Genomic DNA, 72,089 nt, shown 5'->3' with positions numbered 1-72,089 from the left:
TGTGAATTTAACTTAAAAAAGGGTGTTTCTAGGCTTCAGAGAGACTTAATATTAGTGCTGAACACTGTACCTTTAATTTAAATGCCCTTGGAGTCTGCTGGGGAAGAGAAATAATACTGTCAGGCAGTATGACATGCAGATGAGTGCCGTCGATCTTAGAATCACCGCACACTTCACTCATTTGGCCAGTCACGGGGCCAAAACCAGAGTGTGGAGCCACAGTGTGGCGGTGGAGGCAGCAGCAATGGGAGGCCATACAGCACCCTATGACAAAAATGGAAACCACCAGCAGTGTGAGGAGACCTGAAAGTGGCACATGGCAGAGTGTGGCGATAGAGACAGCAGCAATGGGAGGCCGTACAGGGACCCATGACACACTCTGGACCTGGCAGCAGCATGAGGAGGCGGTACAGGGGCCCATGGCAGATTACGGGCCTGGCAGCAGCATGAGGAGTCGGTACGGGGGCCCATGGCAGATTACAGGCCTGGCAGCAGCAATGGGAGGCCGTACAGGGACCCATGACACAATCTGGACGTGGCAGCAGCATGGGGAGGCGGTACAGGGGCCCATGACAGATTACGGGCCTGGCAGCAGCATTTGGAGTCGGTACGGGGGCCCATGACACACTCTGGACCTGGCAGCAGCATGAGGAGGCGGTACAGGGGCGCATGACAGATTACGAGCCTGGCAGCAGCAACTTGGACAGGAGGACGTTCAGTTTCTGCACCGTCTGGTGCGTGCTCGCAAACTGTTGTCTCTTGGAAACGGATTCCAAGAAAGACTGCTGACGGAATCCGTGAAGAGGAGTAGCAGGAGAAGGAGCATCTGAACGAGCGGAATATGCCAACAAGCGACAACAGGGGCCCATGGCAGATTAGGGGCCTGGCAGCAGCTATGGGAGGCCCGTAATCTGCCAGCACCCTATGACAAAAAATGGAACCCACCAGCAGTGTGAGGAGACCTGAAAGTGGCACATGGCAGAGTGTGGCGATGGAGACAGCAGCAATGGGAGGCCGTACAGGGACCCATGACAGACTCTGGACCTGGCAGCAGCATGAGGAGGTGGTATATAGGGGCCTATGGCAGATTAGGGGCCTGGCAGCAGCTATGGGAGGCCCGTAATCTGCCAGCACCCTATGTCAAAAAATTCTACACACCAGCAGTGTGTGAGACCTGAAAGTGGCACATGGCAGAGTGTGGCGATGGAGACAGCAGCAATGGGAGGCCGTACAGGGACCCATGAGAGACTCTGGACTTGGCAGCAGCATGAGGAGGCGGTATAGGGGCCCATGGCAGATTAGGGGCCTGGCAGCAGCTATGGGAGGCCCGTAATCTGCCAGCACCCTATGACAAAAAATGGAACACACCAGCAGTGTGAGGAGACCTGAAAGTGGCACATGTTTGGGGCATGATTCATGGCGGATTTAGTCAGTTGTGTCAGGAACTGGTGGTTTGAAATCCAGACTAATCCACGCCTGATTCATTTTCACAAACGTCAGTCTCTCCACACTTTGGGTGGACAGTCGTGTCCTCCGCGGAGTTGCAATACCTCCTGCCGCACTAAACACGCGCTCCGATGCCACGCTACTGGCCGGGCATGACAGCCTTTCAAGGGCAAATTCAGCTAGTTGGGGCCAAAGGTCAAGTTTCGTTGCCCAGTAGTCAAGGGGATTGTCTACCTCGGTTGGCAGGGTGCTGTCCAAGTAGGCCTAAGCCTGTTGTTTGAGGTCCTGCTCCAGGTCCACCTGATGCTGCTGCTGCTGCTGCGGCTGGTTAGTAGTTTCCTCACTGCGCTGGTGAAGAAAGCTACTCATCATCGACTGCAGACTGAGGCAGCCGCTGCTGGTGGAGCTGCCACTGCTCCTACCACCCCACCCCTCCCCTGCTGCCATGGCAGCGGAACGCGAGCGCACAGGGCCCACAGTGTCTGAGGATGGACGTTGGCGCAGACAGGCAGAGACCAGCTGACTACATAGGTGGTTTTTATAGTACGTTATTTTGGCCTCCCTCTCAGCAGGTGTGAAAAAGGCCACCATTTTTGAACGGTAGCGAGGGTCCAACAAGGTGGACAGCCAAAAGTCATCCCTCTGTCTGATGGTTATTATTCGGCTGTCGCTACGCAAGCAAGCGAGCATGCTATGGGCCATTTGTGCCAAGGAATGCGAGGGACTCCCTGCCTCCATCTCCACAGCATACTGCCACGGTGCGTCTGGGTCCTCTGTCTCCTCCTCCTCCTCCTCTACCAGATGCTCCTGCTCCTCCACTCCTGTCCGCTGAGTGGAAAAACCACCCATTTCACTCAATAATTCCTGAGCACCAATGTCCTCCTCTACCTCCTCCTCTTCTTCCTGTCCTGCCCCCACAGGGGTCATGTGGCGTTGAGATCTGTGCGCCACGTCTACCGCACCCTGACCAGCCATTGTTAACAGCATTTGTTCCAGGACGTGCAACAGAGGAATGATGTCGTTCATCCCATAGTCCTGCCGACTCACGAATAGCGTGGCCTCCTCAAAGGGCCTGAGCAAGCGCAGGTGTCACGCATGAGCTGCCAATGGCTGACATCTAAGTTACACAGGGAGTACCTCTATCCGCTTTTAACATCAGGAAATCGGTGATGGCCTTTCGCTGTTCGTAAAGGCGGTCTAACATATGTAGGGTTGAATTCCACCTTGTTGCAACGTCACAGCATGAGGAGTCGGTACGGGGGCCCATGGCAGATTACGTGCCTGGCAGCAGCAATGGGAGGCCCGTAATCTGCCAGCACCCTATGTCAAAAAATTCAACACACCAGCAGTGTGAGGAGACCTGAAAGTGGCACATGGCAGAGTGTGGCTATGGAGACAGCAGCAATAGGAGGCCGTACAGGGACCCATGACACACTCTGGACTTGGCAGCAGCATGAGGAGGCGGTATAGGGGCCCATGGCAGATTAGGGGCCTGGCAGCAGCAATGGGAGGCCCGTAATCTGCCAGCACCCTATGTCAAAAAATTCTACACACCAGCAGTGTGAGGAGACCTGAAAGTGGCACATGGCAGAGTGTGGCGATGGAGACAGCAGCAATGGGAGGCCGTACAGGGACCCATGAGAGACTCTGGACCTGGCAGCAGCATGAGGAAGCGGTATATAGGGGCCTATGGCAGATTAGGGGCCTGGCAGCAGCTATGGGAGGCCCGTAATCTGCCAGCACCCTATGTCAAAAAATTCTACACACCAGCAGTGTGTGAGGAGACCTGAAAGTGGCACATGGCAGAGTGTGGCGATGGAGACAGCAGCAATGGGAGGCCGTACAGGGACCCATGAGAGAATCTGGACCTGGCAGCAGCATGAGGAAGCGGTATATAGGGGCCTATGGCAGATTAGGGGCCTGGCAGCAGCTATAGGAGGCCCATAATCTGCCAGCACCCTATGTCAAAAAATTCTACACACCAGCAGTGTGTGAGGAGACCTGAAAGTGGCACATGGCAGAGTGTGGCGATGGAGACAGCAGCAATGGGAGGCCGTACAGGGACCCATGAGAGACTCTGGACCTGGCAGCAGCATGAGGAAGCGGTATATAGGGGCCTATGGCAGATTAGGGGCCTGGCAGCAGCTATGGGAGGCCCATAATCTGCCAGCACCCTATGTCAAAAAATTCTACACACCAGCAGTGTGTGAGGAGACCTGAAAGTGGCACATGGCAGAGTGTGGCGATGGAGACAGCAGCAATGGGAGGCCGTACAGGGACCCATGAGAGACTCTGGACCTGGCAGCAGCATGAGGAAGCGGTATATAGGGGCCTATGGCAGATTAGGGGCCTGGCAGCAGCTATGGGAGGCCCGTAATCTGCCAGCACCCTATGTCAAAAAATTCTACACACCAGCAGTGTGTGAGACCTGAAAGTGGCACATGGCAGAGTGTGGCGATGGAGACAGCAGCAATGGGAGGCCGTACAGGGACCCATGACAGACTCTGGACCTGGCAGCAGCATGAGGAGGCGGTATATAGGGGCCTATGGCAGATTAGGGGCCTGGCAGCAGCTATGGGAGGCCCGTAATCTGCCAGCACCCTATGTCAAAAAATTCTACACACCAGCAGTGTGTGAGACCTGAAAGTGGCACAGGGCAGAGTGTGGCGATGGAGACAGCAGCAATGGGAGGCCGTACAGGGACCCATGAGAGACTCTGGACCTGGCAGCAGCATGAGGAAGCGGTATATAGGGGCCTATGGCAGATTAGGGGCCTGGCAGCAGCTATAGGAGGCCCATAATCTGCCAGCACCCTATGTCAAAAAATTCTACACACCAGCAGTGTGTGAGGAGACCTGAAAGTGGCACATGGCAGAGTGTGGCGATGGAGACAGCAGCAATGGGAGGCCGTACAGGGACCCATGAGAGACTCTGGACCTGGCAGCAGCATGAGGAAGCGGTATATAGGGGCCTATGGCAGATTAGGGGCCTGGCAGCAGCTATGGGAGGCCCGTAATCTGCCAGCACCCTATGTCAAAAAATTCTACACACCAGCAGTGTGTGAGACCTGAAAGTGGCACATGGCAGAGTGTGGCGATGGAGACAGCAGCAATGGGAGGCCGTACAGGGACCCATGACAGACTCTGGACCTGGCAGCAGCATGAGGAGGCGGTATATAGGGGCCTATGGCAGATTAGGGGCCTGGCAGCAGCTATGGGAGGCCCGTAATCTGCCAGCACCCTATGTCAAAAAATTCTACACACCAGCAGTGTGTGAGACCTGAAAGTGGCACATGGCAGAGTGTGGCGATGGAGACAGCAGCAATGGGAGGCCGTACAGGGACCCATGAGAGACTCTGGACCTGGCAGCAGCATGAGGAAGCGGTATATAGGGGCCTATGGCAGATTAGGGGCCTGGCAGCAGCTATAGGAGGCCCATAATCTGCCAGCACCCTATGTCAAAAAATTCTACACACCAGCAGTGTGTGAGGAGACCTGAAAGTGGCACATGGCAGAGTGTGGCGATGGAGACAGCAGCAATGGGAGGCCGTACAGGGACCCATGACAGACTCTGGACCTGGCAGCAGCATGAGGAAGCGGTATATAGGGGCCTATGGCAGATTAGGGGCCTGGCAGCAGCAATGGGAGGCCCGTAATCTGCCAACACCCTATGTCAAAAAATTCTACACACCAGCAGTGTGTGAGGAGACCTGAAAGTGGCACATGGCAGAGTGTGGCGATGGAGACAGCAGCAATGGGAGGCCGTACAGGGACCCATGAGAGACTCTGGACCTGGCAGCAGCATGAGGAAGCGGTATATAGGGGCCTATGGCAGATTAGGGGCCTGGCAGCAGCTATAGGAGGCCCATAATCTGCCAGCACCCTATGTCAAAAAATTCAACACACCAGCAGTGTGTGAGGAGACCTCAAAGTGGCACATGTTTGAGGCATGATTCATGGCGGATTTAGTCAGTTGTGTCAGGAACTGGTGGTTTGAAATCCAGACTAATCCACGCCTGATTCATTTTCACAAACGTGAGTCTCTCCACACTTTGGGTGGACAGTCGTGTCCTCCGCGGAGTTACAATACCTCCTGCCGCACTAAACACGCGCTCCGATGCCACGCTACTGGCCGGGCATGACAGCCTTTCAAGGGCAAATTCAGCTAGTTGGGGCCAAAGGTCAAGTTTCGTTGCCCAGTAGTCAAGGGGATTGTCTACCTCGGTTGGCAGGGTGCTGTCCAAGTAGGCCCAAGCCTGTTGTTTGAGGTCCTGCTCCAGGTCCACCTGATGCTGCTGCTGCTGCTGCGGCTGGTTAGTAGTTTCCTCACTGCGCTGGTGAAGAAAGCTACTCATCATCGACTGCAGACTGAGGCAGCCGCTGCTGGTGGAGCTGCCACTGCTCCTACCACCCCACCCCTCCCCTGCTGCCATGGCAGCGGAACGCGAGTGCACAGGGCCCACAGTGTCTGAGGATGGACGTTGGCGCACAAAGGCAGAGACCAACTGACTACATAGGTGGTTTTTATAGTACGTTATTTTGGCCTCCCTCTCAGCAGGTGTGAAAAAGGCCACCATTTTGGAACGGTAGCGAGGGTCCAACAAGGTGGACAGCCAAAAGTCATCCCTCTGTCTGATGGTTATTATTCGGTTGTCGCTACGCAAGCAAGCGAGCATGCTATGGGCCATTTGTGCCAAGGAATGCGAGGGACTCCCTGCCTCCATCTCCACAGCATACTGCCACGGTGCGTCTGGGTCCTCTGTCTCCTCCTCCTCCTCCTCTACCAGATGCTCCTGCTCCTCCACTCCTGTCCGCTGAGTGGAAAAACCACCCATTTCACTCAATAATTCCTGAGCACAAATGTCCTCCTCTACCTCCTCCTCTTCTTCCTGTCCTGCCCCCACAGGGGTCATGTGGCGTTGAGATCTGTGTGCCACGTCTACCGCACCCTGACCAGCCATTGTTAACAGCATTTGTTCAAGGACGTGCAACAGAGGAATGACGTCGTTCATCCCATAGTCCTGCCGACTCACGAATAGCGTGGCCTCCTCAAAGGGCCTGAGCAAGCGGCAGGTGTCACGCATGAGCTGCCAATGGCTGACATCGAAGTTACACAGGGGAGTACCTTTATCCGCTTGTAACATCAGGAAATCGGTGATGGCCTTTCGCTGTTCGTAAAGGCGGTCTAACATGTGTAGGGTTGAATTCTACCTTGTTGCAACGTCGCAGATCAGGCGATGCTGTGGAATTCCGTTCTGCCGCTGCAGCTCAAGGAGGGTGTGCTTTGCGGTGTAGGAATGGCTGAAATGCATGCAAAGTTTACGTGACATTTTAAGGATGTCTTGCAGTGGGATGGTGGATTTTAAGAACCGCTTGACAACCAGATTGAACACGTGAGCCATGCATGGCGCATGGCACAACCTTCCTTGACGCAGAGCAGACACCATGTTCTTTCCGTTGTCGGTCAACATGGTTCCGATTTTCAGTTTGCGCGGAGACAGCCATCTGTCGATTTCTCTGTTCATTACACTCAGAAGTTCCTCCCCTGTGTGACTACGTTCGCCAAGGCATACCAGGTGCAGAACAGCGTGACACCGTTGCGCCCTGCACATGTGATATGCCGGTCGGGTAATGGGACTTGGCACGGGGGTGGCGGCTGAGGACACGGCGGAAGAAGAGGTGGTAGAGGCGGACATCTTTGCCGGACCAAGGACGTGCAAACGTGGAGGCAAAAGCGGCGTGACCTGTCCAAGTTGCTGGTGCGGCTGTGACGGCACCACGTTCACCCAGTGGGCCGTAAATGACATGTACTGTCCCTGACCATAGTTACAGCTCCACACGTCGGCGCTGCCGTGCACTTTGGCAGAGACCGACATGCTCAAAGACTGGCCCACCATGTCTTCTACATGTGAATGCAGGGCTGGCACTGCCTTTTTGGCGAAGAAATGACGGCTTGGCACTCTCCACCGCGGCGCGGCACAAGCCATCATTTCTCGGAAAGGTGCTGAGTCCACCACTTGGAAAGGGAGGGACTGCAGCACCAGCAACTTGGACAGGAGGACGTTCAGCTTTTGCACCGTCGGGTGCGTGCTCGCAAACTGTTGTCTCTTGGAAACGGATTCCAAGAAAGACTGCTGACGGAATCCGTGAAGAGGAGTAGCAGGAGAAGGAGCATCTGAACGAGCGGAAGATGCCAACGAGCGACAACTCCCCTCAGCAGAGGTGTTGGAGCCTTGACTGGCTGATGGAGGGCGATTGACGTCGGGTGACGGAGCAAGTAACGGAGCGGGTGATGGAGCGGGGGCTGGGGCGGGCAGAACCGCCGTATCTTTATCACGGTTTTCCCAGGCCACCAAATGGCGACGCTGCATATGCTGCCGCAACGCTGTAGTCCCAACATGGGCCCCCTGGCCACGCTTGACTTTCTGGCCACATAGTCGACATACGGCTACGTTTACTTCCTCGGGCGGCTTGACGAAAAATTACCACACCGCCGAGTAGGAAACTTTGCCCCCGATACTCCTCACTGGCTGACTGCTGCTTCCTCCGTGCACACCGGCACCACTACTGGCCGTGGTGGTAGGCTGCAGTGGAGCTGGTGCTCTACTCCGTGGACGTTTGGCTCCACTGACACTGCTGCGACCCTGCTGCTGTCTCCTGGGCAACCCACCGACTGTTTTGCTCGCTGCCAAGCTGCCACCCTCTTCTCCTGATGATGCGGAAGAAATTGCCTGATGACGACGAGGCTGCCAAGTGCGATCAACCTCCTCATCATCAAGTAGGGTCTCCGCCTCACTACTAGCCCCCTCGGCTGCGTCTGGGTCAGGAGACAGACCTGTCTCTAGACCGGCTACCGAGCCACTCTCCTCGCCACTACTTCTTCGCCTGGCTGCTGAAAAGGCGGATGTCTCCCCCCGTTCCTGACCGCCCTCTGTTAGCTCTTCCTCACTGTACAGTGGGGCTGAGCCCACAGCATGCGATACTTTGCTTGGTGAGGGAACACCAAAGGACAGGGGCAGGTAGAGGACACGTGATTTCAGTGGGCTTGGTCCCGGGCCATGCCAACTAACGGTTGTGTCTGACGTACCCACCGACCGTTGGCTGTAGGTGTCAGAGGTGACCTGGGAAGAGGAAGACGACCGAGCCAACCAATCGACGACGGCAGGGTTGTCGGTGGAGACACGACCGCTGGATGACACCGGGAGCACTGGCCTCTGGCTGCGAATAGTGCTGCCTCGACCCCTTCCTCTGCTGCCACGTCTGCTCGCTCCTAAAACATTGCCTCCTCTGCCACTCCTCTGCATGTTGTCTGACATACTCTTTAATTAAACGATTATGTGTCCCTGAGTAACAATTCTGTGTCCCTGAGTAACAATTCTGTGTCTGTGCGAGTAACAATTCTGTGGCCCTAAGTAACAGTTCTGTGGCCCTCAGTAACAATTCTGTGTCCCTGATTAACGTTTCTGTGGCCCCAAGTAACAGTTCTGTGGCCCTCAGTAACAATTCTGTGTCTGTGCGAGTAACAATTCTGTGTCTGTGCGAGTAACAATTCTGTGGCCCTAAGTAAAGTTTCTGTGGCCCTAAGTAACAATTCTCTGGCACTCAGTAACAATTCTGTCTGTCCCTGAGTAACAATTCTCTGGCACTCAGTAACAATTCTGTCTGTCCCTGAGTAAAAATTCTGTGGCCCTAAATAAAGTTTCTGGGGCCCTGAGTAACAATTATCTGGCACTCAGTAACAATTCTGTCTGTCCCTGAGTAACAATTCTCTGGCACTCAGTAACAATTCTGTCTGTCCCTGAGTAAAAATTCTCTGGCCCTAAGTAAAGTTTCTGTGGCCCTGAGTAACAATTCTCTGGCACTCCGTAACAATTCTGTCTGTCCCTGAGTAACAATTCTCTGGCACTCAGTAACAATTCTGTCTGTCCCTGAGTAAAAATTCTGTGGCCCTAATTAAAGTTTCTGTGGCCCTAAGTAACAATTCTCTGGCACTCAGTAACAATTCTGTCTGTCCCTGAGTAACAATTCTCTGGCACTCGGTAACAATTCTGTCTGTCCCTGAGTAACAATTCTCTGGCACTCAGTAACAATTCTGTCTGTCCCTGAGTAAAAATTCTGTGGCCCTAATTAAAGTTTCTTTGGCCCTAAGTAACAATTCTCTGGCACTCAGTAACAATTCTGTCTGTCCCTGAGTAACAATTCTCTGGCACTCGGTAACAATTCTGTCTGTCCCTGAGTAACAATTCTCTGGCACTCAGTAACAATTCTGTCTGTCCCTGAGTAAAAATTCTGTGGCCCTAAGTAAAGTTTCTGTGGCCCTGAGTAACAATTCTCTGGCACTCCGTAACAATTCTGTCTGTCCCTGAGTATGAATTCCGTGGCCCTAACTAGCGTTTCTTTGTCCCTAAGTAAAGTTTCTGTGGCCCTCAGTAACAGTTCTGTGTCTGTGCGAGTAACAATTCTGTGTCTGTGCGAGTAACAATTCTGTGGCCCTAAGTAAAGTTTCTGTGGCCCTAAGTAACAATTCTCTGGCACTCCGTAACAATTCTGTCTGTCCCTGAGTAACAATTCTCTGGCACTCAGTAACAATTCTGTCTGTCCCTGAGTAAAAATTCTGTGGCCCTAAGTAAAGTTTCTGTGGCCCTGAGTAACAATTCTCTGGCACTCCGTAACAATTCTGTCTGTCCCTGAGTAACAATTCTCTGGCACTCAGTAACAATTCTGTCTGTCCCTGAGTAAAAATTCTGTGACCCTAAGTAAAGTTTCTGTGGCCCAGAGTAACAATTCTCTGGCACTCCGTAACAATTCTGTCTGTCCCTGAGTATGAATTCTGTGGCCCTAACTAGCGTTTCTTTGTCCCTAAGTAACAGTTCTGTGGCCCTGAGTAACAATTCTGTGTCTGTGCGAGTAACAATTCTGTGGCCCTAAGTAACAGTTCTGTGGCCCTCAGTAACAGTTCTGTGTCTGTGCGAGTAACAATTCTGTGTCTGTGCGAGTAACAATTCTGTGGCCCTAAGTAACAGTTCTGTGGCCTTCAGTAACAATTCTGTGTCTGTGCGAGTAACAATTCTGTGTCTGTGCGAGTAACAATTCTGTGGCCCTAAGTAAAGTTTCTGTGGCCCTAAGTAACAATTCTCTGGCACTCAGTAACAATTCTGTCTGTCCCTGAGTAACAATTCTCTGGCACTCAGTAACAATTCTGTCTGTCCCTGAGTAAAAATTCTGTGGCCCTAAGTAAAGTTTCTGGGGCCCTGAGTAACAATTCTCTGGCACTCAGTAACAATTCTGTCTGTCCCTGAGTAACAATTCTCTGGCACTCAGTAACAATTCTGTCTGTCCCTGAGTAAAAATTCTGTGGCCCTAAGTAAAGTTTCTGTGGCCCTAAGTAACAATTCTCTGGCACTCAGTAACAATTCTGTCTGTCCCTGAGTAACAATTCTCTGGCACTCAGTAACAATTCTGTCTGTCCCTGAGTAAAAATTCTGTGGCCCTAATTAAAGTTTCTGTGGCCCTAAGTAACAATTCTCTGGCACTCAGTAACAATTCTGTCTGTCCCTGAGTAACAATTCTCTGACACTCCGTAACAATTCTGTCTGTCCCTGAGTAACAATTCTCTGGCACTCAGTAACAATTCTGTCTGTCCCTGAGTAAAAATTCTGTGGCCCTAAGTAAAGTTTCTGTGGCCCTGAGTAACAATTCTCTGGCACTCCGTAACAATTCTGTCTGTCCCTGAGTATGAATTCCGTGGCCCTAACTAGCGTTTCTTTGTCCCTAAGTAAAGTTTCTGTGGCCCTCAGTAACAGTTCTGTGTCTGTGCGAGTAACAATTCTGTGTCTGTGCGAGTAACAATTCTGTGGCCCTAAGTAAAGTTTCTGTGGCCCTAAGTAACAATTCTCTGGCACTCCGTAACAATTCTGTCTGTCCCTGAGTAACAATTCTCTGGCACTCAGTAACAATTCTGTCTGTCCCTGAGTAAAAATTCTGTGGCCCTAAGTAAAGTTTCTGTGGCCCTGAGTAACAATTCTCTGGCACTCCGTAACAATTCTGTCTGTCCCTGAGTAACAATTCTCTGGCACTCAGTAACAATTCTGTCTGTCCCTGAGTAAAAATTCTGTGGCCCTAAGTAAAGTTTCTGTGGCCCAGAGAAACAATTCTCTGGCACTCCGTAACAATTCTGTCTGTCCCTGAGTATGAATTCTGTGGCCCTAACTAGCGTTTCTTTGTCCCTAAGTAACAGTTCTGTGGCCCTGAGTAACAATTCTGTGTCTGTGCGAGTAACAATTCTGTGGCCCTAAGTAACAGTTCTGTGGCCCTCAGTAACAGTTCTGTGTCTGTGCGAGTAACAATTCTGTGTCTGTGCGAGTAACAATTCTGTGGCCCTAAGTAACAGTTCTGTGGCCTTCAGTAACAATTCTGTGTCTGTGCGAGTAACAATTCTGTGTCTGTGCGAGTAACAATTCTGTGGCCCTAAGTAAAGTTTCTGTGGCCCTAAGTAACAATTCTCTGGCACTCAGTAACAATTCTGTCTGTCCCTGAGTAACAATTCTCTGGCACTCAGTAACAATTCTGTCTGTCCCTGAGTAAAAATTCTGTGGCCCTAAGTAAAGTTTCTGTGGCCCTAAGTAACAATTCTCTGGCACTCAGTAACAATTCTGTCTGTCCCTGAGTAACAATTCTCTGGCACTCAGTAACAATTCTGTCTGTCCCTGAGTAAAAATTCTGTGGCCCTAATTAAAGTTTCTGTGGCCCTAAGTAACAATTCTCTGGCACTCAGTAACAATTCTGTCTGTCCCTGAGTAACAATTCTCTGGCACTCAGTAACAATTCTGTCTGTCCCTGAGTAACAATTCTGTGGCCCTAATAACGTTTCTGTGGCCCTAAGTAACAATTCTCTGGCACTGAGTAACAATTCTGTCTGTCCCTGATTATGAATTCTGTGGCCCTAACTAGCGTTTCTTTGTCCCTAAATAACGATTCTGTGGCCCTCATTAACAAGTCTGTGTCCCTGAGTAATGGTTCTCTGTCCCTAAGTAACTTTTCTCTGTCCCCAATTATCGTTTCTGTGGCCCTAACTCTGTCCCTGTCCCTAGTACAGAGCGGTCTGCCTCTGTTCAATAACTGCAGGCAAATGAAGAATTCCAAAATGGCCGCTATTTATAGCTCGACCATTACACAGTGCTGGCTGGCTGGCTGCTGATAGGCTGATGCGATCACATGTAGTTGAGGAATGCATTATGGGTCAGCGCGCCTTGTCTGCGCGCCTTCCCAGACATCCCCGCTCCGTCGCCGCACATGTCAGCCGCCATTTTCTGAAAAATTTTGATTCGCGCGTCCGAATTAGGCTATTTTTCGGATTCGGCACGAATCGAAATTTTTCCGATATTCGACTCGAATTCCACTTCGGATACTTCGATTCGCTCATCTCTAGTGGCTTTAGTAACACTTTAATTAGCTGATTAGAGTGTGACACTATGGGGTTTATTTGCTAAAGCTGGAGAGTCCAAAATCAGACTCCCTTCTGCATAGAAACCAATCAGCGTCTAACCTCAGCTTGTTCAATGAAGCTTTGGCAATGAAACCTGGAAGCTGATTGGTTTCTATGCAGAAGGGAGTCTGATTTTGGACTCTCCAGCTTTAGTAAATAAACCCCTATGAGTCTACAATATTGAACTTTTTCACAATATTCTAATTTTCTGAGATACTGATTTTTGGGTTTTCACTAGCTGTAAGCCATAATTATCAAAATTAAAAGAAAAATGCTTGAAATATATCACTCTGCATGTAATGAATCTATATAATATATGAGTTTTTGAATTGAAATACTGAAATAAATGAACTTTTTGATGATATTCTAATTTATTGAGATGCACCTGTACAATACACAGAGCACTATACAGGACATACTATGCACAATACACTTGTACAATGCGCTATACACAACACACTACAGTATACACAATACACTATACATTGCACAAAACACTATACACAATATACTGCATAATGTACAATACACAACAATTATACATAATACACTGTACAAAACACTGCAAAAATACAATACACTGCACAAGGAAGAGAATAATGGTGAGCCAGTGTTACTAGGCTGCACTAAGGATGTAATGTTCATCAAGGATGAGCTCAGGTGTGTTCATACTCAAGTCTGAACCCACCAGGAAGCTGTCTCTGGGGACAGCCATTCAAAAGTGGCATTCCACACAAGGCACACAAGGTGTGTGTATATGTTCAGCTGCAGGGTGAGTAATGCAGCGGGCTGTCCTGACTGGCTGTCTGCAGAGACAGCTTCCTGGCAGGATAACCCAGGCGGATTCAGACTTGGGTTCAAGCACATCTGAGCTCATTCCTGGTGTCTGCTATGGACACTCTGGCCTCAGTGCCGGCCCCAATATGCCTCCCAAAACACATTCAGTTACCTGCTTCCAATAGATACATGAATCTGTCAGAAGCACCGACATTTGTCATGCGGAGCAACAACAAAATTCTAAAACATGGTTACATCACTACATATGAATTTCATGGAATATACACAATACACTGCACTAAGCACTATAAACAACACACTATACACAATACACTACAATAAGCACTATACAAAACACACAATGCATTGTACAAAGCACAATACACAACACACTTTACACAATACCCTGCAAACAAAATGACAACACACTATACAGAACACATTTCACACAAGTTTTTTTTCACAAAACACTAAACACAACACACTTTAAACAATGCACTGCACAGTTGTGGGAACCAACATTTTAACCATGTCAGCTGTCACACCTATATACCCCTTATGGACCAGAGCAACATTTACAGCTATGGACAAACTCATTCGGCAATCATTTTGTTATTGCTCAACCACCTCTTTACTGCTTCATTAAAAAAAAAAAAAAATGTAGGTAAGTGGGGGTAAATGGCGCTGGAGAAAACATACATGGATGGCCAGTTTGGCCAGATGGCATTTGAATGCCTGTGATTAGACAGCGCAGATCATAGTCAAAATGTGCAGAGCCAGTCATAGTGGTTCCATGCCTTCTGATTGCTGTGAACTAATCACAGTGACCACAAATGTGAACAAATGAGAGGAGCCCAATGGGGACATTGAGACACTAGTTTCCTTTTACGTCCACTCTCTCCATGTGAAAACAATCAATCTCCATAAAAACACCTGTAAAGGTTTCCTGAGCCTTTAAATGATCTCTCAGTCTGGTTCAGTAGGTTACACAATCATGGAGAAGATTGCTGATTTGACAGTTGTCGAGAAGACAGTCATTGACACCCTCCATAAAGAGGGTAAGTCACAAAAAGTCAGTGCTAAAGAAGCTGACTGTTCACAAAGTGCTGTATCCAGGTATATTAATGAAAAGTTGAGTGGAAAGAAAACGTGTGGTTGAAAAAGGTGCAAAGGCCATTCAATAATTTGGGGGAGATTCACAAAGAGTGGACTATGGCTGGTGTCAGTACTTCACACAGACGTATCCAAGACATGGGCTACAACTGTCGCATTCCTTGTGTCAAGCCACTCCTGAACCAGAGACAACGTTAGAAGCATCTTATCTGGGCTAAGAAGAAAAAGGACTGGACTGTTGCTCAGTGGTCCAAAGTCCTCTTTTTGAATGAAAGCAAATTTGGCATTTCATTTGGAAATCAAGGTCCCAGAGTCTGGAGGAAGAGTGGAGAGACACAGAATCCAAGCTGCATGAGGTCCAGTGTGAAGTTTCCACAGTCAGTGATGATTTGGGGATCCATGTCATCTGCTGGTGTTGGTCCACTGTGTTTTACCAAGTCCAAAGTCATCCCTCCACTAGGAAATTTTCATGCTTCCCTCTGCTGACTAGCTTTATGGAGATGCTTATTTCATTTTCCAGCAGGACTTGGCGCCTGACCACACTGACAAAAGTACCAATACCTGATTTAATGATCATGGAATCACTGTGCTTGATTGGCCAACAAACTCGCCTGACCTAAACCCATAAAGAATCTGTGGGGTATTGTCAAGAGAAAGACGAGAGACACCTGACCCAACAATGCAGGTGAGCTGAAGGCCGCTATCAAAGCAACCTGGGCTTCCATAACATCTCAGCAGTGCCACAGACTGATTGCTTCCATGCCATGCCGCATTCATGTAGTAATTCATGCAAAAGGTGCCCCAACCAAGTATTGAGTGCATACTATACTGTACATGGACATACTTTTCAGTAAGCCAACATTTCTGTATTAAAAATCATTTTTTATTGGTCTTATGTAATAATCTAATTTTTTGAGATACTGAATTTTGGGTTTTCACTAGCTGTAAGCTATAATCATCAAAATTAAAAGAAGGAAATGCTTGAAATATATCACTCTGTGTGTAATGAATCTATATAATATACGAGTTTCACTTTTTGAATTGAATTATTGAAATACATTAACTTTTTGATGATATTCTATTGCGATGCACCTGTATAATGTGTTGTGTATAGTGCTCTATGCAATGTATTGTGTATAGTACTTTGTGCAATGTATTGTGTATAGTGTGATGGGTATACTGCTTTGTACAATGTATTTTTTATGGTGGGATGTGTATAGTGCTTTGTACAATGTATTGTGTATAGTGTGATGTGTATAGTGCTTTGTACAATGTATTGTGTATAGTGCTTTGTACAATGTATTGTGTATAGTGTGATGTGTATAGTGCTTTGTACAATGTATTGTGTATAGTGTGATATGTATAGTGCTTTGTACAATGTATTGTGTATAGTGTGATGTGTATAGTGCTTTGTACAATGTATTGTGTATAGTGCTTTGTACAATGTATTGTGTATAGTGCGATGTGTATAGTGCTTTGTACAATGTATTGTGTATAGTGTGATGTGTATAGCGCTTTGTACAATGTATTGTGTATAGTGTCATGTGTATAGTACTTTGTACAATGTATAGTGTGAGGTGTATAGTGCTTTGTACAATGTATTGTGTATAGTGTGATGTGTATAGTACTTTGTACAATGTAGAGTGTGCGGTGTATAGTGCTTTGTACAATGTATTGTGTATAGTGTGATGTGTATAGTGCTTTGTACAATGTATTGTGTATAGTGTCATGTGTATAGTACTTTGTACAATGTAGAGTGTGCGGTGTATAGTGCTTTGTACAATGTATTGTGTATAGTGTGATCTGTATAATGCTTTGTACAATGTATTGTGTATAGTGTGATCTGTATAATGCTTTGTACAATGTATTGTGTATAGTGTTATGTGTATAATGCTTTGTACAATGTATTGTGTATAATTTTATGTGTATAGTATTTTGTACAATGTATTGTGTGATGTGTATAGTGCTATGTACAATGTATTGTGTACAGTGTATTGAGTATAGTGCTTTGTACAGTGTATTGTGTATGGTGCTTTGCGCAGTGTATTGTGTATGGTGCTTTGCGCAGTGTATTGAGTATGGTGCTTTGCGCAGTGTATTGTGTATGGTGCTTTGCGCAGTGTATTGAGTATGGTGCTTTGCGCAGTGTATTGTGTATGGTCTAGTGTATTAAGTATGGTGCTTTGCGCAGTGTATTGTGTATGGTCTAGTGTATTGAGTATGGTGCTTTGCGCAGTGTATTGAGTATGGTGCTTTGCGCAGTGTATTGTGTATGGTCTAGTGTATTGAGTATGGTGCTTTGCGCAGTGTATTGAGTATAGTGCTTTGCACAGTGTATTGTGTATGGTCTAGTGTATTGAGTATGGTGCTTTGTACAGTGTATTGTGTGTGGTCTAGTGCAGTGGTGGGCAACCTTTTTTTTCAACTGAGCCAAATCTCGCCAAAACCATGATTGAAATTTATTTTGAGAGCCACATTTTTAAAACTGAAAATACATCTCCCATATAGTAATTCATCCCCCATAGTAATTCATCCCCCATATAGTAATTCATCCCCCATAGTGTAATTCATCCCCCATAGTAATTCATCCCCCATATAGTAATTCATCCCCCATATAGTAATTCATCCTCCATATAGTAATTCATCCCCCATATAGTAATTCATCCCCCATATAGTAATTCATCCTCCATATAGTAATTCATCCCCCATATAGTAATTCATCCCCATAGTAATTCATCCCCCATATAGTAATTCATCCCCCATAGTAATTCATCCCCCATATAGTAATTCATCCCCCATAGCAATTCATCCCCCGTATAGTATTTCATCCCTCGTATAGTATTTCATCCCCCGTATAGTATTTCATCCCCCATATAGTATTTCATCCCTCATATAGTATTTCATCCCTCATATAGTATTTCATCCCCCATATAGTAATTAATCCCTCATATAGTATTTCATCCCTCATATAGTATTTCATCCCTCATATAGTATTTCATCCCCCCATATAGTATTTCATCCCCCCATATAGTATTTCATCCCTCATATAGTATTTCATCCCTCATATAGTATTTCATCCCCCCATATAGTATTTCATCCCTCATATAGTATTTCATCCCCCCATATAGTATTTCATCCCTCATATAGTATTTCATCCCCCCATATAGTATTTCATCCCTCATATAGTATTTCATCCCCCCATATAGTATTTCATCCCTCATATAGTAATTCATCCCTCATATAGTAATTCATCCCTCATATAGTATTTCATCCCTCATATAGTATTTCATCCCCCCATATAGTATTTCATCCCTCATATAGTATTTCATCCCCCCATATAGTATTTCATCCCCCCATATAGTATTTCATCCCCCCATATAGTATTTCATCCCTCATATAGTATTTCATCCCCCCATATAGTAATTCATCCCTCATATAGTATTTCATCCCTCATATAGTAATTCATCCCTCATATAGTATTTCATCCCTCATATAGTATTTCATCCCCCCATATAGTATTTCATCCCTCATATAGTATTTCATCCCCCCATATAGTATTTCATCCCCCATATAGTATTTCATCCCCCATATAGTATTTCATCCCTCATATAGTATTTCATCCCCCCATATAGTATTTCATCCCTCATATAGTAATTCATCCCTCATATAGTATTTCATCCCCCCATATAGTATTTCATCCCCCCATATAGTATTTCATCCCCCCATATAGTATTTCATCCCTCATATAGTATTTCATCCCCCACAGTACTATTCCCCCCCCCCCCTTCTAGTAAGCCAAGTCCCCCGTGTCAATTCACTTACCTTTTGCGTTCCTCTCGCTGTCTTCCCGCGCCGTTCGGGTCTTCAGGGCGGACTGTGAGAGGAGCCTAGCTCCCCTCCCCTCACGTTCGGCACGCTGCCCCGCCTACACACATCCTGACAGCCACATCCGCGGGCCGGATTAAAAGGTCCGCGCGGACTTTTGGGGCTGCCAACCGAGAGGAGGCAGGGGAGCGGCCGACCGAGAGGAGGGAGGGGAGCAGGCGCCCGGCACACAGAAGAGCCGCATTAGAGTGGGTAAAGAGCCGCATGTGGCTCTCGAGCCGCGGCTTGCCGACCACTGGTCTAGTGTATTGTGTATGGTGCTTTGCAGTGTATTGTGTATGGTCTAGTGTATTGAGTATGGTGCTTTGCACAGTGTATTGTGTGTGGTCTAGTGTATTGAGTATGGTGCTTTGCACAGTGTATTGAGTATAGTGCTTTGCACAGTTTATTGTGTATGGTCTAGTGTATTGAGTATGGTGCTTTGTACAGTGTATTGTGTGTGGTCTAGTGTATTGTGTATGGTGCTTTGCAGTGTATTGTGTATGGTCTAGTGTATTGAGTATGGTGCTTTGCACAGTGTATTGTGTGTGGTCTAGTGTTTTGAGTATGGTGCTTTGCGCAGTGTATTGAGTATAGTGCTTTGCACAGTGTATTGTGTATGGTCTAGTGTATTGAGTATGGTGCTTTGTGCAGTGTATTGAGTATAGTGCTTTGCACAGTGTATTGTGTATGGTCTAGTGTATTGAGTATGGTGCTTTGTACAGTGTATTGTGTGTGGTCTAGTGCAGTGGTGGGCAACCTTTTTTTTCAACTGAGCCAAATCTCGCCAAAACCATGATTGAAATTTATTTTGAGAGCCACATTTTTAAAACTGAAAATACATCTCCCATATAGTAATTCATCCCCCATAGTAATTCATCCCCCATATAGTAATTCATCCCCCATAGTGTAATTCATCCCCCATAGTAATTCATCCCCCATATAGTAATTCATCCCCCATATAGTAATTCATCCTCCATATAGTAATTCATCCCCCATATAGTAATTCATCCCCCATATAGTAATTCATCCTCCATATAGTAATTCATCCCCCATATAGTAATTCATCCCCCATAGTAATTCATCCCCCATATAGTAATTCATCCCCCATAGTAATTCATCCCCCATATAGTAATTCATCCCCCATAGCAATTCATCCCCCGTATAGTATTTCATCCCTCGTATAGTATTTCATCCCCCGTATAGTATTTCATCCCCCATATAGTATTTCATCCCTCATATAGTATTTCATCCCTCATATAGTATTTCATCCCCCATATAGTAATTCATCCCTCATATAGTATTTCATCCCTCATATAGTATTTCATCCCTCATATAGTATTTCATCCCCCCATATAGTATTTCATCCCCCCATATAGTATTTCATCCCTCATATAGTATTTCATCCCTCATATAGTATTTCATCCCCCCATATAGTATTTCATCCCTCATATAGTATTTCATCCCCCCATATAGTATTTCATCCCTCATATAGTATTTCATCCCCCCATATAGTATTTCATCCCTCATATAGTATTTCATCCCCCCATATAGTATTTCATCCCTCATATAGTAATTCATCCCTCATATAGTAATTCATCCCTCATATAGTATTTCATCCCTCATATAGTATTTCATCCCCCCATATAGTATTTCATCCCTCATATAGTATTTCATCCCCCCATATAGTATTTCATCCCCCCATATAGTATTTCATCCCCCCATATAGTATTTCATCCCTCATATAGTATTTCATCCCCCCATATAGTAATTCATCCCTCATATAGTATTTCATCCCTCATATAGTAATTCATCCCTCATATAGTAATTCATCCCTCATATAGTATTTCATCCCTCATATAGTATTTCATCCCCCCATATAGTATTTCATCCCTCATATAGTATTTCATCCCCCCATATAGTATTTCATCCCCCATATAGTATTTCATCCCCCATATAGTATTTCATCCCTCATATAGTATTTCATCCCCCCATATAGTATTTCATCCCTCATATAGTAATTCATCCCTCATATAGTATTTCATCCCCCCATATAGTATTTCATCCCCCCATATAGTATTTCATCCCTCATATAGTATTTCATCCCCCCATATAGTATTTCATCCCCCCATATAGTATTTCATCCCTCATATAGTATTTCATCCCCCACAGTACTATTCCCCCCCCCCCCCCTTCTAGTAAGCCAAGTCCCCCGTGTCAATTCACTTACCTTTTGCGTTCCTCTCGCTGTCTTCCCGCGCCGTTCGGGTCTTCAGGGCGGACTGTGAGAGGAGCCTAGCTCCCCTCCCCTCACGTTCGGCACGCTGCCCCGCCTACACACATCCTGACAGCCACATCCGCGGGCCGGATTAAAAGGTCCGCGCGGACTTTTGGGGCTGCCAACCGAGAGGAGGCAGGGGAGCGGCCGACCGAGAGGAGGGAGGGGAGCAGGCGCCCGGCACACAGAAGAGCCGCATTAGAGTGGGTAAAGAGCCGCATGTGGCTCTCGAGCCGCGGCTTGCCGACCACTGGTCTAGTGTATTGTGTATGGTGCTTTGCAGTGTATTGTGTATGGTCTAGTGTATTGAGTATGGTGCTTTGCACAGTGTATTGTGTGTGGTCTAGTGTATTGAGTATGGTGCTTTGCACAGTGTATTGAGTATAGTGCTTTGCACAGTTTATTGTGTATGGTCTAGTGTATTGAGTATGGTGCTTTGTACAGTGTATTGTGTGTGGTCTAGTGTATTGTGTATGGTGCTTTGCAGTGTATTGTGTATGGTCTAGTGTATTGAGTATGGTGCTTTGCACAGTGTATTGTGTGTGGTCTAGTGTTTTGAGTATGGTGCTTTGCGCAGTGTATTGAGTATAGTGCTTTGCACAGTGTATTGTGTATGGTCTAGTGTATTGAGTATGGTGCTTTGCACAGTGTATTGTGTGTGGTCTAGTGTTTTGAGTATGGTGCTTTGCGCAGTGTATTGAGTATGGTGCTTTGCACAGTGTATTGTGTATGGTCTAGTGTATTGAGTATGGTGCTTTGCACATTGTATTGTGTATGGTGCTTTGTACAGTGTATGGTGCTTTGCGCAGTGTATTGTGTATGGTCTAGTGTATTGAGTATGGTGCTTTGTGCAGTGTATTGAGTATGGTGCTTTGCACAGTGTATTGTGTATGGTCTAATGTATTGAGTATGGTGCTTTGCGCAGTGTATTGTGTATGGTGCTTTGCACAGTGTATTGTGTATGGTCTAGTGTATTGAGTATAGTGCTTTGTGCAGTGTATTGTGTATGGTGCTTTGCACAGTGTATTGTGTGTGGTCTAATGTATTGAGTATGGTGCTTTGCGCAGTGTATTGTGTGTGGTCTAGTGTATTGTGTATGGTGCTTTGCGCAGTGTATTGTGTATGGTCTAGTGTATGGAGTATGGTGCTTTGTACAGTGTATTGTGTATGGTCTAGTGTATTGAGTATGGTGCTTTGTACAGTGTATTGTGTGTGGTCTAGTGTATTGAGTATGGTGCTTTGCAGTGTATTGTGTATGGTCTAGTGTATTGAGTATGGTGCTTTGTACAGTGTATTGTGTGTGGTCTAGTGTATTGTGTATGGTGCTTTGCAGTGTATTGTGTATGGCCTAGTGTATTGAGTATGGTGCTTTGCACAGTGTATTGTGTGTGGTCTAGTGTTTTGAGTATGGTGCTTTGCGCAGTGTATTGAGTATAGTGCTTTGCACAGTGTATTGTGTATGGTCTAGTGTATTGAGTATGGTGCTTTGCACAGTGTATTGTGTGTGGTCTAGTGTTTTGAGTATGGTGCTTTGCGCAGTGTATTGAGTATGGTGCTTTGCACAGTGTATTGTGTATGGTCTAGTGTATTGAGTATGGTGCTTTGCACATTGTATTGTGTATGGTGCTTTGTACAGTGTATGGTGCTTTGCGCAGTGTATTGTGTATGGTCTAGTGTATTGAGTATGGTGCTTTGTGCAGTGTATTGAGTATGGTGCTTTGCACAGTGTATTGTGTATGGTCTAGTGTATTGAGTATGGTGCTTTGCGCAGTGTATTGTGTATGGTCTAATGTATTGAGTATGGTGCTTTGCGCAGTGTATTGTGTATGGTGCTTTGCACAGTGTATTGTGTATGGTCTAGTGTATTGAGTATAGTGCTTTGTGCAGTGTATTGTGTATGGTGCTTTGCACAGTGTATTGTGTGTGGTCTAATGTATTGAGTATGGTGCTTTGCGCAGTGTATTGTGTGTGGTCTAGTGTATTGTGTATGGTGCTTTGCGCAGTGTATTGTGTATGGTCTAGTGTATGGAGTATGGTGCTTTGTACAGTGTATTGTGTATGGTCTAGTGTATTGAGTATGGTGCTTTGTACAGTGTATTGTGTGTGGTCTAGTGTATTGAGTATGGTGCTTTGTACAGTGCATTGTGTATGGTCTAGTGTATTGAGTATGGTGCTTTGTACAGTGTATTGTGTGTGGTCTAGTGTATTGAGTATGGTGCTTTGCAGTGTATTGTGTATGGTCTAGTGTATTGAGTATGGTGCTTTGTACAGTGTATTGTGTGTGGTCTAGTGTATTGTGTATGGTGCTTTGCAGTGTATTGTGTATGGCCTAGTGTATTGAGTATGGTGCTTTGCACAGTGTATTGTGTGTGGTCTAGTGTTTTGAGTATGGTGCTTTGCGCAGTGTATTGAGTATAGTGCTTTGCACAGTGTATTGTGTATGGTCTAGTGTATTGAGTATGGTGCTTTGCACAGTGTATTGTGTGTGGTCTAGTGTTTTGAGTATGGTGCTTTGCGCAGTGTATTGAGTATGGTGCTTTGCACAGTGTATTGTGTATGGTCTAGTGTATTGAGTATGGTGCTTTGCACATTGTATTGTGTATGGTGCTTTGTACAGTGTATGGTGCTTTGCGCAGTGTATTGTGTATGGTCTAGTGTATTGAGTATGGTGCTTTGTGCAGTGTATTGAGTATGGTGCTTTGCACAGTGTATTGTGTATGGTCTAGTGTATTGAGTATGGTGCTTTGCGCAGTGTATTGTGTATGGTCTAATGTATTGAGTATGGTGCTTTGCGCAGTGTATTGTGTATGGTGCTTTGCACAGTGTATTGTGTATGGTCTAGTGTATTGAGTATAGTGCTTTGTGCAGTGTATTGTGTATGGTGCTTTGCACAGTGTATTGTGTGTGGTCTAATGTATTGAGTATGGTGCTTTGCGCAGTGTATTGTGTGTGGTCTAGTGTATTGTGTATGGTGCTTTGCGCAGTGTATTGTGTATGGTCTAGTGTATGGAGTATGGTGCTTTGTACAGTGTATTGTGTATGGTCTAGTGTATTGAGTATGGTGCTTTGTACAGTGTATTGTGTATGGTCTAGTGTATTGAGTATGGTGCTTTGTACAGTGTATTGAGTATAGTGCTTTGCGCAGTGTATTGTGTGTGGTCTAGTGTATTGAGTATGGTGCTTTGTACAGTGTATTGTGTGTGGTCTAGTGTATTGTGCTTTGTACAGTGTATTGTGTATGGTGCTTTGTACAGTGTATTGTGTGTGGTCTAGTGTATTGTGCTTTGTACAGTGTATTGAGTATGGTGCTTTGCGCAGTGTATTGTGTGTGGTCTAGTGTATTGTGCTTTGTACAGTGTATTGTGCTTTGTACAGTGTATTGAGTATGGTGCTTTGCGCAGTGTATTGTGTGTGGTCTAGTGTATTGTGCTTTGTACAGTGTATTGTGTATGGTGCTTTGTACAGTGTATTGAGTATGGTGCTTTGCGCAGTGTATTGTGTGTGGTCTAGTGTATTGAGTATGGTGCTTTGTAGTGTATTGTGTGTGGTCTAGTGTATTGTGCTTTGTACAGTGTATTGTGTGTGGTCTAGTGTATTGAGTATGGTGCTTTGTACAGTGTATTGTGTGTGGTCTAGTGTATTGTGCTTTGTACAGTGTATTGTGTATGGTGCTTTGTACAGTGTATTGTGTGTGGTCTAGTGTATTGTGCTTTGTACAGTGTATTGTGTATGGTGCTTTGTACAGTGTATTGTGTGTGGTCTAGTGTATTGTGCTTTGTACAGTGTATTGTGTATGGTGCTTTGTACAGTGTATTGAGTATGGTGCTTTGTACACGGTGTGGTATAGCACGGGTACCTAGAATGCATATGAAAAGATATGCGGCGCCATCTAGTGATCAAAATGTGAAGCGCATGCAGACGGAACCAAAATTGCGGGAACTTGTTTCTAGGAGAATCAGTTAAGGGACGGACAGGAAGGCAGAGTGTGCCGGGACGGTAAAGGAAAAGTGGAAGTTTGGAGCAATGGCTGCCGCTTCTGTGAGTATATCCAGTTGGAGAGATTATGAAGTAGCTGAGTGTATGGAGAATTGATGTGATGTGATGAAGCTCTGAGCTGGACTCACAATGGTCGCGCTGATGAATTCCCCGCACAGCCACACAACCCACTTCCTGACCCTCAGTTGACTACACCTACTAGTACTGTATCTTTGAATAGGTGTCACCTGGACCAGGCTACATACACTCGCCGGACTATTTATTGGGTACTCCCTGTTCAATTGCTTGGTAACACAAATTGCTAATCGGCCAATCACATGGCAGCAACTCAATGGATTTAGGTATCCAGACGTGGCGAAGACGACTTGCTGAACTTCAAATTGAGTATCTGAATGGGGAAGAAAGGGGATTTAGGTGACTTTGAGCATGGAATGGTTGTTGGTGCCAGACGGGCTTGTTTGAGTATTTTAAAAACTGCTGATCTGGGATTTTCACGCACAACCATCTCTAGGGTTTACAGAGAATGGTCCGAAAAAGAGAAACTCTCCAGTAAGCAGCAGTTGTGTGGACAAAATTGCCTTGTTGAGGTCAGAGATTGGGAAGACTGGTTCGAGATGATAGGCAACAGTAAGTCAAATAACCACTCATTACAACCAGGGTATGCAGGTTACCAAAAACAAAGAGAAAAGAAATAGGCTGCACACCTAATAGGCTAACCTTAAAAATTTTTTATTCATGAAAACCATGCATAATAAACATAACATCAGAGATCCGGCGTCATACCCAATCACAAAGACCCCTAACTCCCAGAATAAAGGCTCTCCCATGTCAGACACTGATTATTATTATTCAGTATTTATATAGAGCCAACAGTTCGCTCAGCGCTGTACATTACAAAGGGAGACCGAACATGTGACAGTACAATAACAATACAATGCGATACATGAGGGGTTCGAGGGCCCTGCTCTTTCGAGCTTACAATCTAGGAGGGAGGGGATAGTGGTAGAGGAGGAGATAGCTGTGGGGGATGGAGTGGTTGGAGGAGTAGAGTAGATCGGCAATTAGCAGGGGGTGGGGTAGGCTTCCCTGAAGAGATGGGTTTTCAGGGTGCGCCTAAAGGAGAGGAGAGTAGGTGATAGTCTGATGGATTGGGGTAGGGAGTTCCAGAGGATGGGTGACACCCTGGAGAAATCCTGGAGGAGGGCATGGGAGGAGGAGACTAGGGAACTAGAGAGAGGGAGGTCTTGTGAGGAGCGGAGTGTGCGTGCTGGGCCGTACTTGGAGATTAGGTCAGTGATATAGTTCGGGGCAGTATGGTGGACGGCTTTGTACGTCAGTGTTAGGATTTTGAAATTGATCCGTTGCGCAATCGGAAGCCAATGGAGGGATTGGCAGAGGGGGGTGACGGAAACGGAGCGGTTGATAAGGTGAATGAGTCTGGTTGCCGTGTTCAGGATCGACTGAAGTGGGGATAGCCTGTGGCGAGGCAGGCCAGTGAGGAGGGAGTTGCAGTAATCGAGTCGTGATATGATGAGGGAGTAGATGAGCTGTTGAGTGGTTTCTGGGGTTAGGAACGTGCGGATTTTGGCGATGTTGCGGAGGTGGAGTCTGCATGAGTTAGTGATTGGACTTGGGGCTGGAAGGATAGGTTGGAGTCTAGAATGACCTGGGGGGCTGGCCTGATAGTGGCATTGTTGGACGTGATGGAGAAGTCAATGGAGGGTGGTGTCTGGGCTGGCGGGAAGACTAGGAGCTCGGTTTTGGAGAGGTTCAGTTTAAGGAAGTGGAGAGACATCCAGTCTGATATGTCGTTTAGTAGGTTTGTGACTCGGGCGGAGATTGCGGGGGTGAGGCGAGGGGTTGAGAGATTTGTGTGTCGTCGGCATAGAGGTGGTAGTTGAAGCTGTGAGAGTGTATGAGTTGGTCAAGGGAGGAGGAGTAGATGGAGAACAGAAGGGGCCCGAGGACAGAGACTTGAGGGACCCCAACAGAGAGGGGGAGGTGGTAGTGTTATAGGTAACGCTGAAGGATCGTTGTGATAGGTAGGATGAGAGCCAGGAGAGAGCGGAATCTCTGAGGCCGAGAGAGTGTCGTTTTTTGATAAGGAGTGGGTGGTCGACTGTGTGGAAGGCCGCAGAGAGGTCAAGGAGTAGGAGCACTGAGTAGTGGCCGATAGCTTTGGCAGTTAGGAGGTCGTTGGAGAGTTTGAGTAAGGAAGTTTAGGTGGAGTGTAGGGGACGGAAGCCAGACTGTAGGGGATCGAGGAGGTTGTTGTCGTTGAGATGAGAGCTTAGGCGATTGTAAACTAAGCGCTCGAGGAGTTTGGATGTGAATGGGAGCAGGGAGATGGGTCTGAGGTAATATGTCCGGTAGGGAGGTATATTCCATCAGGGAGGCAGACACCCAGTAGACGGTAATATGTCCACTGGGTGTCTGCCTCTCTGATGGAATATAACCCCACCCCCCCAAAACACAAACCAATCCACCCCCACTCTCCCAAACAAACCCAACCACCTGAACCCCACAACTTCAATCCCCCAATGCTCCTCCCACAATGACCCCCCCCAAAGAAAAACCGGCCACCCCCCTCCCTGTGGTGGAGAGAAGGGAGCTGAGGAAAACTCTCCAGCCCACTGACACCCCCCAGACCCCGTTAGATGTAATGATTGACCCACCGACACCAAATGCGCCATAAAGTAGACAATATGAAGCAGACTGCTATGTATATGCAACCTATACAAATAATAGGTGGTGAACCAAACAGATGGAGTGTAAAATATGGGCTGCAGCCTCAGAGTCCAATCCAATATATGGTAACATAAAGTCTAATGTATCCAGGCCAGATGAAAATGGCAGATGTATGTAGTGTAATCCACTGGAAAGGATGCACTGTGGTCATGGATGTAGAAAATATATAGCATGGGCAGCCTGCTGAAGTGGACCGGTTAGTGGCCAGGCAATGCAATCACTGTGTGATAGGAGTGAGCCTCGACATGGAGTCCAGTAAACACATGAGCAGTAGATATCAGCATCAAGGAGAGAACTATCACAGCAACATCAATGTGTATGGCCAGTCCAGCCTGTGCTAGACTGCACAGCTGATGTGACTAAGGTAACAACACAGGGTCGCTAGTACTCACGATCCGATGAGACCACCAGGGTCCTGTGCATGAAGCCGTGGCTGTAGTCCTGCTCAAGCTATCACTCCAAAAGTAGCTACCGGCCATACATGATGAACACCAGCCGTATCCAAATAGGCAGTGTAGTAAAGTCCAGTGAAGCACCATGCGGTGTGGAGATGGCGCGCTGGAGGGGAGGGGGGGTGCGTGGCCACACTGACGCAGTTCGTCTCGCCTACTTCCGGGACTTCTTCAGAGTCATATGCAGAATACCACCTCTAAACACACGTCCAACCTTGAAGCATATGGGCTACAGCAGCAGAAGACCACACCGGGTGCCACTCCTGTCAGCTAAGATCAGGAAACAGAGGCTACAATTCACACAGGCTCATCAAAATTGGACAGTAGAAGATTGGAAAAACGTTGCCTGGTTTGATGAGTGTCGATTTCAGCTGTGACATTGAGATGGTAGGGTCAGAATTTGGCATAAACAACATGATAGCATGGATCCATTCTGCCTTGTATCAACAGTTCAGGCTGGTGATGGTGGTGTAATGGTGTGGGGGATATTTTCTTGCAAGTGTACAGTCAAAACGCACACGTTCCTGCATTAAAAATGGCTGTGTGTATAAGTGGGTGCTGCAGTGACTGTCGGCTGGAACCAAACAGAATCGGCAAAGAAGAATGTCACCAGCACACCGAGGATCACCAATATGGGTCCAAAGGTTTTAATGAACGATCACATAGTTACAGCAAGGCAACGTTTCGGAGTCTCGCAGGACCCCTTCATCGGGCATGTGACGAAACACATCACATGCCTACTGAAGGGGTCCTGCGAGACTCTGAAACCACGGCTTACCTGAGTATTGTTGCTGACCATGTCCATCCCTTTATGACTACAGTGTACCCATCTTCTGATGGCTACTTCCAGCAGGATAATGCACCATGTCACAAAGCTCAGATCATCTCAGACTTGTTTCTTGAACATGTCAATGTGTTCACTGTACTCCAATGGCTTCACCAGATCTCAATCCAATAGAGCACCTTTGTGATGTGGTGGAACAGGAGATTTTTATCATGGTTGTGCAGACGCCAAATCTGCAGCAACTGCGTGATGCCATCATGTCAATATGGACCAAAATCTCTGAAGAATGTTTCCAACACCTAGTTGAATCTATGCCATGAAGAATTAAGGCAGTTCTGAAGAAAAAAAGGGGTCCAACCCAGTACTAGCAAGATGTACCTAATAAAGTGGCCGGTGAGTGCGTGTTTGCCTTTGTACATATCCCTTACATGGTGGATTGATGAGATTAGTAGTTAACTCAAGTAACGTAACATAGTTTTTCCTGTCATTGGTAATGTTGGATTTCCTTGCATTCCATGAATGTAGGGTTGCCAGGCATTTCTACCTGTAATTTCTTTGCCAGGCAATCTCAGGTGATGCAGTTTCCTTTCCTCTTCCATCTCTGAAACTTCTGCTTCAGTTTCCGAAAGTAGAAAACCTGAGTATATTGTCTGCATGTCTATTTCTGTGACTCATTGCAATTTATTTCTCTCTCCTTTTTTTTTTTTTTTTTGTTAATGTGGATTTATTTTTTATTCTTGATTTTAGTTTTGGCTTCACTATACATTTCTAAGAGAAAATAACTGACATAATTTTTCTAATTAATAGGATTTCAAGACTGATGTGGATCTGGCAACCAGAGCAGCAGAAGGATTTGTTAATCTTTATTATGAAACCTTTGATAAAAGGAGGAGGGTAAGTTCTGTTCTTTTGTATATTTCTTTTCTCTTTGTTAAAAAAAAAAAAGACTTCTTAAGAATTTGAATCAAACTTATGAACCTTACTTGATCTTGATATATCAGGGAGTGAGATTGGTTTACCAACTGCATCCCTACTTGAGCTACAGTGAAGTAAAATAGTGTAAAACCAAAAAACTAACACACTGTTCACTCTATGAATAGAATTGTTGTTGAATGCTGATGAATGTACTTAAAGCAGAGCCCCACCCAAAAGGGGAAGTTCCACTTCAAGGCTCCCTGTTAAGGATTGGCACCTTTTGGGGAGCAGGGTACCTGATTTTGACAGGTACTCGCTCCCTTTTTCGCTGCAATCACCTAGGCTGAAGCCGCAGGCTGTCACAGTCGGGTGCCCACACTAAAGATGCTGGCACCAGAGAAAGAGAGGACAGCCGATGAAACTGACTACGGTGAGGACACCGCTGGATCAAGGGACAGGGAAGTGTCTGTTTTTTAAAAGTCAGCAGCTACCGTTTTTGTAGCTGCTGACTTATATTTTGTTACATTTTTGACTGGAGTTCCGCTTTAGAGTACAGTGAGAGAGATAATCGATAGAATTGCTCTGACCTCTGACTCGGCTTCCTAATGGTGGCACCTTTCAACTGTGCCTGCGCAATGTTTGTTGCCATGGTTGCTTGTAGTGTCAACCTGGGGCACATGTGACAATATAGGAGCACAATTTGGAGACACTTGTCAGCCCATAACAAGGAGGTGCCTGAATAAAGGACCCCCAGATATTCCTTAAATGGAAGCTGTATATGTGAAAGAAAAAACTTTTAAATTGACATAACATTAAATTTTATAGGAGATTTTGACGATTGGGTTTAGATCTAATTTATACTTACAGGATTTTTTCCATAAACATGATTACGTGATTGAAGTGAGCACAATTTGACCTTTCTAGGGCTCATTCACACTTCATGCACTTTGAAACACCATATTGCACTGTGCTGGAAACGTACATTCTGGCCAGCGATGCCCTGTGCTTGTAAAACCCAGGGGCACGGTTAACTTTTTTTGTTTGTTTAATCATTTCTGTGCACCAGAGCTTGCTGGTGCAGAAACACAGCGTTGAACAGAGCTGTAGGTGTGCTACAGTGTGGGACAGAAAAATGCAGATATGTCTCAAAGGGAACATTTACTCCATGGTAAATGTCTTAGGTGACATTTCCTGTTCTTTAGAGGGGGTTTCCTCTCACTCTTCCTGTTGTGTGTACAGGAAAGGAAATAATGGGATATCTTGCCAATGGGACTGAGCCAAACAAATCCTAATGGAGGTTGGCTTTAGGTGGTATTTTCTAAAGTGTGGGCCACTTGAGGTCACAGTTGTGTTGTCCCTGGGCTGTGGGTCGCCCGATCACCTGCAAATTCTGACTGGGAGGGGAGGGCACTGCACTACCAGCATTACGCTACATCTCCATAGTGGAAGCTGGTAGTTCAGTGTGTCTACACTAAAGAGCACTGCTAACCCCTTTTGCTACTTCTGTATTAAACAGCAGCAGATTGGGAAGTGGCACATTGTGTACTAATTCATTAATAAGTTAAAGTGTTTGTAAACCTCAGTCATGAAATCTGAACATATACAATATCTGTATTGTTTACATATCTCTCTCCAAAGTGTTATTTCTCTCTGGTGCTTTGTTCCTCTCTTATCAGCTTCTGTCACTTTGGACAAGTTGTCTCAACAGCAGAGATAAAATGGTCATGAAGGAGGAGAGCTCTTCACCCAGCTCGTCTATTCACAACATAGCTCTGCATCGTTCCTTCGTTCCTGTGCCACGTGTGAAGGCGGTCTGCCAATCGGCTCTCACACATTGTACGAGAGCTCTAACTGCAGCTCCCTACCCACTCCCCTGTGCTACTGACAGATGCAGAAGGATTTTTTCTAATTTTTAGCACATTTGAAGGAATGTAGAAAAGAGAAGACTGCAGATAAACAAGTAAAACTTATATAGCAGGATTTGTTTCATCTCTGTGTATCATCTGAAGCTATTTACTCCACTAGCTACAGTGAGGAACAGAAGTATTTGAACACCCTGCGATTTTGCAAGTTCTCCCACTTAGAAATCATGGAGGGCTCTGAAATTCACATTGTAGGTGCATTCCCACTCTGAGAGACAGAATTAAAAAAAAAATTCAGGAAATCACATTGTATGATTTTTAAAGAATGTATTTGTCTTGCACTGCTGAACATAAGTATTTGAACACCTGAGAAAATCAGTGTTAATATTTGGTACAGAAGCCTTTGTTTGCAATTACAGGGGTCAAACGTTTCCTGTAGTTCTTGACCAGGTTTGCACACACTGCAACAGGGATTTTGGCCCACTCCTCCACACAGATCTCTTCTAGATCTGTCAGGTTTCGGGGCTGTCGCTGAGCAACACGGAGTTTCAGCTCCCTCTAAAGATGTTCTATTGGATTTAGGCCTGGAGACTGGCTAGGCCACTCCAGAACCTTGATATGCTTCTTACGGAGCCACTCCTTGGTTATCCTGGCTGTGTGCTTCGGGTCGTTGTCATGTTGGAAGACCCAGCCACGACCCATCTTCAATGCTCTGACTGAGGGAAGGAGATTGTTGCTCATGATTTCTAAGTTGGAGAACTTGCAAAATCGCAGCGTGTTCAAATACTTCTGTTCCTCACTGTATATGAGAAGATTTACAGCCACTTTAATAGAAGATCTAGTTCCCCACGGAATTATTCTTTTGCATGTGCAGAGTGGGAGGGGGGATACCAAGTTTCTGCAAAAATTGGATAAGCAGAGCTGGAACAGTGATGGAAGAAGGCTGCAGAGGTAAGTAGTTTTAGAAGAAGTTTACTTGTGTGAGTGGTGGATGAGGGGTGCAGAAGTGAACAGTGGGTGAGGTGTGCAAAGATGAAGCATTTGACATGGAAGAATTCCAATTTTTAAAAATGATTGTGATGAGGTTTTAATGTATCTGTGTAATATTTGGCTTGTAACACAGTAAGCAAAGCATATTTTGGGGGTATCAGGACTGTGGTGCATGTGTGCTGCGTATATAGTGAGTAGCTCAGGTTCTAGATATCTATCGCCTTCTACAGTACTAACAGGGCGGTGTGGTCACACCCTACAATGCCTTGGCATTGCTCTCCTTGGAGTGCCCCAGGAATTTCACAGGTCTGGTCACATGATTCTCGGAAATCTATTGACTGTTCTGCATTATAATTGTTTCATTAACCAGATGTTAACGCTTCACTTTTTTTTTGGGGGGGGGGGGGGTGTGTATGGTAATAATTCTCTTCTGAGTCCCAGTATAATAACCATTTCCTTATTTGGATCCATGGACTGAAATTTTTTGTGTATGTGGTGGTGTTTTTGTTTAGTTTTTTTATGGGAGGCCAGGGTTCTGCTTTAACCACTTGCCCTCCAGAGGATTTACCCCCCTTCCTGACCAGGTCATTTTTTTGCGTTATGGTGCTGTGTGACTTTAACTGACAATTGCGTGGTCATGCAACACTGCACCGAAATGAAATTTACATCCTTTTTTTTTTTTACCCCACGAATTGAGCTTTCTTTCGGTGGTATTTGATCGCCTGTGCGGTTTTTATGTTTTGTGGTATTTAAAAAAAAAAAAAAAAAAAGCCTGACAATTTTGAAAAAACAAAACAATATTTTTCACTTTTGCTATTAAACATGTCCAGTAATAAAAATTAAGAAATCAAATTTCATCATAAATGTAGGCCAAAATGTATTCTGCTACATGTCTTTGCTAAGAAAAAATCCCAATACATGTAAATTAATTGACTTACGTGAAAGTTATAGCGTTTACAAATGACGGTATATATACTGGGATTTTTTTTTAACTTCTAGGAATGGTGGCGATTAGCGACTTATAGCAGGACTGCGGCAGGCATTTTGACATCGGGGGGAACTGACTTGGTGTCACTGACATCCCCAGTGACAACACTACAATGATCAGTGCTAAAAAAAAAGTGGTTAACGTGGGAAGATCAAAGGGTTAACTGTGTGCTTTTTGTACTGTGTGCTGTGTCCCTGTGCTTCACTGTAAGCACACTGCTTTGCATGACCACGCAAAGCAGTGTGCACGAGCTGACAGGGAGGAGAATTGTGTTGTTTACAAACAGTTTTCCTCCCTGTCGGAGAAGCTCGGCAATCACCGGGCGCCGGTGAGTAATCACTGGCCAGGACCTGGTGATTGAGAGCTGCGAATGGCGGCACGGGTGGGGAGCGCGTACGCCCCCTACCCGGAAATGCAAAATCGCGTGTATATATATGTGATTTTGGCCACCCGTGCCGCCTTGTAGCAGTATTTCTGCTATAGGGTGGTCAGGAAGCAATTAAGAAAGTTGGGAGTGCTTCAGTGAATGTCCCTTTCAAAAAGGTTGCTGTCCTCACACATTTTCATGCTAGGGTGTAATGCTTTAATCCAGTGAACACTTGGGAGATCTGTAGCCCTGTCATATACATCCATGTTGAAAAATTCTGACTACAAGGCAGAACCTGTTTCTAAACCTAAAAATAATGAAAGCCCTGGCTTATGTTTTGCCAATTTTTAACTGTTTTTAGCTTTGTCCATAAATGTACCTATGAGCATAGACAAGTCTTCCAGTGCGTATGGACTCCAGTAGAGGGCAGCAGACAACCTTGGCTGTCTCCAGAGAAAATTTGGATACTTTATCTCTTTTGACCCCCTAAAATTAGTTTTAATGCTGCCTACGTCTGCTTGCTCTTTCTCTTTCAACAGACATGAGGAAGCAGGCATCCTTGCTAAGGTCTTTGTATTCTGTGTATAGATTTGGAGATAATGTGAGTCTCTCAACTATCTTATGGTGACAATGGCAGAAATTAAGGCCTTGTGTATCTTCAGGGCTTGAAATCCTAGGAGGTCCACAGAGATCCAAAAACTGATGTGAAAATTGAAATAGGTACTTGAAAAATAGCAGATGATGCTTAGGATGTGGATGATTCTACGTTTTTGAATGCTCCTTTTATGAGGTCCTGGTGGTAATCAAATCCAGGATCTGAGGATGCCAAGGTTAGCAGTGCTAGTCATTAATGTGTAGATATATGCAAGGATGCACAGATCTTAAATACAGAGCTGTGAAAATGTATTTGCTGTCTTCCTGATTTTTTTTTTATTTTTTTTGCATGTTTGTCACACTTGAATGATTCAAACCAAATATATTTTAATAGTACACAAAGACAACCCGAGTAAATACAAAATGCAGTTTCCAAATGATGATTTCATTTATTAAGAGAAAAAAGCTGTCCAAACATGCCTGGCCCTATGTGAAAAAGTAATTGCCCCCTAAACTTAATGATTGGTTGTGCCACCCTTAGCAGCAATAACTGGCAATGAGTCTTTCACATCCCTGTGGAGAAATAATGGCCCGCTCTTCTTTGCAGAATTGTTTTATTTCAGCCATATTGGAGTATTTGTAGGCATGAATGGCCTTTTAAGAGCCATTCAGAGGGTGGACTTGCTGGTGTGTTTCAGATCATTGCCCTGGTGCATAACCCAAGTGTGCTTGAACTTGAGGTCACAAGGTCAACTGATGGCTGGACATTTTCCTTCAGGATTTTCTGGTACAGCGCAGAATTCATGGTTCCATCAATTGAAATTTATTTTCAGCAACTACAAATGGTACTCAGTAGTATGTATGGCCCCCACGTGCTTGTATGCATGCCTGACCATGTCGGAGCATGCTCCTAATGAGACGATGGATGGTGTCCTGGGGTATTTCCTCCCAGATGTGGACCAGGGCATCATTGAGCTCCTGAACAGTCTGAGGTGCAACCTGGCGGCATCGGATGGACCGAAACATGATATCCCAGAGGTGTTCTATTGGATTTAGGTCAGGCGAGAGTGGGGGCAATTCAATGGTATCAAGTTTTTCATCTTCCAGGAACTGCCTACATACTCTCGCCACGTGAGGTCGGGCATTGTTGTGCACTAAGAGGAACCCAGGACCCACTGCACCAGCGTAGGGTCTGACAATGGGTCCAATGATTTAATCCCGATACCTAACTGGCAGTCAGAGTGCCATTGTCTAGCCTGTAGAGGTCTGTGCTTCTCTCCATGGATATGCCTTCCCAGACCATCACTGACCCACCACCAAAATGGTCATGCTGAATGATGTTGAAAGCAGCATAACGTTCTCCATGGCTTCTCCAGACCCTTTCATGTCTGTCACATGTGCTCAGGGTGAACCTGCTCTCATCTGTGAAAAGCACAGGATGCCAGTGGTGGACCAGCCAATTCTGGTGTTCAATGGCAATTGCCAGTTGAGCTTTATGGTGCCGGGCAGTGAGTATAGGGCCCACTAGAGGACGTTGGGCCCTCAGGCCACCCTCATGAAGTCTGTTTCTGATTGTTTGGTCACAGACCTTCACACCAGTGGCCTGCTGGAGGTCATTTTGTAGGGCTCTGGCAGTGTTCATCCTGTTCCTCCTTGCACAAAGGAGCAGATACTGATCCTGCTAATGCATTAAGGACCTTCTATGGCCCTGTCCAGCTCTCCTAGACTAACTGCCTGTCTCCTGTTTCCTCCATGCTCTTGAGACTGTGCTGGGAGACACCGCAAACCTTCTGGCAATGGCATGTATTGATGTGCCATCCTGGAGGAGTTGGATTGCCTGTGCAACCTCTGTAGGGTCTAGGTATCGCCTAATGCAAACAGTAGTGACACTGACCCTAGCCAAATGCAAAACTAGTGAAAATGTCAGAAAAATTGAGTAGGGAAAAAAATGTCAGTGGCTGCCACCTGTAAAACCATTCCTGTTTTGATGGTTGTCTCATTGTTGTACCTGTTGTTAATTTCATTAACACCAAAGCAGCTGAAACTGATTAACAACCCCCTCTGCTACTTAACTGACGAGATCAATATCCCAGGAGTGTAACTGACTTGATGCTGTACTCTGATTTAAAAAGTGTGTTTGAGCAGTGTAATTTGGAGTAATTTTATTTTTATCTGCAATTTTTACTGATAAAAGTATACAATTATAAATTGCATGTATTTCTTTATATGTTATTTAGAGATCAAATTATTTCTAGAACTGATTACTGTTTTGCAGCAATTGACCAAGTTGTACATGGACACTGCTACATTAGTCTGGAATGGAAACCCAATATCTGGACAAGAGGCTCTGGTTGAATTCTTTGACATGTTGCCATCCAGTGAATTTCAAGTCAACATGTTTGACTGTCAGCCTGTTCATGGTAAGAAAGGGTGAGATGGGTCCCTTTTTATGGGCTTCTTCAGTCTTGGGTATCGTTACATTAAGAGTCCTCTCTGCACGTTAGTCATTAGTGTGCCTACTCTGAACTGGAACTTCTACCTCTATGTTTAAAAGCTGTTGCATTTGCAGTAGTATGGATGTACAGTCTGTTGTGGGTAATTTTTTAAGAATGTAAATTCTAACATCTTCATCCTCCGTCATGTTCTGCCATGTACACCATGCCTGTTCAAAAACTTTATGGTAGACTCATGAACAGGAATGTTTGCTAGTTCCAGTGATGTCTTTTTTGCTCTTGGGTTCTTCTTTACCAGTTAGTTCCAAGTGGTTCACATACTCTTTCTTGCCACTGTAATAAAACTGGAGGCAATTAAAGTGTTACTAATCCCAGAACAGTAAATTTAGTCTGTATAAGTAGTAAAGCATGCTTGTTCTAATCACTGTGGAACCTAAGGCGTTAATCCTCCACATTGTGTAAAAATGGCTGCTTGAACCTGTCTTCTCTGATTCTCCCCTTCTACTGTCCTCAATCCAACTGGTGATAGTACAGAGCTCTAGGAGTCGCTCTGCACATGCTCAGTTTAGTATGTATGTCTAGGGTGTTTTTTTTTTTCTTTTGGAGGATGCATGTGATCAGCACAGGGCCAATCAGCACTGTCCAGACAGAGGGTCAGGGATTATGCAGCCTCATAGGACATTCAGAGGAGAATGAAAACTCCTCATACGAGCTTTAACCAGTGCTTAGCTGGACACTGATAGAAGTCACAGGACTGCTATATACTGCTGATGAGAAAAGGTATTTAGCAGTTTATATTTACTACAATAATTGCATTTCCATGTTCTGTGTACAGTGGGGGACCAGATATAGTGAATGCAGGGTCCTGGGTTTAGTAACATTTTAAGACCAACTGTAAGTTAACGTACAGAGACACAGATTTATTGCGTGTCTTTGTACACTGTGTAGCAGGTGGCATATTTAAGCCTCTGGCCTCCTCACCTCTTTACAGCCAACAGCCTCTTTGCAACCATGAAATCTCGTTTTGCTGTGATCAAGCCTATTTATGTGATGATGTCCAGGTATCCCCTAATCTGTACCTTGTCCATTTTAAATACCATGATGCATACTTGAAAAATGTCTTGAATTGCACATCTAAAGTTTTTTTTCTAGTCCTTGCTGGAAACAAAAACATTAACCCAGGTATAACCTTTCTTTTCTTTCAAGAACAAGGGACTCAAGGACAGAAGACTGTACTGGTTGTTACTCAAGGCTCTGTGAAATTTGAGGGAAATAAACCTCGTTACTTCAACCAGAACTTTTTATTGACTCTCCATACTTTACCATCTAACCGGCTGTGGAAGATTGCCAGCGACTCTTTCCGCTTTCAGGACTGGGCCAGCTAAAGTCAATCGGCTTACAACTTTACTTAAAGCAAATCAGAAAAAATGGGAAAACTACTACTAGTAATGTAAAAGTAGTGCCTGCAGGTACCTTGCATATTTTTACAAGCTCCTCCACCTATCCAAACCCAGGCATTCTGTTGTGGAAAGTGAACTAATAATTCATTTGGTGAGATTCAGGACGGGCTGTGCAAAATCTCAATAATAAAAAATTAAAGTGTATTTGTGTGATAATCTAGATTTTGTTTTTGTAAAGATGCTTAAGGCATCTGGAATCCTTTCCAATCCTAGTAGCAGTTTAACATTTTATTCTCAGCAGAATTTACTTTAAAGCAAAGGTGACCAAAGTGGTTAACCATTGTATATTTTTTTGATGGAAAAAAAACTGTTTTATACTTATCTGCTCTGTGCAGTGGTTTTGCTCAGAGCGAGCCCCAAACCTCCTTTTCTGGGGTCCCCCTCCAGCGCGCTCAGCTCCTCCTCTTCTGTGCAGCTATAGCAAGCTGCTTGGTATGAGACCACTCATGGGGGCATGCTCCTGGGCTGGGATGTGCTATCTGTGTCCATTGATGCATGCGGCTTGGCCCCAACCCCATTCTCTCCTCAGTGGGTTTGACTGGCAGCAGCAACAGCAGCCGATGGCCCCCGCTGCCATCAGAGCCTCTAGTGAGACCAGGAGGATAAGAGCTGTAGCAAAGGGCACAGTGCTGGATCAAAAATGGACCTGGGTGTTTAAGGAGGGGGTGTGGGGGAAAGCTGCTATTGAAAGGTTTTTTACCTTTTAAAGTGTTACTAAGTTTACGTAACAAACATGCTATACTCACCTGCCTTGTACAGTGGCATTGCACAGAGCAGCCCCAATCCTCACAAGCAGCCAATGGCTCCTGCTGCTGCTCGAGTGCTGTGTGAAGAGGAAGAGAGGGGAGAATAGCTGTAGCTGTGCACAGTGCTGGATCTGTTCTTCCCTCTCCTCCTCTTCATACGGGGGGGGGGGCAGAGAAATAGAAAACCTTTTTTTACCTTAATGCAAGAAATGTATTAAGTTAAACATTTTTAGCTTTAGTATCGCTTTTTAATGCAGAGGATGCATTAGGGTAAAAAACCTTTTTTCTTTTATAACCACTTTTAAACATTTCCTAGCCTGCAATGCTGAAGTGCAGGTACAACCTGTGTTGCTCTTCAAGTCAGTCTTTATGGATTTTTGGGTCAAAAGCTTAAGTTGTACCTAGAGCTGTGAGGCAGCCCAAGTTGAAATTAAGAGTCACCCTTTTCTGGCACAAAGCCCCACCCCCGTCATTTAACTGTTAAATGTCCAAGTGGCTTAATCTCGATTTAAGGCTTCATGTACTGCGAGCGCCAGATGTCACAAAGACATTAGGACAGATTTGAAGATTAGCGCAGGTACTTGTCATGATGATGCAGTGCTTGTACTTCAGCACTCTTGTAGCCTTGTGTGTAGAGTAGTATTGATGTGTTACAACAGCAGCCAATCAGATTTCAGTTTAGGGCATTCTGGTTGGCAACAAGCTTTTAATAATTGTAATGAGTTACTGCATGATGCAGTATGATGTACCTCATTACATCAGGAATATGGCTTACTGAATCTATAGTCTGGCAACCCATCTATGTGTGTACCAGATCAAATATTAAACCCCCGACGTTAAAACAAAAACATTTTGGAATAAATAAGTTGACTGTATATTTGTATTTTTTTTTCCATTTTTTTAAAAAGTTGTATATGTTTTGTAATATAAAGCTGATAAAGAAATGTTTTTGTAATCATATGTGTTAGTTTTTTTGTGATGTCGTATTATGTAATTTTATGTTGGCTGAATCTACTTCGTTTGGGTGGACTTGCTCTCTAAACCCTTCAGATACATGACTGGAAAAAAATGGAGGAGTATGTTAGACATACACATCTAAAAGAATGCGGAGCAGGCGTTTGTATGTATGAAGTCTGGTGCAATTATACAAGTAATAAGAGAGCATTGTTTTATTAACAAAGCCAGGTGAGTGAAACTATTGGGAAAAATAAATGAGAAATACATACAATCAAGGTATGAAACATACAAGCACGTTGAAATGATTAGGCTGTAGATGACAAGACGTCCAGGCTCACCGACAATGCTTCCTGTAGGGGATGTAAGTTCAATCCACAACATGTGTTTCAGGGATGATGGCTGATTTCCTCTACCCCAGTGCTTAAAATGGAGTCTGAGCTCTCAGGATGCAACTCTTCCTTTTCTTAGAATGAAGACTAATGGGAGCTTTTATTAACTAGATTCTGGTTTCTGCAAACAGTACTTTTATTCTGGGCTCCATCTAATGGCCAAATTTAATATTGCAAGAAATAGACATAATGAAAGTTCCCTGCTGGTGGCAGAACAAATATTTTTGATTTGTGTTTCCTGATTAAGACCTACTGGGGGCATATAATTATAAACCTATGGGCCCCAGAGTGAATTCTGGTCTTAAGAGCTCCTCTTTACTGAGCTCCCACCTTAGTGAGCTCACCCACCTTCTTACCAAGCTCCTGCAATAACACTTAGGGTTTTCTTTTAATAAATAATTCACATAGCTATTCACCTAGTGACAGTGCATGTATATTATTTCTGTGTGAGTAGGGAAAAAAAACTTTTTAATGTTCTGGTGAAAATTTTTTTTAATTTAAAATGGAAAATATCACATATGGCCACTAGGTGGTGCTACGTATCATGTACACACTCATCCATGGGCAAAAGGCTATGCAAATTCTTTGTAAAACAATCCCCTTAGTTTAGATTACACAGGGGGGGTTGGGGGGGAGAGATGTTCTTGACCGTTGTGGTGACTTTGTGCTTGCTTGGTCATGTGATATCAGATCACTAAACCAAAAAGCAAGGAATACTCTGACAGTGTGAAGAAAGTGCAGCCGAGAACTGGCAAGTGCATTTCCCGGTGATCAGCGTGTCATTGGACATGGCTGATCACGTGGTAAAAGACCGCTGGGATGGGTTTTTATCACATCACGTGATTAGCTGTGTCTGTAGGACACAGCAATCACGGAGATCGCCGGGGGCGTGCAGGAGAGCGCGTTCTGGGAGCACGTTGTATGGCATCCTCCCAGAACTGGCCAGCCGCAGTGCAGCCGTCATTTGGCTATCTGTGGTCGGCAACTAGTTAAAATGCAGTAAAACACTCACCCTTCTGCGCATGCTCAGTCGCTCTCTTTTTCGGCACTGTGCCAAAAATGTAGAGGCCGATCTGCTGACAGCCTAAAGATTAAAGCGAAACTAAACCCATAGATTTAAAGTTTCAAAAAACAATTACATTCCAGGCATGCCAGGACAGTTAACTGTCGCATTTTGCTTGTGATCTCATCCAAACTGTCAAACCATCAAACAGCTTTATTGGCTGAAAATGATAGGAGCGTTTAGTTCTGCTTAAATTGCTACCCAGGGGCCTTGAGCTTCAACAAAATGGCAGCCTCCAGCAGGGACAATGCTAGAGACAATTTACACTACACACTAATTTTGGTTGCATAATTGTTAATGTGGAATGTATGTTCCCTTCTAAATAACATAATTTTTTTTTAATTATGAGTAAAGTTCCAGTGATTAGGGGAAATCAGTTTTTTATCCTGCTGTATCTTTGATAGACACAGCACAGGAAACAGGAGAGCTGGAGCTGTATACTCCATTCTCTATGCTCTTCCGTGCTACCCACTCAGCTTAGAGCAATAAGGAGGAGGATGAGGGGGTTGTTAATTAGCTCACATCCCATATGCTAGGTCAGACCTGGCAAGGATCTGCGGAAAGTTACTATATTAAAACTTTTGCATTTGCTCTGTTAATTAGGTACAGACCCTGCACTAGTTTCCGTTTCACGCTTAAACTGACGTGGGTGGCGCAGATAGACCTGAAACAAGTCTTCCTGGCACACAAACAAGTCTTACTTCTCCAGAAAGTATCCACAAAGCGATGGCTGGGTTGAGATGCTAAGTGATTAGGTTGGACTATAATCAACAGTTGGAAGTATACTGAAACATCTGAAAGGCTGATCAAGTGTGGACTGATTTGTAACAAGTATTCTGACTTCGGGGAAATGTAAAGATATATAAATGGATACCTTCTGGGGAATTAACTAATGGCGCAGGAAACAGCCAGGGAGGGAGTGTACCACAGTAAAATAAGCAGACAGACTTGTTTCAGGTCTATCTTCATCACCTGCACTAGTTTTATTCCGAATGAAATAGAAACTGGTGCAGGGCCTGCGCCTGATTACCTGAGGGAATGTGGCAGTTTGCCCATATACTGTTAAAAACAACTGCTGAAGATTCCCTGCCAGGTCTAACCTGGTGTATGGGATGTGAACTGTCTGCAGAAAGCTCACATTCTTCTCTTTTCATGCAGTGCTTACACTACATGAGCAGAGCCCATTAGGTTAACAACCCTCCTCTTTCTCACTCTTAGCTGGGTGGGGACAGACGGAGAGATGCAGCTCCAGATCTCCTGTTCTCTATGCTGTTTTTGTCCCAGGCACAGCAGAAGAGAGAACTGATTGCTCCTAATTGGGAAAAAAGGGGTTTGTGCCCTTTTGTTAATTAGGAGCAGAATCGGCTCTGTTTTCTGTATTTAGAGGAGTGGTGTAAACATTATGCTTGCCACCATTCATTAATTCCTCTCATTGTGTCAGTAGATGACAGCCTGCTGCCTAAGCTGGGATAGAGTTCTACAGATGGCGTACCTGTACGAAGTGGTTGGAGCGAAGTAAAATTCAGTCTTGCAGTGCCAGGTAACTCTTCCTGTGGTTGTGTACAAATCCAGTACTAGGATGTTTCCACAAAAAAGTGTTTCATGCTGTTTGCAGGACCCTGGATTCCTTGTGGCCAACAGGTCAGCACAGGCATCTGTGAGAGATTAGGTGCATGCCTGATTGTGTCTGTTAGCTCTCATTCATCTGCTGGTTTCAGGAATCGGTGGTTCCCTTCCTCAGGATGCAGCATAAACAAAGGAAAATACTGTAAATTGTGTATATTGCAGACACGGAAGCTGAACCATGCTTCAAGAAATGAAAGTGACCAGTAGGTGGAGATCTTTGCTGTTAAAATCTTTGTTTCCCAAACCTATCCTCAGGTTCCTCAAGCTGCGTTTTTAGCAAGTAACCCACATTTGTAGAGACAGGATGATAGTGTGGACATTCACAAAAGGTGTGTGAAATACTGCTCCAGTATATGTGTTGGAAATGCATGCCTTTAAAAATCAGAAGGTAAAACTCCTAGTGTAATAACAGATGTCTACAGCATTCATTCATCTCTGTTGTCGCATACAAAATGCAGTCAGCATGAGTTACTGCATTTTGCACATTAACATTTTTATAACCCATCCCTACTGAAAATTAGCATTGCCTGGGTGTGACTTAAAGCAGAACTTTACCCATCACAGTTTGATAACAATTAACATAAGAACATCCCCCATTAATAACTATGCTACAAAAATTAGTGTGTGCTATAATTGTCGGTATTGTAAAAAAGTCGGTGTTGTGCAACACAGAGCGTAGAGTCAGTAGCATGCAACAGAGATCAGAAGTAACACACAGTTCAGACGTTGGTATTGTGCAATACAGAGCGTAGAGTCAGTAGCATGCAGTAGAGAGAGCAGAGATCAGAAGTAACACACAGTTCAGACGTCGGTATTGTGCAACACAGAGCGTAGAGTCAGTAGCATGCAACAGAGATCAGAAGTAACACACAGTTCAGACGTTGGTATTGTGCAACACAGAGCATAGAGTCAGTAGCATGCAACATAGAGCACAGGGATCAGAAGTAAAACGGAGTTCAGAAGTTGGTATTGTGCAACACAGAGCGTAAAGTCAGTAGCATGCAACAGAGAGCGCAGAGATCAGAAGTAACATGGAGTACAGCGATCAGGTTGCTAGTAAGTGACAAATTTCAGAGGCCAGTAAAGAGTAACTCAGAGGTCAGTAGTAACTAAATCGGAGGTCAGAAGTAACACAGAGTGTAGTAAATAATACACAGTGGAGAGGTCAGTAGTAAGCAATGCAGAGTGTAAGGATCAGTAAGTGCATTAATATCCATCTATTTTCCAGCCATGCCTACCTTTCTTACAGACACACATGTAATACATGCAAATGGCACTGGCCAGGACAAAGCAGCATCTCCTCAATTTTCATACGTCTCGGGACTCTCCACATCTGCACAAGCTGGGACATGGTAATCATGTGATATCTGCACAGCCAATAAAAGACAGCAATGATGACATTTAAAGTGGAGTTCCAGATGTTTTTTGTGTTTATTAAAAGTCAGCAGCTATAAAAACTGTAGCTGCTAACTTTTAATAAACACCCACTTACCTGTCCCAGAGTCCAGCGATGTTCTCACCCACACCATCCCTTCTCTCCTTCTGTCTTCCACAGCGCCGGCATCTCTACTGTGGGCACCAGGCTGTGACAGCTTGCGGCTTCACAGCCTGGTGCTCACTGCGCATGCGCAAGTTGCACAGTGCCTCCTGATTGGTCCAGCAGTTTCCTGGGACCTCCGAAAGTTCCCAGGAGACTGCGGGAGAAAGGAGGGGGCTGAACTTCTGGCTCACTTTGCCAGCCATGGCGAACTGAGCCGGAAGTGGGAGCGGGTACCTGTCAAAACCAAAAATGATGTTACACCAAGTAAATAGATACCTAACATGTCACGCTTTAAAATTGCACACACTGATGGAATGATGACAATGGCTATGGTACTTAGAAATCTCCATAGGTGACCTGTGAAAGTTCCCTCCCCTCCAAAAGGTGACAAATATGGCAGTGGAGGGGGGGAGGGGGGAGCAAGTAAGCGGAGCTTCCACGTTTGGGTGGAACTCCGCTGTAAGCAGGGAAGTCCCCTCACTCCACATATTTCTCCAGTCAGCAAATAAAAAAAACATTTGTGGATATCAATGCAGTGCATTTGCCTAGGGATGACATATTTTAAAGGGGCAATGAGTTATTAAAACCGGGGATGACATAAAGGCATACTGCCATGTCAATGACAAGAAACAAAGGTGGTAAATAAGACCTCTTCTAATTTATGTCACAGACACAATTCTGTGACAGATTCGTATACACGTTACTGAAATGCAAATAAACCTGTCGAAATGTTGCCTTCTTTGTTGCACATCCATGAGACAGACTTCTAATCGGTATCTATAACACTGTCTATGAATTTCACAGAATATGTGTAGCAATGTTAGCCCAAAATTGCAGATTTTTAGGTGAACGCATTTGTTCTGTTGGAATGAGATCATTTCCTTCGTGTTGCTTCGAATGGAATGATTTCGTCATGGTGTCAGGAAGGCTTTGCTTGAGAATTTAGGGCTGAGCTCCTAGCTTCATGTTTCTTCTGACATTTTCCATCTGCTCACCATTATATTTGTGAGTCTTGCATAACCAGGCAGCTGCACATAATATATACTCTGTAAGATGGGTTGGGACCTTCGCCTTGAAGCAAGCAATGTACTTAATGATTGGAGACATTATGACACTTTATGAATGAGGATCTGATTGAAAAGAACTGGATCATAATACGGCCAAAAGCCACCAACTGTACAGCAGGAGTTGTTTCCCTCGCACTCTTCTACAAGGCAATTTAGTATAATTTCTTAGAAGATAGATGTTGGTCTTAAAGTGTAACTAAAGGAAAAACTTTTTTTTTTTCTCAAAGTTTTACAGCAGAGAGAGATTGGGGCACCTGCTGGCTTTTTATTGCGGTGTGTACCACTGTTAGGGAGATTTACTCTCTTTGTCCTGTTTACTGTTATCACCAAACGTCAAAGAAAATCCCAAATTGTGGGTCGTCACCAGAGCAGGAATAGAGGTGAAATATTCCAATAGGGCACTATTTCTGGTGACCCTGGTAGCAAGAAGGGATCGCCTTACTTTAAAGGGGTTACTTCTCACTTCCTGTTTTGGCTATAGGGCAGGAAGCAATGGGAAATCTCAATGGGGCACATATAGCAACAACAACAAAAAAGAGACAGGAGCTGCAAAGCCCCTGTCCAGCTGTTATTTTACAGCTTGGGTGGAGGAAGGAGGGAGGGGTGGTAAAACCACGGCTCAACCACCCATTTTTCTGCTTCCAAGCATGTGTCTGAAAGAGACCTAACACTGGTTAAAGCAGTTACACGTGAATGCTTACCCTGGATGCAGCCACTATGCACTCCGAGTCTGGACTTCTGTGCAGGGTTGGCCATAAATAAACTGGCAGCAGTTAATCAGCCAGTTGTAGGCAGCCATAGCTCACAGTGTTGCTATGTCCAGCAGTGGTGTCTAGTAACCTCTGAAAGCAGCAAACTATTCACAGCTAAACTGCAGTAGGAATGTCACCTTATACTGTACATGATCTTATCCACCTCTGTTGGTTTCAAATTGTTATAACTGGAACACAGTTGACTAACATCAGTCATGACTGTGCTTTATTTGACCAATCAGAGAATAGTTTATGGCAACATTACTCATTATTTAAAGTGAAACTTTACCCATAACAACTTGATAAAAAGAATGTTGTTTAGCAAGGAACATACATTCCACAATTATAATTATGCTACCAAAATGAATGTGTGCTGTAAATTGCCTCCAACATTGCCATTGTTTCTGGTTGGTGGAGGCTGCCATTTTGCTGAAGCCCAGAGCCCCTGAGCAAGTAGTAAGCTCCACGCACACAAGCAGTTTTTAAGCTCTTAGAAGCTGTTATCAACATTGTTTTCTTCTCCTAGATGCTAAATGGTGTTATCCTATGTGTCCATGCACACTACTTTAGGCTAGTAGTGTTTTTCAAGCTTCAGCGTTTAGGAGCAGAAAAAAAATTGTTTTTGTAGAGTTTTTGGGAGCATATTTCCGGCAGTAAAAAACGCTTTAAAACGCTCCTAACAGCTTTTTTTCCTTACATGCTAATAAAACGCTAACGCCCCTAAATTCTACTAAAAAATACACTATGACCACTATTATTATTTTTTTCAGCGTTAGTGTGCATGGATCCTAAAACTTTAGGCTGTCAGCAGATTGACCTCTACATTTTTGCACAATGCCAAAACATAGAGACTAGCTGAGCATGTGCAGAGCAGGGTGAGATTGTGTATTACTGGATTTTAAACAGTAAAGGCACTTATTTTTAATCTTTTACATAGCTATACCTGCAAAAGGGGCCATCATGAAGGGATCTTAATTTTCTGGCTAAAATTGCACTTTAATAACCCCCCCACAAAAAAAAAAAACAACAAACACAAGGAAAAGACACACTAGAATAAGCAGCATAAACCAGCAAAAGAAGTTGGCCTACAGCTACAAGGTAAGATATTTACTAGTTACATAGTTACATAGTCTGGCTGAAAAAAGACAAAAGTCCATCCAGTTCAACCATTGAAAAAAAAAGTTATAATCCTATAGCCACAGTTGATCCAGAGGAAGGCAAAAACCCAGCAAAGCATGATCCAATTTGCTCCTGCAGGGGAAAAAATTCCTTCCTGATCCCCCGAGAGGCAGATATTCCCGGATCAACTTTACCTATAAATGTTAGTATCCAGTTATATTCTGTGTATCCAAGAAAGAATCCCGGCCTTTTTTAACGTTTATAGTACTAGGATGTCACAGATGCAAACATTTTTTTTTTTTACTGCTTGTATTAGCGTACAGGCTCATTAGTGAGTCAGCCTGATAGTGTCTTCAGCAAGTGTTCCTGATTGATGCACTGTAGTGCTGCAGACCATTGTACAGTCGCGCTCACACAGAGAGCAGCAATACTTTTTATACTGTGTACCATGGATATTCGGGAAATACGATAACACAGGGTTAAAACTTGGTGTTTGAAGCTTGGGGAACAATGGTAAAAACGTCTGCCCTATGTGTACATTGACTTCAATCAGGCTTTAGCCCCCGGTCACATCGGGTGCGATTTGCATGCCATGCGACTTGCAAATCACATACCAAGTCGTACCCTATTTTCTACAATTACAGCGGTCATATCAGTGCGGTTTCGACTTGGTCGGAGCCGCACCGATTTCTAAAGTAGTACATGCGCTACTTTTTGTGCGATTTGCATAGACATCTGTGTCAGATGTCTTGCAAATCGCATCTGAAATCAGCATGTCCCCCGACTTTGAAATCATGCGACTTCACTGTAATGAAGGCCATACATGGTTCGAATTTAGAACGATTTTTGTACGAAAATCGGACCTAAGAATAATCGGACGATTTTCACTCTGTTAGTGGGGCAGTGGCATCGGCCGATTTTCGTGGTTCCTCCCTATTTTGTTTATCGAGCATGCTGGAAAATTTGCGAAAAACGACCGATTGTAGAAATCATTGGTGGCACCATTGGATTACAAAACGAACGTTTCGATTTTCGGATGAAAAATTGTTCAGAATTCAAACCATGTATGGCCTGCATTAGTTGCACGATTTCAAAGTCGGGCTTGATGTGACCGGGGTGTAAAAAAAAAAAAGCAGTAAACCTGAGCTGTTGATGCAGTTGATTTGTCATGCACTGGTTAATGTAAAAGTGTACTTGCCATTAGTCATGTATTTCTAATTGTTTTTTCCTGCTACAGAGACAGCTGGCTATCTTTCCTCTGGCAGTGTTACAAAGACATAATAAGGCCTTGTAGTCGGATGATGTGTTGACATGGTGTGTTATGCCTTTATTATTCTCTGGATTATCCAGAATACAATGATTAACTTACCCTGCAGGGCTATACAAGAAACACCATGTGTCTGTCCGCTTACTAAGGAAAATATACAACTAGTGAACCTCTATGGCTAACTACTTCTGTAGTAAGGACTACCTACAAGGGACATGACCTATACAAGTCAATATACTGTGCAGCCACCAACCTCACTGCAAATCCTTATGGTTGCTGTCAGCTCAATCTCCTTGAGCATCCTCTATGAATGTTCTGGTTTCTCTATTCTAGTAATGTGCTCCATAGATCTTAATATTCGTCCTTTCTAATTATTCACACTTAACTCAAATGTAAAGCTCAAGCTTAATTATTTTTTTAAAGCAGCACAAGGAACTTTTTATTAATCCACCCATCTTCCATGCATAGACCACTTTTCATTGCTGGAAGATATAGTACAGCTTCTAGAAATGGAAGAAGAAGCACCTATGACAGATCCATCAGCTTGTATTAACCTCTACAACAGCAGATTACCACTGCAGGGACTATGTGTGTGCGTCGGGGGGCAGAGGACTGAAGATGTAAACAAAGAGCACAGGCACCAGCACAAGGGACACTTCTCATACAATGTAAGTATAGTCCCTTGTGCTGATTAAAAAAAATAAACTTGAAGTGTTACTAAACCCTGGACCCTGCATTCACTATATTCAGTCATCCACAGTACACAGAACATGGAAATGAAATTATTGTAGTAAATATAAACTGCTAAATACCTTTCCTCATCAGCAGTATATTGCAGTTATATGACCTCTATCAGTGTCCAGCTGACCACTTGTTAAATCTTGTAGGAGGAGTTTTCTTTCTGCTCTAGTAGGATGCAAATCCCCTGACCTCTGTCTGGCCCTGTGCTGATCACATGCACCCTCTCAAAGAAAAAAATACTCTCTAGCAATACACACTAAACTGAGCATGTGCAGAGTAACTCCTAGAGTTCTTTACTATCAGCGGATGGATTGAGGACAGAAAAAGAAGGGGAGGATCAGAAAAGACAGGATCAAACAGCCTTTTTTCACAATAGGTTCCACAGTGGGTATAACAAGCATGCTTTACTGCATATACATACTGATTTTACTGTTGTGGGTTTAGTAACACTTTAAGTGTTAACATTTTTTTTGCTGTTCTGCTCGAAGACCTGCAACTACTAACCCCTGCAGCTCCAGAGGCTCAGGGACAGATAGAGGACAGGGCATCCATGCAGTGAAGATTTGTACAAGATCCAGCTGCCTGACAGACGTGGGTCATACTTCATTACAGGTAAGTTAGGTTATTAAAGCTGTAGAGAGGCTAAACTTCAGCTGTAATGTGACTTCAAGGGATCACACAGGCATAGGATCAAACCAAAATTCAAGTCTACTAAACAGACTTTATGACATTTCCTGGGCAGGAGCGCATGATTTCACTTGCAGAGTGAAATTGCTGTTGGGATGTATTTGTAGAATAGAACACTTGCACTTGCCTGTCTACATTTTATACTATGAAGCTGCTCACCATACACTTGAGTTTGCCTACAAAATGTTTCAGAAATAAGCACAGTATACAGAAGATAACATCTGCACTGACTGTGTCTGCATCCCAGTAGTAACAGTTTATAATATAACATATGGGAATGAGGTGAAATACAAAAAGTCAGTGCTTACGTGTGAAAAAGATACCTTAAAAAAAAATAAATGATGCAGCGCTGCTATATAATAGCTAAAAAAAAAAATGAAAAAGTAACTGAATAAAACGTCCAAAATAAGTCCATAAATGTGAAATCAATCAATTTGTTATATGTAATAAAGATTCTTCAATAATTCCTGTGCTTTCTTCTTGTGCTAGTAACTCAAACACCATCAAGTGAAACAGTGCACATAATACATATAGTGCCACCTCAGTGCTCACAGATCTCTCACCTCAGAGCACATGGAAATGCGCTTTATAATATCAAATAGATGGATTCTTCACTTTTTCAATCAACAACCTTGTGATGTAGTAAATGAATGAAATGCAATAAAATCATCAGGTGCAGGCTTCACTTGTTGTCAGCTGAACTCACTATTCTCTTTTGTCCAGAGCCACACCCCTAATACACATTATTCATGGCTTTGTTACTTCCTAACACTCAGTATTCATGGCTTTTGTTACTATGGGGAAACTGTTGGGTTGGTTGCAATAATCCAGACCTCCCAATATTTTATAGCTAAATATCTGCAGTGCCCTTCTGAAATGGTCAAATCTAAAATTTATGTTACTTCTACTATGTCATCCCTCAGAGAAACTCTAACTCTGTGGTTCCCAGCCTCAGTCTCCAAGTTTCCCAACAAGTCATGTTCTCAGATTTTCCTTTACCTTGCTCATGGGCTTTAAATGAATGCCAGTGGTATTTATGACAGCTATGTTATCTAAGGGATATGGCCTATGTCTTTACTGTGTTCTGTAGTGACAGAAGGGGTCATGGGAGGAACCACTGAGTACAGCAGGAGATTGACACTCCCAGAAGTGTTCCGCTGGTGATTTTCCTTCAACAGATGGGTATTTGTCAGAGTTTCTTTAAAGTGATAATAAAGGCAAATTTGAAAAATAACAAACATGTCATACCTGCTCTGTGCAGTTTTGTACAGAGCAGCCCTGATCCTCCTCTTTTCGGGTCCTCTGCTGGCGCTCCTGGCCCCTTCCTCCTGTGGAGTGCCCCAAGCAGCTTGCTATGAGGGCATCCAAACAGGCTCACTCCTGAGCCGCTGCTCTGCACGTAAATTCACACACAGAGCCGCTCCTCGACCCTGCCCCCTCCCCTCATTGGCTACTGGCTGCGATTGACAGCAGCAAGGAAGCCAATGGCTCCCACTTCTGTCTCAGCAGCTGGATCCAGAGGGGGCTCAAGTTAGTATTAGAGGGGGCTGATGGGGATGCTGCACACAGCAGGTTTTTTTTTATCTTTATGCATAGAATGCATGAAGGTAAAAAACCTTGAGCCTTTACATCTACTTAAAGGCTAGGTTCACATATATATGCTTCCTGCATGCTTCATTTGTGCAGGTGGAATGAATGGGCTGCTGTACCTGCGGGAAACATAGGAAAAAGTTACCTGCACCATTTTTAAAATCATAACCACTGCATTTTTAGATGATTCAGTGATTCAGATTAAAATTGAAATCTTCCTCTTAGATTGTAAGCTCCAAGGAGCAGGGCCCTCCTAACCAGGGGCAGACTGACAACTCATGGGGCCCCCAGGCAATAGGGGATTATGGGGCCCCTGTGTCCTTGCCCAAACTCAAAAAGGCCTATGAAAAAGGTACCAGTGTCATCTCATGGGGCCCCCTACTGACTCCGGGCTTTTGGGCAGTGCCCGATTTTCCAAATGGTCAGTCCGCCCCTGGTCCTAACCCTCTTGTATTGAACTGTATTGTTGCTGTATTGTCTCCCGTTATATTGTAAAGTGCTGAGCAAACTGTTGGCAATATATAAATCCTGTATAATAATAAAAATAATAATAATAATGACACCCTTTCTCCGCTACTGATGAGCAGCATGTTTTGCCTGTGGGTGCAGGAATGTGATATACGCGCATACCCGCATATATGTGAACCTAACCTAAAACTGTAGTAACATTTTACTTATTTTGGTGAATTTTTGTGTCTGCTACCTGCATCCCACAGATTAGTAGGCGCTCGCACACCGTTTCCATTTACCATGCTCTACACTGGAACAGTAATAGCCTACAACAAGTGTAATTTTCTGGGTAAATCCAGTTTTTTTGTCTTAGTAAGCTGAATTCCATGTTACTGGAATTCTAGAAAACAATTAAATGAAATGTAAACTTGTTTATTTAATGGAACAGCCCTCTAGTGCAGTGTTGATGTACTCATGTCAGGGTGCAGCACCAGGGCAGTGAATGACAAGCACAAAGCACTCTGTCATGTATGCTACTGTAACGCCTAGTTTTAATCATAAACATTTCCAGGTTTTCCTCTTTTCGGAATGTGGCCATGAATATCTCTTTGCCCACTTCCTGCATTTCTGTGTCTCTGCCTTCTGCTGATAGATTAATCAATGACATCAGGCACAAGAATGGAATTAGTCAAAATATCACCACCGCCTAAAACACCCGAGGAAGACAGCAAAGGAAATGGTCATTTCATCTAGCTGGTCTGAAACACATAGAGACCCAGAACAAATCAAGCTTGGAATGGAATTTTTAAACTTTATTTGCATTTCACATCTGAAATCACAAGCAACACAGTTTTAGCATAAACCTTGAGTCACCATTGCTTGAGAAAATAACTAGTTAGGCTCTTTAGTTGTTAAAAACAAGATATGGTGTACTATAATGTGGCACTAAACCCTCTTATCCTTTAGCCAAGGAAGCTGCAATTTTAGCCTCTCTTTGATCTGCAGTTGACATGGTGTGGCACATGTGATCAGTTATGACATCAGCTTTTTGGTTAAGAGCACAAGCAACCATAACAGTTATCTAGGTACCATTCACTGTATGCCTTTAAGTGGTATTAAACTCAGAGCAGAAATGTAATATATTGCAGTTTATCAATTCTTAAAAGGGAGGCTGCATTACTTAGATTTTTTTTTTGTCTGAGGATGGCTCTACCCCCCTGGAGAAGCAATAATAATTACATCATTTGAAAAAAAGCTGACCATTGAAAGCACCCGTGTCAGTGTTAAATGGTTTGTCTCAACCCTCTAGCTGTTAGGGAAACAGTTAAATCGATGGGTTTAGCGCCACTTTGACAATTCTTACTTCAATTTATGGACCTGTACTTTATAAGTATTTTAGTTATAAAAATAATCTCCAACAGCTCAGTTGAAGTTAAAAGGATGCTTACGACTTTAGCTGAACAGATGTGTGTAATCCAGTGATTCTCAACCTTTTTTCAGTCAAGGCACCCTTTAAAATTATGGACAGTTCCAAGGCACCCTTGAAAATTATGAACAGTTCCGAGGCACACTTGAAAATTATGGACAGTTCCGAGGCACCCTTGAAAATTATGAACTGTCGCGAGGCACCCTTGAAAATTATGGACAGTTCTGAGGCACCCTTGAAAATTATGGACAGTCCCGAGGCACCCTTGAAAATTATGAACAGTTCTGAGGCACCCTTGAAAATTATGGACAGTTCTGAGGCACCCTTGAAAATTATGAACTGTCTCGAGGCACCCTTGAAAATTATGGACAGTCCCGAGGCACCCTTGAAAATTATGGACAGTTCCGAGGCACCCTTGAAAATTATGGACTGTCTCAAGGCACCCTTGAAAATTATGGACAGTCCCATGGCACCCTTGAAAATTATGGACAATCTTGAGGCATCCCATTCTAAAATGTGAAAAACTATTCTAATAGTTTTATATAATACAGCAACATCCACACATGTAGGACACCCAACATTAGAGATGATTTATTCTTCCAAAGCAAAACACTTTTGCACACTGGTACTGACTAGTATTCCGGTGTTTCTCTTCTCCCTCAGTTTTTCTCCATCACTGAGCTAATGTGACCTCAGCACTGATGGAGAGGGGAGGGGGAGGGTCAGACTAGGATGCTGTGCAGGCAGCTGACATCCTCCTTATCAACTGATGATGTCATTGGTGGTCAGGATGCTGTTGGCTAGAAGGTTGTTATGGTGCACAATGAAAACCTGTGGCTTTGTGTAACTAGAAGGCCATCTTGTTCCACTCGCTGGCTTGCATACAAGTTTTGGGCAAATCTTAGACATTTTTACAAGGCACCCCAGGGTGCCTGGGCACCCTGGTTGAGAAAGGCTGGTGTAGTCTGTCAGCCTTGGTTTACATGAACCATTGTGGCATTGTGCAGTCCACTATGTCCAATTGACCATGAACACTTGATTCTGACACTTTCTGACAGCCTGAACTTGGATAGGAACCGGCCCGTTTAAATGTACCACTTGCCAGTCATAACAAGTGCTTCAAGTTTTAAAAATGTTCATGCACTTGGAGATTTCCAAATCTCTGTGAAATATTAAAAACAGGTCCTATCAGGGCCTTATTACTCCCATAAAACTGACCTGGGAAACCATACATTACAATATATGGTAAATGTTCAGTATTTAGAACAGACCTTTTCATATAAAATTTATATTTCAGTGTGTGTCACCTATATTGACAGTATTTAGTTCTGCTATCAGTCAACATCACTGTCCTGACTCATAAACTCCTGACCTGTGCATTTGCAATAGGTGTATATTATTTATTATCTTTAAATACATTACCCTATGATTAGAGAGGAGTGACTACAAAAGTGTTCTGCTCAGTGTTTAGGTAAGTGAATGTAAATAAAGCAGCAAAATGATTCTTTCTATAACCACCCTCTCATAAAACTAGGCCTGTCAAGGGAGGCAACTCTAGCTATTGCAGAACACATTACAAAGCCTTTAGGTCTCTGGATACACAGTGATTCATGCAGGTAGCAATAGCAGTTGATAAAATGAATGTATGTATTGTGTAAAAAGCTGTATATGATTACTATGAAGGCAGATATTTTCTGTATTACTAGAAGAATTGCCTTTAAGAGACAGAGGGACACCATTGCCACGGAGTCCCATCAAGAGCAGTTAAGGCTTTGAGGTCCATATACATTTTCATATAATAAGTTGAGGGGGTGGTGCACAAACCATGTCACCAGAAATAGAGGAAGAATCTATATATCTTTCCTTCTGTTAAAACCTGAAGGGTGAAGAATGGGGACAAAGAAAGTACTTACACGTAGCTAGACACACTTTGGTTATGGGAAGGATACACCATATTTCTCCAAGTGCCCTATCACCACCAAGTCCACCCACAATCTTTGTAGGGAAACTACTGAATTACAGAAACACAGTTCTTAGCTCAAAAGAGTAAACAAAAACAGCAGCAATTACCAGCATACCATTCCATTAGATTTGTTCCTTCATCTTTTGTAATTTTCACTATAGCAAGCCCCATATTTGGGAAATTATGAGTTACAGGGAAGGCAGACCTAATGGGAAACTAGTCTCCACTGTCACAGCATCTGTTGGGTGAGTGACGCCCGATGGGGAACTGAGAGACTAGTTCCCCACCAGGTCAGCCTTGCTTTTGATGGACAATGCATGGCTTTAGGTGGATTCCAGAACTGCTACTATGGAATCCTCCTACTATTGTGGCATCTAGTCTCTCATTTCCCCACCAGACTCTGTACACCCCCACTACAAAACCCCTCAGGCCATTCACCTGTGTGAAAGGCAGAGTGGCCAGGGATGGAGCACACTGAGGAAGGAGTATCCAGTATGGGCACTTTCAAGCTTAGTGCCAGCCTCCAACAGATTCATGTACCCATTTCTGACAGGTACATGAATCTGGTGCAAGCACCAACAATTTCAGTGCCGAGGCCTGGCAGAATCCTAAAGGGTGTCTTCTACACTCTTTATGAATTTCAGTTTTCCATAGAGGTTGTGATCTACATGTTCTTATAGGCTACGTATTGTCCACCAGTTTTCATGTTATGCCTTGCCCTTGACATTACCAAAGGGCAACACATACAGTAATGATCAGTAAATGTAAACGTAGAGAGAACTGTCAGAGACTGCAGACATGCTACAGAAAATGATGGTCAGGATTGGACACATGAATAGGCTGCCTAATGCATCAAAATGGTGCCTGTACCATTCCCGGTAAGGCACTGTAATGAACCATAGTGCCTTGCTACATGTTGTTCTGCACTGCAATGCATGTCCTTTGGTAAGGTGTGTTGGGATGCCATTCAGAATAAAACACAGCAACACATTACCACAACACAATAGTGTGAATGGGCCCTTAGAGCCCCTGAAATCCTTTTGATACTGGAGCACATGTTAAAATGCACATCTTGAAGTTTAGTTAAAGCCCCCAAACAGTATATATTTTCTGAAAGCAGGGACCCTGGAGAATAAAATTATGATAATTTTTTTACGTCATTTCATATTAGCGCAGAAGTTTATCAAATAATGTTTTCAATTTAAAAAAAAGTTAATTTTAGTGTACAGAAACGCAATATATTACCTAATTTTTTTGCAAAATATAAAAGATGAGGTTGCCCAAGTAAATAGAAAGCAAATATGTCAATTGCTCATACCCGTGAAATAGTGACAAACTTCAGTACACAATATTGCCAAAGACAACACTTCAAAAGCCCTTTAAGGTCACCAGTTTAGAGGTACCCGTAAATGATGCTGCTGTCACTCTGGAATGTGCAGTGGTATGTAACATTTATTTATTTATTACAATTTATTTTTGATATCTGTTACTGATTTTGGAGATTGTTCTCACTTCCTGCCCCAGAGATGCATAGAAAATGTAAAACATTTCCCTCATAGTTGTCAACAGAACAGGTGTCCCCACTGGGGACACCTGTCAGTTTGGGATTTCTAATCACTTTCTGTGTTGGTGATTATGGTCATCAGGACCTATAGAAATAATTAATCTACCCAGCAGGGACACAGGTAGCAATAAAAAAATGAACAGGAGTTTTAATCCTTCCTTTAAGAAAAAAAGGTTTTGGCTAAGCATACACTTAAAGCAGGCCAATAAATAGTAGAGGCGCAGCGAGGTAGGAGTGTATGAGCAAGAAGGATCAGACCAAAAGATCATTGACTTCCTTAGAAGTCATTTATTAAAATGTGACACCTCAGAAGAAGAATTTGAAAAGTTGTAACTGTAACAGGGTCCCCTTTTCATTTTGGGCCCAAATTGCACTAACATAAACTGCTCAGGCAGGATTTCCATAACTTTTTCTATTAGGTGATCAGATTACATATAAATAGTGCTCATGGAATGAGTACCAATGTCACAGCATACAATTTAATTTTCTAACATAAGCAATTCAAAAGTAGTTACAGTATATTTGACAATCCAATATAACATCACTTGAAAAATCTTCTTTCGTGTTGTGACTGCTGCCTGTCTATTGACCATCTCCTTCCACAACTTCCTGGATTCCTTGCATGCTTTGTAACTTCTCCTCTGTTCATTCCTTTGGTTAAATTTGTTGCATGAGATTGTATCTGGGGCAGCTAATCTTCCCTCCCTTTTTCATTTGCCTGCCCCCCACAGGGATGCCAAGCCAGGCAACTGCGGGTGTCATTACTTAGTAGCCCTGCAGCTATCAAATGCATACTCTTAACAGAACAGACTTCTGTGCCCCACCGATAGCAGGGCCCCACCATCAGCCAGCTAGCACTAACATTAAGGTTCCAGGTAACTGAAACACCATGTAGGGGTACTCTGCTCAGGAACACTTAGGGACTCCCATAACTGAGGTATCCTAAAAGAATGCACTCAAGAACATAACTATTCCATTAATTGGGTTTGATCCCACTGGTTATTAGTTATCTCAGTTAAACATTGATTTAACACTACTTAGTGTAGTAAGGCTTTATTACCATAAAAATGTATTATAAAATGCCACTCATATAGATACAAGGTTCACAGAACCTATTACAAACATTTAAGGGAAAAGTAGGGTGAACACAGATGGTGGCTCCAGCACACACCAGAAAAGACATCACAAGCTTCCGTCCTATGCGTTACACCACAAGTCACATGGCTTCTTCAGGGATTGGTCCTTTATTTATAACCGGTTGTGTCAGTGGGGACCAAGTGGTTTTAAAGGCGTGGCAGAAAAGAGAACCCATCATCACCAGTGGCTCCTGTGAGGATAAGCACTACAAGATGTATTTTCTGACATGACTATGCTTCCTAACACTCCTCTTTTTCAGAATTTCCAGATTTAATGTTTAGTTGGCAGGCTCTCAGTAAACATTTGTCAAAGAATTCAAGAAGTAAATGTGTGGGGATCTTCACAAAGTAAATGTACAAACTTCAAGATCGTTCCGATTATTGGGAGTAGGCTAGAAATAATCAAAATACAATGTGGAACTGAATATATGATTTTACATTTTGACCATACATATGCCTTTAACTACACATTGGTTTTAATAACTGCTAAAGCATAGAACATTCTCTGACCAGAACACCTCTTCTCCCTCCTGTAATGGTCATAAAACAGGAACTTATGATAACTCATCGGGGATCACTGCATCCATCACCACGCCATCTCACTGTAGCTTAGGAAACATACTCATTCAGGAACAGTTACCAAAGTGGAATTTCCTGATCAGACGTTGAACAGTTTCACAACACTTGCAGAACAGGACAAAATAAACACTTTTTTTTTTTTTTTTTTTTAGAACAAGCAAAAATCGTGTAAAGCAGGAAGAAAAATGATGAGCACTAATCAAAGGTAAACAATCACAAGCCAGTTTTCAAAATCCTGGTATTCTGTATGTTTTAAGGCACTATACAATCATCCCTGGTAAGTGATTATAAAAGCCTCAGTGAACACTATATTAGATTGGAGACTGCTGCTGATACATTTGGCACAGAGTGACCTCTTAAGGCCCCCCCTTAAACTGACTTTTCCTTACCGTAGTATAATGTGGATCATAATGCTTTCTAATGTGCTTTTCAGTGTAAATATAGCACCAACTTTGCTAAAGCACTGCATATCATAACCAATTGACTTTTTTTGGTTTGTTCCATTTTTTGTTCATCTGCTGATCTCCTACAGCCACTTTTAGTTATTTCATGTCCACATGCACTTGCTCCAGCATTGGCTGCACATTATTACTCTGGACTAAGGAAGCCATCCATCCTTGCTCGCCAGTGACTGTCCCCATTTTGAGGGGGTCCGTCCCCCTTAAAGGGACATCCCGCCAGCCCACAGTAAATAATGCACAGTGTCGGCACTCGCTCAGTAGTTTCCCCATGCAATCATCCATCCTGATTCCAAAGTAACACTCATGGAGCCACCTGCATGTTCGCTGCAACCTCTGGGTTGCACACATGCAGACTGCGCCAGTGGCACCACTTTGCACTCTGGATGAACAATTACACAGGGCGATTGCTGATTGGGTGACTGCATGTTGCATCATGTACTGTCGGCTGATGGGGACTGTTCAACTAGTGTCTACACAGCGCAATATTTACTTACTCTGGTACTTCTCACATAATATATTTTTTTACTCAGAGGCCCTGGGGAATAAAATGATGGGTGTTGCAGTTTTTTGTGTCACATGATATTTGCACAGCGATATTTCAAACACAATTTTTTGGGGAAAAAAATACACTTTAATGAATTTAAATGCACAAAACACAATATCATACCCAATTTTTTGATAAAATATAAAAGATGATGTTACGCCGAGTAAATAGATACCTAACATGTCACGCTTTAAAATTGCTTATGTTCTTGGAATGGAGACAAACTACGGTACTGAAAAATCTCCATAGTTTTAATATCCTTTACAGGTTATCAGTTTAGAATTACACAGGAGGTCTGGGCTAGAATTATTGCTCTTGCTATGTGTGATACTGCACATGTGTGTGCAACCTATGTATGGTGTGCTTTAATTGTTTTTTAATTTTTAGACTGTCTTTTTAATTTTTTTTTTCACATTTATTGCTATCACAAGGGATGAACAGCACAGATATTTTGGGTCTATTAAAGCCCAGATCTCTCCTCTGCACTTAAAATAATCAGATCAAACACCGGTAACACCCTGTTTACATTAGACCGAAATCAGAAGTTACAAAATACTCATTACTTCCAGTTTCTTAGATGGATTTGATCGGGGACTTTTGGGTCCTTGATCATCTCTATGGTCAGATGGCTCCTGGTTAGCCACTAGGATAACTACCCGTATAACCACTTCAACCAGAGGATGTATAGGCATGTCCTTTTGGGGGAAGGGGTTAAACTAACCTGCATTCTGTACATTACTTGCATTTGACTTTTGCAATCTGTGTGTTATACCTTCCTGACTTCTGCCTTCTGTACGTTATACACAGTCCTGACTTCTGCTTTCTGTTCGTTAGAGACTCCTGACCCCTGTACTCTGGGCATTAAACACTCCTATTCTCTGCTCTCTGTTCGTTAGACACTCCTGACCTCTGCACTCTGTGTATTACACGTTCCTGACCTCTGCACTCTGTGTATTACACATTCCGAACCTTTGCACTCTGTGCATTGCACACTCTTGACTCATAGAGTATGCTAAGGTTTCCCCATTTACGCCCCTCCCAGTGTTACTGTAACATGGCCACACCCACAATTTTCTGTGGTGCTAGACTCACTGCATTATTTCTGTGTTTTTTGGTGCCTAATTGTTTCAGGGCATGGTAAACATGGGTGCATGATTTTTGGATGTGCCTACAAATAGGAGCCCTATTTGTGGGTGTGGTTTAAACGTAGGCATGGTAGGTAGCTGTTTCTGCATTTCATTCCAAACACCTTCCTGACAGAGACAGCACTAGACTATGGCTGTGCGAATTGTGTCGGCATGGCTGTTAGTAGTTTCTAGTGGAAAAGCAAGAGATGGGGTAACAAGACAGGTGAGAGGGGAAAATGTGTTGTTACCTTATGACAGGAAGTGTCTGAGCAAGAGTCTTCATGGCAGCATCAGCAGGTATTTTAACCACTTGCTGCCCAGAGCAGATTTTTGAATTTTTCACACATTAAAATTCTGAAGTTTTTTTGCTATAAAATTGCTTGGAACCTGTAAACATTACATATTTTCTGAAGGCAGAGGCTCTTGAGAATAGAATGATAGCTGTTGCAAATTTTTATGCCACAAGATTTTTGCATGGCTGTTTATCAGGAACAATACACTAAAATTAATTGTAGTGTGTACAAACACAATAAAATACCCATGTTTTATTGTAAAGTATAAAAATTATGTTCCGTCAAGTAAATATATACCAAAAATATCAAGACTCAAAATTGTGCCTGTAAAATGGCAGCAAACTACGATACCTATAAATTGTCATAAGCTGTGCTTTAAAAGCCTTTACAGGTTATCAGCAGGGGCGGACTGACCATTTGGAAACTCGGGCACTGCCCAAGGGCCCGGGGTCAGTAGGGGGCCCCATGAGATGCCCCTGGTACCTTTTTTATAGGCTTTTTTGTGTTTGGGCAAGGACACAGGGGCCCCATGATCCCCTATTGCCCGGGGGCCCCATGAGTTGTCAGTCCACCCCTGGTTATCAGATTAGATTTAACCGTGAATTATGTCCCTAGAATTATTGTTCTCATTCTGTTTGTGGCAATAACTCATATGTGTGGTGCAATCACTGATTACACACTGTACCTATGATCATGTTTTCATTTGCATGTGTGCACAGCACAGGAGGTGCTTTTATTTATTTTTTTTAAGTTTACTTTTTTATTTTATGAAAATGTATTTTTTTTACATGATTTTGTTTTCTATTTAACTTTATTGCTATCCCAAGGGGGCTAACAAGCCCCATATGTCATAGCTTTGGCCAGGTGACAGGTTTTCTTTATGGAGACATCAGGGGTCTATTATACTCCCAATGTCTCCCCTGCCTTCCAAAGCAGCTAATCAAGCTTAGATCATGTTATAGCCAGGGGATGACAGCTCTGAACCCAGAAGTGACAAAATCATCCTTGCTTCTGGCTTCAATACTCACAGAGAAGATTGAAAAATTCACAGTGGGGAAAATAATTATTTGATCCCATGCAGATTTTGTAAGTTTACCCACTTACAAATTAATGAAGGGTCTATAATTTTTATCATAGGTGTATTTTAAAGAGACAGAATATCAACCAAAAATCCACAGAAAAACCACACGATACAAATGTTATAAATTGAGTTGCAGTTCAGTGAGTAAAATAAGTATTTGATCCCCAAGAAAAACATGACTTAGTACTTGGTGGAGAAACCCTTGTTGGCAAGCACAGAGGTAAGATGTTTCTTGTAGTTGGTTACCAGGTTTGCACACATCTCAGGAGGGATTATGGTCCACTCTTCTTTACAGATCTTCTCTAAATCCTTAAGGTTTGTTGACTGTCGCTTGGCAATTTGAAGTTTCAGCTCCCGCCCTACATTTTCTATAGGATTAAGGTCTGGATACTGGCTAGGCCACTCCATGACTGTAATGTACTTCTTCTTGAGCTACTCCTTTGTTGCCTTGGTGGTATGTTTTGGGTACAGCCGACCTGACATGCGCCCCACCCCCCCAAAAAAAAAAAAAAATCAAATGATACTTTCACTAAAAATACACTAAAATCATTATCAGTGGACACAAAACAACATGATTCCTGCCAAAGCTCTGTGTGTGAAAGGTTTTATGGTTCATTCATATGGGTGCTGTGGCCTGTACGGTGTGAATCATTGTTTTTTTTATGCGGCTGGAGCCGCCTGAAGCTGTGTGCAGGCAGCCTATGTTACTCTATGGGGATGCAGCAGTTGTACACAGCTGAAGGTCATAATTTGACAGGCATATGGGTGCAAGTGTACAGCCCCGAACAGAAACAGTAAGCATTTAGGGCCAATCACCCACACCTTCCAAATTAGGACCTGTGGCTGTGTTCATACAGCTGCAACGTCCCCTTACAGTAACAGGCAACTCCAGCTGCATGAACAGTCCATTCATTCATACAGCCAGAGTATGTGTGAATGAGTCCTTAGGGTTCATTCACACGTGAGATCAGGGGGCAGTAAAAACCTCATGGTTGAGCTGGGCTTTTACTGCCTACCATCGATACCCTCTTTAACAACAGAGGTAGCGGCTAGGGGTGAACACATGCCACGGCCGTGATGCTAGGCTTTGAAGCCAAGGCAGAAATTAAAGAGAGCAAAGCACATGTGAATGAGTCCTTAATTTATTTTTAATAATCATTTAGAATTTTATTTTAGATTTATTATCATTTTTTAAACCCCTGTTGGGAGGGCTTTGGTGAAATATCAGGGGTATAAACAGACCCCTGATGTCTCACATTTGAGATTGAGAAAGGGACTGAGGACATACTGTAGACTCATCAATACCTTTTCTCTGCAGCCTCAGCTGTACAGATAAAGGAATAGGAAGTGCTCTGAGGCTTCCTGTTCATTCACAAACTGAAGCATAGTAAACACAATTTCCTATTCTTCAGTGATGAATGGACACAGGTGCGATCAGTACCATTCAATCACTGTGTTCATTCAGGAAAGTAAGTAAATATCACATATTTACTGTCCCCTTCCTCCGCTCTCCATCCTGAAGCATCCCCCTGCCTGCCCACAACAACTGCTTGTGGGAGGGTAGAGGAGGGAAGCCAGCAGTGCCGTTGGGAAAGAGGTGCATGGGGGCACCTGAACAGCAGAGGGTTGGGGACACAGATGTTAGAACCAATCCCCCTGCAGCACAGCTAGAGGGAGAAAGAGGTGGAAAAGCCAGCAGCACAGCGGGGGGGGGGTATAAGAAGATTAGTGCCTGCAATAAGGTAGTACAGCTAGCCCACCTGCTCAGCAGGTGTGCGAACCCTCTTTTGAACTGATGGGGCCCGGGCCCGGTACAAGAGGGCCAGCAGCACTGCCTTATCAGTGGCTTTGCACAGAAGGCCTGAAGCAGTTAACTCCTGCAGCTCTGAAAGTTCAGAGACAGGAAGAGGACAGGGCATCCTTGCACAAAAGATTGACAGAATCCAGCTGCCTGCACAAAGTGGGGTATACTTCATTAAATGAAAGTTAGCTCACTAAAGCTATAGAAAAGACTTAATAAAACAAAAATATGCGGCACTACATATAACCAAAAAATTAGTGCAAACACATGGAGTAAATAAAAAGTCCAATACACATGCAAAGGAGATATAACGTAGAATAAGCCCCTTTATTGGGACATCAATGTTATCATAAATGCTTAAAATCTGGTCAAGAAGATGAAGAAAATCCACTATCTCCGACACCCAAAAAATTCTGCCTCTTACCAGATGAAATTAACCCCCGGTTAAGGTTGGGTCAAAATGCGCAATACAAAATCCAAACGCGTGCTATGGACCTGGACACTTAGTAACATCAAAGGATCAAACTAGCCTCCAATGATGGATGGATAAAACGCCCGTTGGATAATTCCAAAAATTGGCTGTGATCCGGACACTGGTAGAGCTCCAAACTTTAACTCCAAAAATTGAATAGAGAAAATAAACCTCCTCCTTGGTGATTTTTATGTTAGGGAGTCACACATATACTGTAGCGCAGAATTTTTAAGTTATACTTTTCTTGCTTTTTCAATGGCTAAACTTCAGCTTTAAAATAGATCTCCTTGTTTGCATAATTCTGCTGTAGGAGGACACACCTTGAGGTGCAAAACTAAACAGTCTGGGCTTGAGATGGGCTTTATCATTGAACCTCTGACATTATACCTAACCTTTTTTTTCCTTAAAGCTAAGGCAGAAATTATTGATGTGTCTCCACCATTCCCCTCTTACATAATCTATGTAGGTGTCAAGTTATTTTTTCCTTTGTTTTGGCAGGCTTGTGTGTTTCACACATCGCTAAACATTTTTTCCATTTAAATGTTTCTCTTGCAATCCTTAAAGGGTAAAAATGAACACAGAATGTGACTATGCAAGTTTCCTTTCCAAATGTTATTGTTTAGTAAACTGGTTATTTGTAACTATGGTTGTAGGACAAAATACAGGCTATGTAGTCACTAAAGTATAACTACGGGCCAAATGGTTTTTTACTTAGCTTCAGATAGAGTGGAGAGGGATTAGGACCCCGATTGGGTTTGTATTGCTGTCTGTGTCCCCGTTAGGGAGGTTCACCCTCTCTATTTGTCCTGTTTACCTCTATCATCAGGAGAGAGAGTCAAAGCAAATCCCACGTTTTTGGATTGTCACCAGCACAGGAATAGAGGAGGAATCTTCCAATGAGTACACTAGTTCTGGGGGCAACCCACAATTTCCTCTCGCCTCCTGTTTTGCCTATAGGACAGGAAGTTAACCAGAATCTCCCCAATGGGACACAGATGACAAAAAAAAAAACCTGGCAGACTTTATAACCCTTCCTCACTCTATACAAAATGAAAAAAGGTTTGCCTTTAGTTCTACTTTAAACAGAAAACATTAGGCGTATGCTTTGATTTTAACTGTTTTGTATGAAAACTCACTTTGCTTAACCACTTGCCCTCGTGAGGATTTACCCCCCCCCCCCCCCCCCTTCCAGACCAGACCATTTTTTGCATTACGGCGCTGAGTTACCTTAACTGACAATTGCGCAGTCATTCAACGCTGCACCCAACTTAAATTTACGTTCTTTTTTTCCCACAAATTGAGCTTTCTTTTGGTGGTATTTGATGGCCTGTGTAGTTTTTATTTTTTTGCACTATTGAAAAAAAAAAGACTAACAATTTTGAGAAAAAAAAAATATTTTTTACTTTTTGCTATTAAACATGTCCAGTAAAAAAAAATAAAAAAAATAAAATTTCAGTATAAATTTAGGCCAAAATGTATTCTGCTACATGTATTTGCTAAAAGAAAAAAATCCCAATACGTGTAAATTAATTGGATTACGTGAAAGTTATAGCGTTTACAAATTGCAGTATACAGTCAGGTCCATAAATATTGGGACATCAACACAATTCTAACATTTTTGGCTCTATACACCACCACAATGGATTTGAAATGAAACGAACAAGATGTGCTTTAACTGCAGACTGTCAGCTTTAATTTGAGGGTATTTACATCCAAATCAGGTGAACAGTGTTGGAATTACAACACTTTGCATATGTGCCTCCCACTTCTTAAGGGACCAAAAGTAATGGGACAGAATAATAATCATAAATCAAACTTTCACTTTTTAATACTTGGTTGCAAATCCTTTGCAGTCAATTACAGCCTGAAGTCTGGAACGCATAGACATCACCAGACGCTGGGTTTCATCCCTGGTGATGCTCTGCCAGGCCTCTACTGCAACTGTCTTCAGTTCCTGCTTGTTCTTGGGGCATTTTCCCTTCAGTTTTGTCTTCAGCAAGTGAAATGCATGCTCAATCGGATTCAGGTCAGGTGATTGACTTGGCCATTGCATAACATTCCACTTCTTTCCCTTAAAAAACTCTTTGGTTGCTTTTCCAGTATGCTTTGGGTCATTGTCCATCTGCACTGTGAAGCGGTGTCCAATGAGTTCTAAAGCATTTGGCTGAATATGAGCAGATAATATTGCCCGGAACACTTCAGAATTCATCCTGCTGCTTTTGTCAGCAGTCACATCATCAATAAATACAAGAGAACCAGTTCCATTGGCAGCCATACATGCCCATGCCATGACACTACCACCACCATGCTTCACTGATGAGGTGGTATGCTTAGGATCATGAGCAGTTCCTTTCCTTTTCCATACTCTTCTCTTCCCATCACTCTGGTACAAGTTGATCTTGGTCTCATCTGTCCATAGGATGTTGTTCCAGAACTGTGAAGGCTTTTTTAGATGTCATTTGGCAAACTCTAATCTGGCCTTCCTGTTTTTGAGGCTCACCAATGGTTTACATCTTGTGGTGAACCCTCTGTATTCACTCTGGTGAAGTCTTCTCTTGATTGTTGACTTTGACACACATACACCTACCTCCTGGAGAGTGTTCCTGATCTGGCCAACTGTTGTGAAGGGTGTTTTCTTCATCAGGGAAAGAATTCTTTGGTCATCCACCACAGTTGTTTTCCGTGGTCTTCCGGGTCTTTTGGTGTTGCTGAGCTCACTGGTGCATTCCTTCTTTTTAAGAATGTTCCAAACAGTTGTTTTGGCCACGCCTAATGTTTTTGCTATCTCTCTGATGGGTTTGTTTTGTTTTTCAGCCTAATGATGGCTTGCTTCACTGATGGTGACAGCACTTTGGATCTCATCTTGAGAGTTGACAGCAACAGATTCCAAATGCAAATAGCACACTTGAAATGAACTCTGGACCTTTTATCTGCTCATTGTAATTGGGATAATGAGGGAATAACACACACCTGGCCATGGAACAGCTAAGAAGCCAATTGTCCCATTACTTTTGGTCCCTTAAAAAGTGGGAGGCACATATGCAAACTGTTGTAATTCCTACACCGTTCACCTGATTTGGATGTAAATACCCTCAAATTAAAGCTGACAGTCTGCAGTGAAATTACATCTGGTTCGTTTAATTTCAAATCCATTGTGGTGGTGTATAGAGCCAAAAATGTTAGAATTGTGTCGATGTCCCAATATTTATGGACCTGACTGTATATACTGGAATTTTAGTTTTTTTTTTACTAGTAATGGCGGTGATCAGTGACATCCCCAGTGACACCAATACAGTGATCAGTGCTAAAAAAAAAAAAGCACTGACACTGTACTAATGGCACTGGGCAGGAAGGGGTTAACATGAGGGGCGATCAAAGGGTTAACTGTGTGCTGGAAGTGTTTTAGTAGCAGTGCCCAAGCTGACAGGGAGGAGAACTGTTAGTAAACAAAACAGTCCTCCCCATCAGAGATCCTCGGAAATTACCGAGCAGGACCCAGTGATTGACAGCCGCGGCTGTGAATGGCGGCGTGGGTAGGGCACATGCGCCCTATTCGTATATATATATGTAATTTTGCGCAACGTGCTGCCCTGTAGCAGTATTTCTGCTATAAGGCGCTCGGTAAGCGGTTAATAATACATTGCTATTTGCTTACAGTAGAAATATAAGCAAAACACTTTCTTTTTATTTTGGATAGAGTGCGAAGGGTTAGGGTCCTTTCACACAGGCGTTCCATCTTTTTCATCTGTTTAGTAATATTCTTTCTAAGAAAAAACAGATCAGTTTACATTAGTTTTTCATCAGTTTTTTTTTATATTCTATTTTTTTATTGGTTTTCACATATATATATATATATATATAAAAACAGTAAATTGAAAGAGGAACACAAGAGAAAAAGAGAGCACATCGATGGAGAAATCTGCATGGTTACAAAACATATACTGTAATGTCAGAGTAACAGTGGGGAGTCCGTTAGAACCGTACATTTGGAGAAAGGTGAGAAGAGGTAAAATTATCCCATGGGTGCCACACTGCCTCAACAAAGTAATCGAACAGGCATATCGAGCGGTCAAGTATTCCATCTGTCTCACATCAGCAATGATTTTAAACAGAGTTGGCATCGAAGGATATATAGAGGATAGCCAACACATAGGAATGCTTCTTCTAGCCGCAGTCAGAATATGCGTGGTGAGTTTCCTGGCCATTTTGGGAAGACCCGGGAATGGCAGGCTCAATAAAAAGTATAGGGGCTCAAAGGGGAGATAAGTATGCAATAGCAATTGTATAAAGGACAAAACCTCTTCCCAAAAAGGAACAATGGATCCACAAGTCCACAAGTTTTGTATGTATTTTCCTTATAAACCACACAGACAGAAGATTTAGATGTGTTTTCCCAAATTTTCTTCCACTGCGTCAGATCAATGTCACATTGTAAAAACTGGGACCACTTGCACATGTAATGATGAGTGTCATTAGAGAGGGGGGAAGCATCCATAAGAAGCTTGTATGTAATAGAAATGATGCCCCTTTGATGGGGACCTTGTATGCATAGACGCTCAAAGGGAACATCAGTTTTTTACATCCTTTACCAATGCAAAAGCGGACCATATGCCCGGTTACATCCGTTTTTCATCCGTTACGTTTTTTTTTTCTATGGAAGAAAAATAGGGGTTTTTCCATAAAAAAATTGTATGTTAGCAGATGTGGACATTAACCCTCCAGAGGATTTACCCCCCTTCCTGACCAGGCCATATTTTGCGATACAGCGCTGTGTTGCTTTAACTGACAATTGCGTTTTAAAAGCGCTCCTCCTCTAGGCAGCAGTGTTTTGGTAGAAAAAACGCCTGATGCTTGTAAAAGCGTCTAACACTTTTACAAGCGTTTAGTCGTGTTTACAGGCATTAAGCGCTTGGGCGTGAATTAATTTCATTGGCCAGAATAATAATTTAATATTTGATCGCACCTAGCGTTAACACCCGTTTGGGCATATTTAAACGCATCTAACGTTTTTTCTGCCAAAACGTTGCTGCTTCTGGATGCACTGGCAGCGGGTTTTTTTTCACAACCCCTGAAAGCTTCTAAAATTCTATGTGTTCTTGGGCACATAGGATAATATGGAGGGGAGTTTGGAAGCTGTAAAAAAAAAAAAAAAAAAAAAGAGATGCCTGTAAAAGTGACTGCAAAACCGCCTTGTGTACAGAAGGCCTCAGCTGCATCATACTGACTTTTCATCAGTCCTGAACTACTTCTAGTTACCAGTATGCACACACAATTGTGATATCAGCACCAAAGGCTGACATCAAGGCAGATCCAGTCAGTCAGAGGTCTTACCTAATACAAATCCCACCCTTTGACACTGCCCATGTGTTCCTCTTCTAGAGACGTCAAAGAATCCCTACCCCTATGGCTAGAACTTAAAGCGAAGCTCCACCCAAAAATGGGAATTCCAGCCTTTGTTCCCCGCTCCCCATTAAGGATTGGCACCTTTGGGGAGCAGGTGGGGAGTGGGTATCCGAATTTGCAGGTACCCGCTCCCACTTCTGCTGCGATCGCCTAGGTGATCAGAAGTGGAAGTTGTCCTCCCCCCCTCCCTCCCCGTAGTCTTGTGGGACACGTGACAGGTCCCAGAAAACTACGGGGCCATTCATAAAGCGCAGCGCTTCTTGCACATGCACAGTGGGCACCCGGCTGTGAAGCCGCTAGCTGTCACAGCCGGATGCCCACACTAAAGATGCCGGCGCCAGGGAGAGAAGACGGCTGGTGAAACCAGCCATGGTGAGGACACCGCTGGACCCAGGGACAAGTAAGTGGCTGTATTTTAAAAGTCAGCAGCTACAGTTTTTGTAGCTGCTTTTATTTATATTATTTTTTTTTAGGTGGAACTCCGCTTTAAAGAAAAAACTTATTGTAGGTATGCAGTAGAGAAAGACAGTTCACTAGATGTGGTGGATGTATTAGTTCTTTTTTTTCAATATTTTTTCCCTTTATTTTTACCTGGTAATTCTGTCAGTACTAAAAAAAAAAAAAGTGGTAATTTATTATTCTTCCTATTTACAAATATGTAATACAATGTATATATGTATGTATGTATTTATATATAAATAAGCCTACTTCAGGGTTGGTTCATAACATAGTTTCTGTGTTCAAGATGTGTTTTTTTTGCATATGCATTTACCTGCATTTTCAACATGTTCCAGTTCATTTTCCCTCTATTTTATTTTAACAGTTGAAAAATCTCAAGACAATGTGTGTTCTCGTGCATTTTTCATGTGTTTACACGCATTCACATGTATTTATGGGTGTTCCATACAGAAATAATGTAGCAGGTTCTACTTTTGTTGCCTGCACTGGAACTGCCTGCATTTGTGTGAACTAGGACCATTGGAATACATGGCAAACACTGTGCATGAATTATGATATAAGTGCAGTGCAGCGCTACAGAACATAAACAAAATGAAAACAATATACATGAAAAGCACAAATATAACACATCAATGTGCAACAGGAAAAAAAACATACACTTGCATAGAGCCGACTCCTTGTGAAGAGGATCCTCAATTGAGTGATCAATAAGTGCAATCAGTGTGTGTATCCCTTGCCGGGAAAAAAAAGCATGCAACTAGGTGTATTAAAGGATAAAATATGCGGAAACACCATGGGCAGCCGAATAATCAATAAATGTCCATAAAATGGAAAAAAAACACTCCTCATGCAGGTGTGAGCAAATTCGGGCTGGTTGTTTGAACCAGCAGGGCTCACAGAGTCCTGCTCACCTGAATGTTCTTTTGGAAGAGTCTGAGGAGGATTGTTTGCCTGGAAGGCTAGGAGACTGCTCATTGATAGAACAGATAACCTTTTCATAGTGAGGAGACTTTAATTCTTACATGTACTGGCAGGAAGATTAGTTATCTTTTGCCTTACTGGGGACGTGTATGGAGTACCACCTGTCCAACAATATCAGCTATCATTGGATGCCTACCCATTAGAGGAGAAGGGAGTCCCACAACTACTGCTGAGGAGACCCTTTATTGTCCTGTAGGAATACCGTGTTGCTTGATAGGCTCATTGGTCCTGAGG

At 43.6% G+C, this 72,089-nt stretch overlaps 1 protein-coding gene across 1 annotated transcript; it reads left to right on the top strand.

Annotated features, from left to right (window-relative positions):
* Window positions 1-24,929: 24,929 nt before the first annotated feature.
* Window positions 24,930-40,272, top strand: LOC149428714 (NTF2-related export protein 2-like). Its single transcript, XM_089667087.1, has 4 exons — window positions 24,930-25,000; window positions 29,750-29,836; window positions 36,934-37,078; window positions 38,318-40,272. The coding sequence occupies exons 1-4, from the start codon at window positions 24,986-24,988 to the stop codon at window positions 38,494-38,496; spliced, it is 426 nt and encodes a 141-aa protein (XP_089523213.1). The 5' UTR covers window positions 24,930-24,985; the 3' UTR covers window positions 38,497-40,272.
* Window positions 40,273-72,089: the final 31,817 nt, after the last annotated feature.

The sequence above is a fragment of the Staurois parvus genome, unplaced genomic scaffold (genome assembly GCF_062004578.1).
Source record: "Staurois parvus isolate SC_StPar_1 unplaced genomic scaffold, SC_StPar_1.0 ptg003013l, whole genome shotgun sequence".
NCBI lineage: Eukaryota > Metazoa > Chordata > Amphibia > Anura > Ranidae > Staurois > Staurois parvus.
Note: the sequence above shows the minus strand (reverse complement) of the source record. Positions and strands in the feature narration are given on the sequence as shown.

Coding starts and splice junctions, on each gene's coding strand:
- LOC149428714 (XM_089667087.1), top strand. Junction 29,837..36,933: donor CCTTTGATAAAAGGAGGAGG/GTAAGTTCTGTT, acceptor ACTGTTTTGCAG/CAATTGACCAAGTTGTACAT. Junction 37,079..38,317: donor TGACTGTCAGCCTGTTCATG/GTAAGAAAGGGT, acceptor TTTTCTTTCAAG/AACAAGGGACTCAAGGACAG.